Below are 59941 nucleotides of genomic sequence, written 5' to 3'. Positions count from 1 at the left end.
CAACTATGCATCTATTTAATCTTTTTAAATGATTGGTTTTTTTATTCCTTTTGTTGTTCTTAGATGGTTCAATGTCTTATGCAGGCACTCACCATCAGAGGAAAATAGAAATCACTAGAGCATTGATGGAAAACCTCCAAAATAAGAACCTTTTCACTATTTTCCATTAGTTTCATCAATTTAAGAAGGGCATTGAATCTTGTTAATTATATCACTTTGTTAGATCAAATATTTTCTCATTTTTTGAGAGTCAAGTTGAATCATTGGATAGTAAAACTACTGGCAATGTGGTTTTGCCTAGCTTGATTCTATTAATTTCAATTAATTCTGGTCTATGAAAGATTTTTTCTATTTAGTCAAACAAGAGATTGCAATGATAAATCATGAAAACTACTATTGTTTGGGTGCGTAATTTGTTTTTGTCTTGTTTTTCTTATTTTCAAGATAGGTAGCTGCATTATGATAAGTTTAAATGATCGAATAAAGGTGGGAGAGCTAGAGCAATGTGATTGGTCCTTGGAGTTGTAATTTTAGGAATTTGGTATTTTTTCTTTTGTAGTTAAATATGAGACTATGTTTATTTCTCCTTAGAACTAATTGTGGAGAAATTTTGATTAGTTGAAGCAATAAAAATCATTCTTGAGTATGTTCTTTTCAACTTTAACAATTGTTTCCTAACTTCGACCTAGCTTGATTACCTTGGTACATTCTTGCCAAAAAATTCAGATTTATATGTTTTCTATTTTTTTCTATTGAAAATATTGTTTTATAAGAGATTTAATACATTGCATCATGTGAAAGAATTGAGCTTTTTATGCCAGAATTGTAAAATAAAAAGATGATGGGGATAACAATAATTTGACATGAATTTAGTATAATATGGCTAAATTAATCAATAACAAAGAAACAACACCAAAAAGAAACCATACTTATATACAGTTGATGGATGGACACATAATAACATTTGTCCAATTGTAGGCCTAATAATAAGTACATGAATTTTGTGCAAATTATGAATTCACACTCCTAAGAGAGAAAAAAATGTTGATTGAAATTTGTACACTGAAGTAAAGAACTATTGGCATGAATTCAAGCAAATTAATGACCAAGTTGGCCCACAGTAAGTTGCATTTTTATCAAATACATATGCTATGTTATTCACATACACCAAATTAAGATGGGGGATCTAACATACATTAAAAAAAAAGAATAAGATTGTACCTAGTAGGCAAGTTCCCACACTATTTCTGGATATTCCATCCAAAACTGCAAGCACTGTGGTACTTAATGTAGCTCACATAATCAACATAAAAAAATAATGAAACTCTTGAAATCGATATTCAATGCGAACAAAAGTACACCTTTGAATCAGGGCATAGATTGGAGGGGCTCCCACTAAGCCATTCTCTAAAATATTAAATTGGTGGCTGAATTTGGGTGCATATGGATCTAGTTATATAGGACAGCCTCCCGAGACTTGGGTCACTCCCTCATGACCAATTGAAAATTTGTTAACTATATGCTTGGTGCCCCATGAAAAAAAAAATTCTTGGCTCTGCCCCTACTTTGATATCTATGATATCCATCATAGAATAGTATATTTAATTACTCAGACAAGAGGTCTATATCGATTATAAAACTCTCTTGCATATAATTTTGCACTCAAAGTAGAGGATCTATACCAGCAATAGAAATCACCCATATATGCCATCATCATCACTGGGGGGAGGGAGGAGAAGGTGCAGGGGCCTTGGCCCCACTTTAGATTTAAAAATATTCTATATGTAAATTTCAAAAATTAGTTTCATGTACATAAAAAATTTGAGAATTTCTATTTCGGCCCTTGTTAAAATTTTAAAACTATAGTACAAACAATTGCTGGCTTTACCCCTGATCATCGTTGGTATAGATTTGGTTATGCACATACAACTTTATACTAGTGATACAATTAGCTAGTTTGTCTAATGGTGTTTATGTCATTGTACACAAGTGTATCTATTAGAGACAAACATCATTCTGGTATAATCATGTCAATACCCACAGACTATCTGACCTCTTTTTTAATGGTGTCTCAACCCCATTCTATTCCTTTTCAAAGCTATGAGTCTTTAGCCTTACCCTTTCGCGTCGAGAGTGTGGTTCATGAAATATTTCTTCGAGACAAGGGATGCCCAAGAAGATGTTGTATGACCAATCTGCAAAGCAAGATTCCCTAAGCAGGCTTTGTGTAGGTTTGTAATGCTTCTCAAGCCTACACCCCCTCCCCTTTAGGTCAACAAAGCTTATTCCATGCAACTAAGTGATGTTTGCGGCATCCTAGGTTAGAGCCCTATAAAAAATTAGCTGCAAGAGACTCGAGTACCTGAATAATTTTTTTCGAAAATTTGAAGGAGAACACTAGAAAAATATTAGAGGTATAAAGGAAGATTGATGTAGACATAATTTGCCTGCATAGAAGAGTAGCGAGGCCTTCTACGCCGCCAGTTTTCTTTGAACTTTAAGGACAAGGGGTTGGCAGAGGTCAAGACTAAGTTCTCCCACAAAGATGAGGGGTCCCATGTATTAAGGAGAGGGAGGAAAGGGGCCAACCCGTGGAGGCCACAACCAAGTTGCTCAAGTTTTCATGGGAGTTGAAAATTACCATTCTCGATTTAAAATCATTAATTCTCATATCAGGTTTGATCTTGAAATCTCCCATAATACTTTTGATTTCTACGAGAGCCATCAAAGTATTGATCCACAACACCATTGATTGAGATTGCAATCGAGGCTGTGGAGAGGCAGGCTATAATGCGTACGATCCATGTATCAAGAAAGCCTAGCGAAAGTAGGGAATTTCTAAGAAAATTCTAGTTCACTCGATCATAGGCCTTCGATAAATCCAATTGACAACACGCTGACAGGGCATAGTGGTCAAACAAGGAATTTACAACCTCGTGAACCATAGCAACCTAATCATGCAATTTCCAGCCTTTGGTGAAGGCTCCCTAAGAATATGTGATAATTGTAGCTAGAATAGGTCCCATATGGAAGCACATGACTTTGGTGATACATAGTGCAATCGGTCTGAGTCTTGTGGTGAGCAAGTACCTTGATGCTTTGGGATAAGCACTAGAATGGACCTATTTATCTTCTTGATGAGGCGTCCTATTTCAAAGAAGCCCTTAACAGCTCTGGTGATATCGTCACCAACAATGTGCCAATAGCATTGGAAAAAAAGGCGAGAAGCCGTCATGTCCTAGTGCTTGATTTCCAAATCTGAGATAGGAGCTAAGAGCTCTAGATTTTCCTCCCTAAATATAATGGGACTAGGGCTTAAATGAGTAAACATAAAGCTGGTGGCAGCATCCTCACAAAATAGCGCTTTAAAGAATTTGTTACATTCTTCCTTAATATGGTCCTGAGCCTCAATAGTAAGGTTCTTCAATGATATAACAAATAATGATTGCCTAGATTTCCTCTCGGAGGCAGCCTGTTGATAGAATTTAGTGTTTCTGTCGTCATTCCTCAACCAATCAGTTCTAGCTTTTTGGACCCAGAGTAGCTCTTCTTCCTTTAATGTAGCTTGCAACTCCAATCTGATGCAATACTCGAGGTCAGAGAGGGATAAGCCCCTACTATTCATTTTGGCTTGAACAATGACTAGCTCTTTTTGAAGAGAATCCTTCTTGGGGAGATATTGCCATAATGCAAACGATTCCAAACCAATAGTTTACTGCTAGTAACATCAAGCTTGCCCAGAACACAGATCAAAGTGCACCCAAATCTTTGATAGCTCCAACCTTTTCTAGTGTCTTCCTCACATTCTCCTCTCAAATTTCAATTCTTAAGGAACTTAAATTGGCCTCTTATAGGTTTCTTGCAAGAGGCTTTAACAGATCAGATAACCAGAGCATTGCGGTCTAAAGCACACTGTGGTAAGATTTTAAGACTATTTTGCTCACCAACCTGAAGCACCATTAACCTTGGCTCAGTCCAATTTGCACAAGATCATAACCAAATCTTTTCTATTATTGCTCTAGTGAAATGCCTTTGGGGGTTCTCAACAATGCTGAGGTTGTTGAGAGGAGGAATTAGAGGCTTGACCATTTTTGTCATTGCTATTCCTAACTACATTAAAGTCTCCAAGCACGGCAGTAGGGAGGACCAAAGTTCTCATAGAGTTGTTGAGGGTATGGAGAGCAGCATGATGGGAGAGTCGGTTGGGTTGGAGGTAAACCCCGAAGCTAGCAAAAGTTGGGGAAACATTACGCTCCATGACAATTAAACTGATCCAATCCCTGCAAAGAATAATGTCTACAACTTGGATGGTTATGGGATTCTATCTCACAATTACACGAGCCTGACCATCCATCTAGTCGTAGTTGGATACAAAATTATACTTGCTATGCATATTAAAAAAAGTAGCAATGTGATGACTAGAAAACATGGAATCTAATAAGAACACTACATCAGGATTTTGCTCCTTGTAAGGAGTTATAAACCACACATTGGGCTTCCTTTCGGACCAGCCCTCTGATATTCCAATTCAAGGTCTTCATAAGAAGGGAGGGAGGGGGTGGTAGGGCAGTACCTTCAATAAGCAAGGCAGATAGAAATCAGCCAGGGGAGTTTCGGTTTCCACCTTCTCAAGAGGAAGGACAGACCTCCTACTCGCACTTGAATCACCAGGATCGATCTCCATAATGAGGTCTTGGCTGGGGAGAGTAGACAAAATCTTGCTATGCACCTATTTGCTTTTCACCAAAGGCAAGGGGGGGAAAAGATATATATGGAAGAGGGATCCGGGTGTCGCCTCGGTCAATTGGCCATGAGGGGGGTGCCTGAAAGGCGAGGGTCATCTAGGAGTCAAGGTTCTCCCCATAGGAGGAGGAGGACTTTTTCACATGCTTCTTGAGGGAGGGAGATGAGAGAGTGTTCCCTGAGCCAGCACGCTTTGAGCTCCCTGTGATTTTAGCTAAAAATCTTGAATGGGATTTGTGAGCAGTAATCTTAGGAGTGTGCAGGTCGTTAGAGGGTGTAGGGTGGTTTATCTCAGTCAAGGCTGGCTGGGGAAGGTGAAGCGGGTGGCGCCTTTTATTGGAGCTAGCTCATGTACCCTATCCCTCTCTTGCAATCCAAGCTGCCATGAGATTGGTTTTCTCCAATTTGGTAACCACTTGTTCCTATGGAGCAGCTTAAGAGGAAGGGGGGCTTTCCCCCTCTGCATGTTTCTTTGGAGCACATTGAACCTATTACTTTCCTAAGCTTGCTTAGGGGCCTCCTGCATAGCACCAAGGCATTTCAGTTTAGCAAATTTCTTTTCTATTCTTACTTGAGTCCAACCATTCAGAATGCAATTCTCAACTTTCTTCTCAACATCTTGTGTTGAGCATCCAAGTGTGAAAGTGATCCAAAATTGCGGTAGCACCTAATCATATTTTCATAACCAATCTCAACCCAGATGAAATCCCATTAATTATGTGCAAGGAAATTTCTGGTGGGGGAGAAGTAGAGAGGAACCTCAATGCACATCCGAGCGTAGCCCATGCAATCCAGTGAGTGAGTGAATGGGTCAATGCTGACCCTTTGCAAATAACATAGAAGTAGCCCATGCAATCCAATGAGCGAGTGAATGGGTCAATGCTGACCCTTTGCATAGAACATAGAAGCACGGGTTGCAAACTTCTCTCTCCTGTTGTCTCAAGCTCTTGAAGACGAAACTATATTTCATATTCACTTTGGAACCTCCTCCATAAAAAATGCTGATGACAGCAAACCTAAATTGGTAGAAAGCAGCGTCTCCCTTCAATTGAGGGCCTAGGTAAAGCGGATCAGCGGATCATCCAGAGACACCTCGTCAATCTCCTCTCAAGAGTTGGGCCCCGATGGTTGGTAACAGCGTTTAACAAGAACTCCCCAAGGTGGGGGAGATGACCAAGCCATTTAGGATGAGCGCCAGTTTCTCTTCATCCCAATGCAAAGGCCATAATAAGTCTTAGACTTCAAAGCCATTGGATCATCCAACTCGCCGTCTTCCATGGTCACCTCTCTTAATGGAGCAGGACTCTGCTTGCCTGTCCAAGGCTCATGAGAAGGGGTGGAGGCCCAAGTACATTCTCTTCAGGTAGCAGGGGAATTGAATCTCGTCCCCCATCTTCCGGGCAACCCGGAGGAGGAGGGACAGCCGCCAGACGGCTGGCGGCCATGGGGTGAAACGGTGGAAACGCAAAAACCCTAGCTTTCCCCCGAGGCCCTAACCCACGTTGGTTGCCTCCGAAGATCTGATTTACAAAACAACTTGTTTTCTAGAAGAACATGATGTTCCATAATACATGCATTTTGGCAACATGTGTTTCAGTTATTACATGCTATCTTAAGTGTGGACAACCCCAGAGTAAAGTGCACTGAGCTCTTTGATCTTGTCAAGAAGGCATTGTGCACTAACCTACATAGTTACATGTAAAGCTTAGTCACGTGTTTCGTGCTCCGGCGACCGGCGATGGAGTGTTTCGCTTTCCGGCGACAAGCGATACTGTGTTTCGCGCTCACCATTTTTCCCACTTCAACTCTTCCGTTTGATTCTTCAGGCGAAATCCCAGCGTCCGTCTGCCGTATTCCGGTATGGTGGAGAGTCCTTCGGTGAGTTGCCGATTGATCTTTCAATTGCGACGTTCCATCTGCCTCATTCCGGTGAGTCTCGTTCCTTCATATTACATCTCATAGTTTTTATCGATCATCCCCCTCCGGAGGAAACCAGAAGTTTGCCCTTCCGTTATTTGTCGCCCTTGTAACCCTCCAGCAAAACCCTCAAAACCATACCGGACAAGCATTGTCCTCTTCTTCGAAACTTTGTTCTCTCATCGGCAACGACGATGGGTTTCCATCCTTGAAATTCTGCTGCGGCGCTGAAAGGAAAAAGAAAGAAAAGTCCAAAACCATGCAGAGTGCCCTTTCATTCTCCCGTCTTCCATTGTTTTTCTTTTTGTGATTTTTTTAGAGGCTGCCGGCGACAAGATCGGCCAGTCGACAGCGAAATAATGGTGATGCAGAAGTTGCAGTAACGACGAAGGAGATTTGGAAGTAAACAAAGAATGAATTAAATCATACAAAACTACAAATACAAAATATTTTACTTACATATCACAGAAACAAAAATTATATCCCTGGAAAAAAGTTTCTTGAAGAAAAAAACTCTTTCTCTCTTCAGCACCAACCCCATGGCTGAACCTTGAGAACATCATCATCGTCATCATCACCGTCAAGCCTTCCTCTTGATCATGGACGCCGGCGTCCCTTCAAAGAGCTCATCAATGAATGTTTCCATATCCTCTGGCCCATACTTGATGTACTTGTCAGTCTGCCTCCCGGGGTCGAAGTACTGACTGAACCTCCCCAGGAACGACCTGTACGCCGGAATTATCACCGCCGATATGGACACTCTAAGCTCCGACTGCAGCTGCTCGTCGCTGACGATCCACGACGACTGATTCTTGTGTATCTCCTCAAACATGGCGTTGAACATTTTGAACCTCTCCTTGAGCACCGGCTTCGAAACACTTCCACCGCCACTTCTACCGCCGCCACCGCTGTGCAACCCTTCATCCCTAAAGCACGCCAACACCTTGCCCCACGTCTCCCTCTGGTAGTTCTTGTGGTACTGCCGGAGATCGGAGGATCTCTTCCTGTACCAGTCATCTCCCAGCAGGCTGTAGATCTCCGAACCCTTCACCTTCTGCACTATGTACCTTCCATTGTTCATCAAGAATATGTAGCTCAGAGATGGATCCTTGTAGAGCTTGGATTTTGTCTCTAGGTTGTGGTCTAATAGGTCCATGATTCCGACCACCTGCACTGACAGGGACGATCTCGAGTCATCTCCTCCGGCCCCTCCGTCCCGCTTCGGCCGGTACGTTTCGAACACCTGCCGCAATGTCTCCTTATACTCGCAGGCCAGCTTCAGGTAATTCATGACATACCGGGTCAGCGGGTGAACCGCTCCGCCTGGTACCGGCGTTTTAGCCGAGTCTCCCTTGATGGAATTCTCCAAGTCGGAGAAGGCGCCGATGGCTGCCTCGCCGAGCTGCGTTCTTGCCGAGTCTATCTCGAATCGGATCTCCGCGCAGGCCTCGCCGGCAAAGAGCTCGTCGGTAAGCTGCCTGGAGTCGCGGAAGGCCTCGTACATGTCCAGGAACTTGAAGAGGCGCTCGGTGGACCGGCGGGTCATGGCGACGGCCTCGGCGAAGTTGAGGAGGCGGATCACCGGGCCGCGGGCAAGGTCGGCGAAGACGGGGCCGGAGAGCTGCGACGACTCGAGAAAGATCGAGCAGCAGAGCCGGCGCTCTCCGGCGAGGTGGAAGCTGAGGCAATGGCGGAAGCCCTTCATCCATTTGGCGATCTCCGATTCGAGGGCGTCCCAGTGCATCTTGTGCACGTCCTCGATAGTGAGACGCTCGGAGCCCAACAATTCCGAGAAGGATGCGTCCAGAGAAGTCTTGCGGGCGGTGCTGTAGGCGAGACAACACTCCGTATCGTACCCCGAGACGATCATGACCTTCGATATCTCGGCGAGTATCGCCACCTTCTCTGGCGTATACGGCTCGGCGGGAGCCGAGTCGGGGGCGTTGGGCGACTGTGGCGGTCCGGCGATGGAGCAGCGATCGTCAGGGGTGGCGGCCAACGATTTCGTCCTCCCCAAGGCGGCGGATTCGTGCTCCCCGTGGCCGGAACGGAGCGGTTCTTCAAGGAACAGTCGGAACTCATCTTCTAGACATGACATGGCTTGATGGAGAAGGACGCCGGCTTTATTCGCTATTGGAGGAGGGCTTTCCTCGAGGGAGGAGAGGGCCTGAACCAGGCGGTTTAGTCGTGCAATGAACGCGGGGAAGTGGCCGGGATCATGGCGCCAATCGACCTTCTCCGCGCCGGACTCGTGCCTCCTTATCTTTTCGGCGAGGCCATCGAGGAACCGCTCGACGCACGGTGGGATCTCGGGGTTCTCTGCGGAGGGAAGGCCGGACAAGAAAGCGTCGAGCTTCTCAGAAGTGAGTTCGAGAGGCTCATCTTCATTTGAATGATCATTTCCGTCGCCGTCGGTTTCGCCATCGCCGCCTGCAGGCTCTTCGTCATTATGGTCGTGGCTGTTATCGACTTGGGGCTCCACGGCATCGCCTTTGAGGGAGAGAGAGCGGATTCTCGAGGATGGAGTCGAAGGGGATTGAGTTTTGTCATCGTGGTGGTCATGCTCGTCGCCGGGAGCCATCAGGTGGGATTTCTCCGACGCGTCCATGCAGCGCAGCTATGGTGTCGGTTCTCTCCACAACGTCGATGATTCCTTCTTCTCTCAGTCCCTATGGCTACGTGAGCAAACAAGACAAAGGAAGAACGACGGCCATGTGAGAGAGAGACAGAGAAGGAGAGAGAGAGAGAGAGAGAGAGAGAGAGAGGAAGAAATGGCAAAATGGTGGTGATGGGGAGAACGAATAGTGATCAGAAATTGGTGGAGAGAGATTTAAGGAGGGAGAAGGAAGGGAATTGAAACGGTCTAAAGGAAGGGGCACCTACCACCGGCGTAGAGAGAGAGAGAGAGAGAGAGAGTGGTGCGCTACACACATTTGGGTGTTGGTTTGTTAACTGGGAAGCGTTTGTTGACCAGCTGAGTTCGTGGGCAGCCACTCACTTTTTTTTTTTCCTTTTCCGAAACTAAACGCACCGGAATCCAAAGGTCCTGTTTCGAATTCCCTCGCTGACGAGTAAATTCTTTGTTTGGTGCATGATCTTTCCGTCACAATTTCCGCATTAATGATCCTCATTATTTCATTTTCTTTCTTAATATTCGTTTCAGAGATAACTACTCCAAAATTAAAGTACCAGGTTAATCTTTCTTCTTCCTTTCCCTGTAAACTGGTGTTTGCCAATTATTAATTGCATGAAGTGGCGTACTATGATTGTTGGTAATGTCATTTCAAATTCAAAAACCTTTTCACTTCTGCATAAAAAATATATTATTTTCAGTTCATCGAATGCGGGTGTCCCTGCAAATGCAATTGAGATACATGGCAGCCACGACTCCAGACATGAATAAAGGACAACCCATCCAATCCAGACCCGAAAATACACTCCACATGGAAATTTCTCTGCACTACAAGTTGTCAGATTACGGGTTCAATCAAGATTTTGGATCCAGGAAAAAATTGTAGAAGAGCAATGCCCATTGACTGGATTGGATCTGGATATCAATTTCCGGGCAGGTCTAAGGGCTTTGATTCAAAGTATTGCCTCGAACATCATACATCGTCCACTTCTCATGAATTGCTTGACGCACAGAGCAGAACCTTCTCCAATTCACCACCAAAAGCTCCTTCAACATATCTCTCATTTTAGAAGTTTATGTATTTGTAACTTCTGCTTGGAAGCAGCAGTAAAAGCAATTCTATTCTCAGTTTATAATAGTTGCTGCTTGAACGAAATGTAGTCCATATAATTGGACTAGCCCCAATTATAAGCCCACACAATCACATCTTGACTCTTTATTGTTACCTGTTCTTCTGTTCATTGGTAGATGCATGTTTACTTTCGTCTTGCACGAGAAATGACGTGAAAAAATTGAACCTTATTCCGCTTGCAGTATGCCATTAAGCTACACACACACATACACACACACACACATATATATATACAAAAACACAGAGGGAGAGAGAGAGCTACACACACACATACACACACACACATATATATATACAAAAACACACACACACACACACAGAGAGAGAGAGAGAGAGAGAGAGAGAGAGAGAGAGAGAGAGAGAGAGAGAGAGAGAGAGAGAGATTTATTGAACAACTGCTGCTAGGATTAAACAAGGGGAACGCTTTTATTGAGGTAAGACGGCATCTGCCCAGGTATTTATTACTAATCAACGTACAGAAAATCCTGTCTCTAAAAAAAATGCTCCATCTTAGGGAAGGCAGCATCTGTTCAGGCATTTATTACTAATCAACATAAAGAAAAACCTCTAAAAAATATATATATCCATTTGTACCCCTTGTTATGGAGAAGTCATATGCGAAGGTCAAGGAGCCACATGCATGCTTCATTCATGTAAGAACATGTTCAGAATCAGCTTATAAAATCCGAATTAGATATAAAATTGCACGTCTTTAATTTTATATTTCCCTTTGTCTAAGGTTCTTTCGAAATGGTCCATACCTTATTACCCAAATGGCAACACAGTCTCCATAAAATGGGTTTTCTCGAATCAGATCCCGTCTTTGGCATCATGAGCCAATATCTTATATTTGCGATATTGTTTGCATAGTTGCTAATCTGATCATACTGGAAAGTGTTACCTATTATAATATGCCACAGCTAGGACTCCGTTCTAATACGCCAATATTCCTTATGTCCCCATAACTATCCAAACGAATTTAGAGAAAACTTCCTTTGGAAGAAGCCTCTAGTTGAAGCAGGATCTTGAACTTTCATTTTAACTTGTCCCTAAGTCACCATGTGCATATATATGCATGTTTGATCAAGGAATTGTTGTCTCTGAGCCCATTTTGTCTCATCTTTGTGCCACATCTATGAACATTTCAAGTGCAAAGTTTCCTACTTAACTTAGCTCTGATGTCTATCCCACCTGCGTAGCAAACATATACATGTACGAAACCCGACGAATTTCTGTCCATGGAATTATTGACATATTTGATGACTCTAAGCCTGCTTAATTAGGTAAAATCTAGGGTATCCTCAGTTACTTTCTGCACAGAGAGACTTGCACAAGAACATTTCTTATTCTCAACTTAGGTGAAATCTATTTATATTTTTTGCCTAAACTTGCTCATAATGTGAAGTCATTCTAAGCTCTCAATTTTGGCATGTCATACTTGTAGAAGTTAGTAGTATGAGCCCAAATCCCCATGTCTTATGGACTAATTCACTGATAGAAGGTAAAAACTGGACAGTGTACAAGTTTGCCCACCTGGACTTCGACACCTAAAAGCTTCCCTCTAATGGATATGAGAATCCCAAGGACCTCCTACAAATTTTTGTGAGAATCCAGTCGACTTCTTAAGGGGTTGCTTGGCAGCAAGGACACTAAGTAAGTGTTTTATGAATGTGGACAAAGATTATATATTCATGAAACACTAGAACTAACGTTCGATGAGTCTGGTTCAATCTTTGGGGCAGATTCATGCGACAATCATAGAGTATCTCTTACGCCGAACACCTCTAAATGTTACAACATATAAGATGACATCTTCCCTCATTAAGAATTAAAGTGTAGCACAAAAATAGATAATAAATCTCACTTCCCTGCTTGTCAATTAAATTTTGCTCGGCAACGATGGACCTCCAAGACTTGTTGATCAAATGAGAAACGTGAGGTAGCTTTGTTTCTAGTTTTCAAGTCCAAATTCCAGTGTTAGAGCAGTCATTTCTAGAAAATGACAGATTATTTCCTCCATTTTGGAATGTCTAGTCACCATTTCTCTTTGATTCGAGTGGGTTAGCTCAAACTGAGCACAAAATGAGCTTGGAGTTTCACATGCTACGACTATTGTCACTCGGCGTAATATTGATCATATCAAGTCTTAGTATCTACATGAACTTGTGATATTATAATGCTCATGTAAAATCAAATGCAGATGCCTGCATAAATATAAACATTATAAGAAAGAAAACTATATAAATTACAAGAAATTAAATTCTAATTAGGAAAGCTAGAAATAAACTATACTAAGATATGCTTAAGAAAGAAACAAGGACAGTATTCTAAGAATGTCAAGAAAATAGAAAATTGCCTAAAACATGCTACTAAGAAAGCATAAATTTACCTAAATATGCTACTAAAAGAAAACAAAAAATAAAGCAAAAAACTAAAAAGACAAGAAAGGAAAAAAGATATACCTGAGACGCAGACTCTTACAGAGCTGACCCAGATCATGACCCCAACTCGACTCACTTGAGCCTTTGTTAGTTATCTTGATTGATCACCATTGTTGCTTGAGGTCAAGTTCTAACACAAACTCTATGAGTCTGCAAAAAATTTTTGGTCAAAGGTCGTTTCCACTAAGGTTTAATTTTTGTAGCACTTGCTGGCGATTCCCCAACTTCTATGCAAAATTGCGTTGGAATTTCTGCTTTAGAAAACCCCCACCACTAAAGGGTATTTATAGTGGTTAGTGGGAGGGTGTGACTTCTCTCCAACTTTAGATATGAGACACGTTATGAAACCATATCATAACAATGAAAGTTAGTAAAATGTCTTGTCTCCAAATTATATTGCAATAATATTTTTGACATTCCTTGCCCTTGTCAATGGAAATCAATTCAGTCAATTGGAGATTGGGCTGTTCATTGTCGAGAAGAATTTTATAGAGTTGCTCAACCTTTGCTGGTCCTCAGACTAGCGATAATGAAAATATGTGGTATATACATTATATTATATAGTTCATGAAACATATATAATTGATACCAAAGGTGAGAGCATTTAGATCCAATGTATTTGGACCACTGGGTAGGATCATGATCAAAGATCTGGAATAAGATCCAGACCTGAATAAAGCCCTAGAAATGGATCATAGATTATTTGGATAAAGATGAAGGTGGATCATGGATCTAAGGTGCAGATAAAGTGATTTGAATTGAAGCTCTAAAGATTTAAAGTATGATGAAGTTAGGTATATATGACTCGTAACCTAAATATTGAAGAATATTATTCAAAATAAAATGACTATTTTGCCCTTGGGTATGGTTTTAGATTCATACAAGTATCCTAGTATAGGTTTGGATCACAAATCATGCATTTGAGTTAAAAAAAAAAGATTTTGAATTGAAGCTCCAAAGATCTGAAAATGATAAATTTGAATGTATGTAAAATATAACCTAACCTTGTAAAAAAAGATTTTGGCTCAAAAAGAATAATAGGTTTGCCCTTGGTATAGGTGGGAGCTATTGCGCATGGCAAGCAACAACGCCCGGGTAGGGGCCTGCAGCAATGCAGCCCCCTACCCCCTCCCCTCTCCTTTTCTTTGCAAAAAAGACCCTGAGGGATCTGTTTTTGAAAATTTTGGGTGGGCATAGCCCTGCCCATACCCCAAAAAGATATTTGCAAGGCCAGTGGCCAATCCCACTTAATTAAAACCTAATTTTTTAAAATTTTTTATAAATAATTCAAAATTCTTTGAAATTCGAATGAAAATGTTGGAAAATTCAAATTTTAAATTTTGGCTCCAAAAGTCTCTATAAATACCCCCACAATTCCCCTTCTTGGGCAAGACTGAGTTGGTCCTTGGAAGAAACTCTAGTGTATTCTCACTTGAAGACTTAGAGTTTTTTTTTTTTTCTCTCTCTCTCCCTCTTTCTCTTTCTATTTCTCTCCAACTTGAAGCAAGTTACAACTATTCAAGGGAGCACCAAAGATCTCTTGGAGGACTCATCTTCTCGATGCGCTGCCACGCGCAGTATCGATTGCTTTAAGCGATCGCTTGCATGCGTGCAGGCGCGTGTCACGCGATCGCTCGAGTGCACGCAGGCAAGCGTCGCATGACAAGCGGTCGCGCGACTGCATGTAGCGGGAGCTCTAACAAAACATCCAAATGATTGCACTTTACATTATAAAGATTCTATTTACAAAAATATTCTTGATATTTTTGGTACAACTAAATGGAAGAGTTTGAACACGTGCCTCATTTAGATGTGATGAATAATGAACAAAATGTTCTTAAAACTCCACTAAAAGTACTGTGGAATTGTCCTTTGATCTCAAGACTTCAAAAGTTTATTATGCCATCAAAGATAGCTTGCCATCACATCAAGGACAACATTTTAAGGCATGCTACAAATTCTCAAGTACAGAAGTCATTTGTTGAAGGTAAGTCTTCATTCACCTTAGAGCTCATAATGTTAGGCTTGGATTAGCAACTGATGGTTTCAATCCATTTAGAACAATGAGTATAAGTCATAGTGCATGATTGATTTTTCTTATTTTATATAATTTACAAAATGGATGTAGATGAAGTAGTCAAACATGATTCTATTATTATTAATTGAGCGTGCATCTGGTCCTAGGAAGAGTATTTATCCAAAGAATATTGACATTTATTGACAACTTCTTATTGATGGACTGAGAGAGCACGGGGTCATGGAGGGTGACATATGACACATAAAAAATGGTACATTTCAAATGCAAGCAATGCTGTTATGGACGAGTTAATGATTTTCCTACATGTGAAATTTTAACAAAATAGAGTACCAAAAGTCAAATTTCTTGTCCATATCAAAAGGATATTGTTTTTCATTGGCTCATCCCTAGTTAGAAATTTTGTTACATGTTCCATCCTTGGTATCTGCTATCGAGTCATCATTTTCAATCTAATAGATGCTCATTTGATGGTAATGTTGAATTGAGGCCTCCTCCTATTATGTTGACAAGCATTAAAGCTTTCGAAGTAGTACAAAACATAAAAAATTGCTTCAGGGAAAAGATCAAATGATCATCTATTGATTTGCTCCCGTATAACTGGAAAAAAGAAATATATCATTTGATTTACCATATTGGCAATACAATTTAATATGACATAACATGGATGTCATGCATATTGACAAAAATATATGTGACTGTGTTCTTGTACATTGTTGTATTTAGTAGGAAAGATGAAGGATTCAAGCAAGGCACAGTTAGACTTTCAAGCTATGAATATGGCACCCAGTCCATCCAATGGGTGTTGAAGGTTCCAATAAAGCACACTTACCTCTAGTTACATAATAATTTAACAATTCACTACACTAGCCATCTGCAGGTCATTACCAAATAATGTAAGTTAGCCTTTTCAATTTCTTCTATAAATTACGTTCCAAAGCTGCAAAAGTGGTTCAGCTGAAAACTTTAAAAGAAGGAATTGCGATCACTCTTTAAGTTGGAGAAAAATGTTTCATTGCATGTTTTTAATATTGAAATGTAGTTCCTTGTCATATGGTTGATGAAGTTTTCTTAGCAGGTCCACTGCAATATCGATGAATGTATCCTCTTTAGCGGTCAAGTACATGTTATAATCAATAAGGGCCCGTTTTATTGTTAGCCTAGGTAAAATGATGTCTAAGATCTTCCACAACTGTAAGGTTACAACCAATAATGAAGGAATTAAAAATCTCACAAGAGGGAAGGCTGGGAGGGCCCCTAGTCTTATCATTATAGTCTCTCATAGCATTAAAGTTTCCAGTTATCACACAAAGGCAAGAAACAGACCAAACAACATTCCTTAAATGAATTCGACAGCTCTTTTCACAGAAATGGGGCTTATGTAAATCCTCAGGTTGCGAACTATCCAATTTTCTAGTAAGACCCCAAGCAGTTTCAAAGGAGAAGTGAATTATATTCCAGCATGGGAACTCCTTTGGGTTCCAAGGCCCAATAATACGACCGAACATGGAATTTTCTTCCAAATTGTGAAACCATGCAAAATGAGAGTATTGATGCTGCTGCATATCCAAGTTATGAAGCATAGTATAAAAAGGAAACAAATGTGTCGAAGAGCACACCTTGCTGCTGCATGGACTTACGCCCTGAAATTTTAGGCCTGAATCTTCATCAAGAAGAAATTAGAGGGAACATTCCTGCTGCAGGCAGGCTCCTATGCAGCCACATGATAGGTCTGGATTGTTGTGGGTTAGATTTTCTTTGGATGAAGTCTGACTACTAGGGAAGATGAGATCTGAACGGGTACTACTTCTGCAACTCGTCACATGGAAATCCCATCGGGAATTTGCCACAAAATTGTGTATGCCAGCCAAGGTCACACACTCTGTTAGTGATGGAAGCTTATAGAGGTCCTTTGACATTTTGGAATGGCCATGACAATCTTTCTTAAGGGGATCTGCACGCGACCTTTTCTTTCCTCCACTTGATTTGGGGGAGTGGAATTCATGGTCTCAAATGTGAAGCCTAGGGGACATTCAGGTTCCTCCAAAGGATTAGGCGATGATCTCTGGTTGAAGCTGTTAAGAGGGTTCAACGAAGTCTTTGAGATGGAAGGCGGGCAAGGAGAAGAGCTCTAGCAGGAGGCAGGGATCTTTGGCTCAGGAGAAATATCCAACAACTGCGTTGAAACTCTTAGGCGTTTCTTAGGTTTTGCCTCCTGCTCCACTTGCACATCCAAAGAAGGAACCAAGTTTCATTTCACGTGCTTAGAAGTAACGGCCATGGGTCTATGGTCAAGCGAAGATGTGACAATAGGGGTGGGTTGAGCATCATCTTCTTTATCCAGCCATTTGAACCAGTTGCCTTGAACAGGGGAGTGATTTCTAGCTGGGCGACTGATCTCCTTATGCCTGCAGCATCTTGTCTGAACCTTTGTCCACAGTTGCTGAGGATCAACATCTTGGGAGTATGTTGTCATTCCATCCCTGACCACAGGACTGCTTTCAGGGAGATGGAATTAGACTTACATTTGGGGCAAGATCTGATGTGATCATCATAGTTGATGGGATACACCTGGTTCACGCATTCGTCCACTTGAATTTCCACTTCATTAACTGGTTGGTAGTTAAGAGGGACTTTCCACACAAATCCTCTCATAGTCAGTGTGGGCTATGTCAACCGTGAAAGGGTCAATTGAAACCAAATGATCCTTCAAGGCGTCTGTAATGGCATTAAAGATGATGTCGTTCCATAAGAGAAATGCTAACTTGGGGAGTGAATCTATATAGGTACCTTGAATGAAGTTTCTACATCCAAATCAAGCGATGGAAGCCACCAATTCCCAATAAAGACCTGACCAGCAAGGCACCAAGAGCGCTGTCTCAGAGCTAGATTCATGCTTCAGCTTGGGCAAAATGAACAAGAAAAGCCTCTCGTTCGAGTGTTGTGAACTTGAAGTCCATGAAATCTTACATCCTCGCAAGCTCCCCATACCTAGGAGGAGATGATGGAAAAACCTTCATGGAACGACCTGCCACTCAAAGCCTCTCTCTCTTCCACGAACTTAACGCTAATCATTAGCTTGTGGTAAATGATATGTTGATCGTTAAAGTTGGTTGGTTGATGCTTAACAAGGGATAAAAGTTAGTCGTATTCCTCCAAAGTGAATGCTGGTATAGTGCAGCACCTTTAGTGCTTTGTCCCTCACCAATTGAGCTACCACTACCAGCCAGTAGAGTCATATGAGAACCAGTTGTGGCTTGATTTGATGCTTCATTTGCTGCCAGAGGGTTTGAAGTTCGGATCATATAAATGGTGTCTTGGAGGATATCCAGTTACTTCAAAGATTTCTCTTTTATATGTCCAAATGCCTTCTGCAAATAGGCTTGACTTACCATGTTATGCACCATTTGCTTGTCATGATCATTTTGTAGAACAACAAGTGTAGTAGTCTCATCATTAGATGCACCAAACCACCTTGCCTAATACAATTTTTCTTCTTGAAGAATCAATGCATAGATTTTCGTAGAGGATCAAGAAGTAGAATTTGACCTCTAATCTCATTGTAAGAGTCATTCAATCCCATCAAGAACTGAATGACCTTTTCTCTTTCAAGCTGCTCAGAATAGGTTTTCATGGCTCGATAAGAACACTCAGGAATAGTGGAGTATAGCTAAGTTCATCCCCTAAAACTTTTAACACTATCTGATTCAGAAGGGAAGAACTTGCATCAGTATCTTAGTTTCAATTCAAAGATGGGTTTGATTCACACTCCATGTTTTGAAAAAGATTTGCCATTCGTAAAAAACAGAATCTTTGTCTAAATAAATGAGATGAGAAACAGCAGATTCATAGAGCATTTCAATGAGTATCATGCCTTAATCTAACTGGGGTTCGCAGTGGTAGAGTATCTGGACCAAAAAGAGAGAGATTCTAGTTGTAAGATATCTAATGAAACAATAGATGGAATTGAGATCTTATTCAAAGAGAAAAACATCAAATATCTAGAGTTTCTTTTTGTATCCTATATGGATGATCCGATTCGCAAGGACCATGATTGGGAATTGTTTGATCATGTTTCTTCAAGGAAGAAGCGAAACATAATCAATTTGAATTCGAGACAGTTATTTGAAATATTAGCAAAACACTTGATCTACTATCTCATGTCTACTTGTGGAAAAACATTACCTTAGTAAAATATGATGCAACCAACATGGTGTCTTGTTGAAGTAAAAAAATGACACTTTGAATTTGATAAATGTGAGGGGCTTGACTTTGAGTGAATTTCTCTCTAAAGTCTCGCCAAACCTATCTAATAGTGGTATAAACAATAGTGCCAGCTATTTCTTTACTCATTGAATTCATAATCCAAGAAACAATCATGTCATTGAAACACACCCCAAGGAGATGCTTCAGATATGTCATTGAAACACATCCAATAAACATTCTTTGATTCAATAATGGTGTCATCAATACAACCAGTTCAATGTTTTGCCAAAAGGGCCATCATCATAACCCTACTCCAAGTGGCATAATTTTCCTATTAAGAGATTGAGAAACAAGAACGTTCTTAGGGTTGTCAGAGTGACTAATGTAAAAAGGATTGTACATCACCTGAGAAACAAACATATGATTCATTTGAGTTGTCTTGTATGTCTTTCTCCCTTGCTTCGGTGTTGGCCATCACCCTTATGGCTCTGATACCATGTCAGAGACTGTACAATGAATTTCTGGCAAGAAGGAAATCTTCTTCTTTTCATTTAATTAATTTGAAAATGTACTACATGATTTTTATACTCTCCATAACACAACACAAGAATACAACAGCTAAATTACCACGAAGTTCCCCTTTCCTTCTTGATTTTGAGTTTCCTAAGTAATGATTATGGGAAAATCCTGAAAACAATGAATGGCAATTGGCAAGTCTAAATACTCTTGGTGTTTTCCAATAAAAGGTCCAACGTCCACGGTTTTCAAGGTTAAATCATGCCACTCACCACCATGTTGGTGTATCTTGCCCACAATAAATAAAAATCTTTCAACAACTTGTTTGAACCGCTGCCCCTCAGGGGCACTTTCATCATTCAAAAAGTTATTATTTGTGCTTTTCCCGTTTTGTTCAAATCTAATCTGACATTTGCTTTACCTTTATGATAACGAGCTAAACGAGTTAAAAGAATGGAGTTTGAGCTCGACATTGTATCGTCAAGTCCAGCGTCAAATTGAGTTTGAGCTTGTTTTTGTTGAGCTCAAATCGAGTTCGACTTAGAGTTTTTTGAGTCGAGTAGTGCTCTAGCTGGCCCAAGAGCTGTTGAACTCAAATCGAGATCGACTTCGAGTTTTTTGAGCGTAGCCGTGCTCAAGCTGGCCAAGAGCTTGGCTCGGTTTGCGTGCAGCTCTAGTGAGAGTCCACAAAACTGAAAAAATTGAACTTGCTTAAAAAGTTGAGTTCCAGTTGTCACCAGCGAAGCATTATATTACATATCACATTCTACTTCTACCATCCAAGCATGTAAAACCCAGTGGTTCGGGGACTCGATTCTTGTAAATTGACATGTGATTCGACGGGTCAACTTAGGTACTCGACTTAGTTTTGACAACTTCATTTTTGACATAAAATATATTTTTGGTAAGTTTGATTCATTATGATTGATATATTACACTTATGTATACTAATGTATTTGCGCACATAAAATATACAAGGTTTACTGTCGTATTTAGTATACATTATATACATATATTGCACTAAAGTTGGATATGATAAGTGATTTTGGTATCTTTTATAACTACATTTTTTTTTACATGTGTAATATGCACACTTAGATCAGACCTATACATTACTTGCTTAAGCCCACTTTTAACTCGTTAAAACTCCCATGATTCGGTCACGATAATTCCTGGATTTTCTATGTTTAACCAACCTAGTCGGCTGGGTGTTCAAACATTCCTACCATCGTCTTTTTACACAATTTACATAAAATGCAACACCGAGAGAGAGCGCGCGAGAGAGAGAGAGTCGCTAGTCATGGACGATGGTGGAGATTAGGATGCAAGCTTCATCAGACGCTGGCGTCGCCTCTTCTGCTTAAAAATGACAAAAAGTTTCTGATGAGCATCAGTGCTAAGATTGGTTTTTCCTAACATTGAGAGAGAGAGAGAGAGAACCTGGGACATAAGGAAGTACGTGGAAAAGAGAAAGCATGTTGTTAGGAATGCCTTCGCACTCCAGGTCTTCATTCTCAGCACTTTCTCCGCCTTTCATTTCTCCCTTTCCTTCAGGTGGTGGGGACGACGAAGATCCTTGAGGTGGTGCTTCACCTGGTGGGGACTTCGAAGATGGTGAGGTACTTTCCTCCTCCAGATTCAGCGCAGGAATGACACTCTCACCGTCCACTAGACTGTCTTCCATGCTTTCAAAAGAGCGAGAGAAGAGGAGAGAGAGGGTTGTGCCGTTGACGTGCCTGCTTATCTTTCTTATTTATAAACTGAAGAAGCGTAGAGGCCTGCCTCCTTCCACAACCGACTTCGTAATTTAAGATGGAGATGGACACTTGTGCTGCCTGGAGAGCCTCGAGTGAAACGCGCGACCGTCCATCAGCGGTCCCCGTACGATGCTTCTCCGTGACTCCTGGCCTCCCCATGTGCCAGATGCCGGCTTTTTCTGCAACAAGTTTAATCAGTAAGCCCAAGAAAACTCTCTCGGTAGTAGACGGTAGACCGGTTGAACTCCCAGCAACGGTCGTATGTCCTTTTAAATAGTAACTTTTTGAAAGATAGACATGGACGGGGCAAAAGAAACTTGAAAAAAGGATTTTCAGGTCCTCGCTTCAATGCAGGTGCATCAAATCTTAATCCAATGAAAACTTTTGCTGGGACATAGGCTCATCTTTATCAATCAGAAAAAACATGTAGTTACAGAAGAATAATGAATGGAAAAAGCCCAATCCGACACCGGCTCACTCCCGGAGCCAACCCCAAATCAAGATCCCTCAACTAACAGTATACATCATGGCAGTTCAATCTACTGCTGCCCATATTTACAGTTAACCAAAGTCATACCTTCCATTCATAACTATGTCTGTCATCACCATTCAGCCCACCTCCCTTTTTTCATTAGAAATCACAATCCTTCCTGCCATTTCTCTAAACACCAGCCAGCTGCTGCCCCAAGGCCTCCTTCCTTCTAGTAAACTCCTCCATTGACTCCCCCATTCTGTCATTTGAAATAATGCGAACGCTCTCTGCAACCTCACCAAGCCTACATGCGCTTGTTTTCAGCAGCTCCATTTCCACCCCATTTCTACCTCATTTCATCTCTTTCTCTTCCATCCAGCCTTCTTTACCATTATCTGCCCTCTTTAGACGCTGCTCATTTCCTATCCTCTCTTCGAACTGATAGAATGAAAATCTTCTCACCTGCAACTTCTCCAATCTCCTCCCTGCCACTCACCAACACTGTTTTCGGCCAAATGTCCAGTACCTTGACTTCTTCCTTCCATTTCTGAGCTTGAAAACTCAGAATACAGCACTGACGCTCCAGTCCTTTCAGATTAGCTACCCAGCCGCTTCCTACCAACATTCCCATGTAGGACCATATGTCTTATCCAACATATTTTCCAAATAACAATATACAAGTATATATATCGTCCAGCATGGCCTGGGCCATTTTATAAAAAGTTCAAAATGGAAAGGCATGAACCACGGGAATAACTAATAGTTTGGGAACTTTTATAAAAATATCTTGAGCGCACCTTAAAATAAGACAAACTGCAAAACCTTAGTCTTGGCTTTTCAAAATTTTTTTTGGCACCACAATCAACTTGAGCTTGGCTTGGTTTTCTGTTCAAATTAGACTTTTGGCTTAAACTCCGCTTGTTTATCAAATGAATCGATTTCAAACTGATTTTATATGAGTCAAGCTTGAATTTGTTGGCCATGTAATTTAGCATGGATTGAACCCTTTGATGCCCCCATCAAATCTTTTGCCAACATCAAGTGATCATTTGTTCAAACTCCATGGGTATCAAGCCTTTGCAAAAGCCAAATCAGTCATGGACTTTCTAGCGACAAGATCTCTTAACCCAGGTGCAATTTCCCCAAGATCTTAAAACAAAAAAGTCATTGGTGCCCCCATTAGGTGTGTGAGAAAGTTGGATTTGACAAGGAACCAACCCTAGTTCAAAGTAATTAAGGTGTGGCCTGGTGAGGTCCAATTGATGCACAGAGTTTGGTGTACCAAATTTTCACGTGGAGCAAAGTTGCAGTTAAAAGATCCTTGAACTTAATTCATTGAGAAAAAAGAGATGTTAGGAATATGGACAAGTTTTTGCTCAAGTGACCCATCTCTGGATCCAGGAACTGTTGGTAGTATACTAGATCCACTTGTACCTGGGTATGATCGCCTGCAAGCATCTAATGCTAGTCCCATGTGGATCCAAAGGGGGAAAGAAAAATTTTCTTTTGCCCAAATAAGGCTCTTAAATAGATGACTCTGAGGCCATTTTCTACCACCTTAATTATATATGTATTTTTTCTGGTTCTCTCTAAAAACTGCCATGTTATGAACTATGTGAAGTAACTAAAGCTTGCTTAGTTTCTTATTCCTGCTAGGGAAATCGACTTAAACAACAGGAGACATTGAGATATTAAAAACATTTTCCAGTGGTACAAATGGAAATACAATTACAGATGGGTTGATTGGCACTTGGAAAAAATGTAGCATGTAGCTGATGTGAAGAGTCTCAAAGTTTTATTTTAGGGCTATATATATATATATATATTAATATATACACACACATATGCAGTCTTATGCATAGATACATGCACACACACATAAGAACAAGTAGCTCCCGAACCTCATATACTTAAGTACTTGACCGTCATGTACTAAATTTTGATGGGAATCATTTATGTTGTCAATTTCAAAGAGAACAAATAGTAAAAATGCAAATACAAATTTAAAAACCAGGTTGTTTTTTCAAGAGTATGAAATACCCTTTAAAGAAGAAAAGTGAGAGAGAGAGAGAAAAAGAAAACAAAAAAGAGGGAAATGAATGAGTTTCCTTAAAAGAAACTCTTTTATCTTCTTTGATGAGCATTTCAAACTCTTGCAACAACAACTTAGCTATGACACATTGTAGAAGGAGGTGCAGGTAAACGTATCAGTAGTCAACATATTCGGTGAGGGACCAATAGCTGGGAAGTGGTGAAGTGAAGGAAATGTGGGAGATCAGAGGTGATAGTCTTACAAAGGTGCGAGTTTGAAGGGCCTGGGTGAAGCTGGGTCAATGTATGGAGTTGGTCAATGCTATATTGCAAGCGTAGGGAGGCAAAAATTGGGTTGGTCAGTTGTGATGAGCCACCACCATAAAAATAAAGCAAGGCATTGCTTAAGCACCAAAGGTCATAACCCCAGTATCCCCAATATCTAAAGCATGGAATGTCCCCACATGCTAATTGATTGGATGGTTTGTGCACACTCCAAAGGACTACTAAACGGATCCAGTCAATTGAGGAAGCTGGAGGCCGGAAGAACGAGAGGTTATGAAGAGGAATGGATGTCAACAAGGCACAAGAAATGTGATCCTACCAATGGACTACAGAATGCAGTTTACGCTGCAACCCATATACTCGTGAGAGTAGCCGTTGGATAAGGTGAAACCACAAGGAGGTGAAGGGTGGGCTAGGATAGATTGTGAGACCAAGATATTCAAAAGGTAGAGCAGTTGCCCGAAGAAAACAACAACAACACTCGAAAAGTCTATGTAAAAGCCAAATCCTAGTGATATGTTGGCACGAGTCATGGGCAAAGACCAGGAAATGCCTGCAAATAAAGCACTGACACATAAGGGTAGCCAAGACAAAGGCAAGTCATCAAGGAAGTTGGACTGGACGACATGGTGAAAGAAGGTCGAGAAATCTTTCATGAGGAGGTTGAACAGAAGTGAGAAGAGGGGCAGCCTTGGCCAACAACCCTTCGGCAGCTAAGAGAACTCATCAGCTTGGCAAGAGAGAAAGAGAGAGAGAGAGAGAAAAAAAAAGAGAGCTGATAAAATAAGAATGCATAATAAAATTTGGGACAACAAATCCTTTAGATACAAAAACAAGCAGCAAAAAGCAAAAAAAAAAAAATATATATACAAGACAATAATACAATAAAGCAGAGTAAAAGGGAGTGAATAGATGGAGTATCAGAGTCACACAATAACAAACAAAAAGATGGTGCCTTAGCCAAATAACAAAGAGGATATCACCCTACACAACGCGTGTCACACAATTTGACAAGGAAGAGGTGTCCCTGAAGACCCTATTGTTGCTTTTATCCCAAATGCATCACCAAGAGGATATAAGTCATAGTCTTCGTATTTGAACCCCCAAAAAAAGATAGGTAGGGGGAAGGACAGTAAAAGAAAAAAAGGCAAATAGAGGGCGGGTCCGAAAGGTTACGAGCAATGGAAGGTCATGCAGAGCCAAGAACACTATAAAAAAAAGGGCACGAAGTAAAAATGTAAACCCGAAAGCAAGAAAAAGACAGACAAAAGTAATGGCATGAGGAGAGAGACCAAGAGACCAAAGGGACTGAAGTGGGAGCTACGCACTGAAAGAACCAAAGGAGACTAGGTAGGAAGAAAAAAAAGTGAAATTATGGAAAGACAAAAGAGGCCAAGATGGGGGGCGAGTGACGGGAGGTTAGCAAGGCAGAGGAAAAAGAGAATGACAGCAAGAAGGCCACACCAAAAGTGGGAGGGAGAGGTGCGAGAGAGAGAAAAATGTCAGTCACTAGGGGATGACATGTCATATTCGAAACATATGAAAATGAAGAGGGAGAAATGCTCAATTGCCGAACGCCACCATTAAGAACACAACAAAAACTCACACGCTCAACTAAGGTTTGTAACCTCATCACCCTCAAGAGAATCCGGTATAACCATGTCATAGTGTGCAAAGCAATCCGAGGGCTGATCACCATTCTAAAGAAAACTATGGATGAATTATCAAACATTCTCAAAATAACTGCAGGAATCCGAAAAACTGCAATAGCATGAAGGAAGATAGACACAATACAATGCTTAGCAATAGCAAGGGTAATAAGTGAGAGAGAGAGATCATTTCATCAAGAACTCAAAATATCCATTTTCCAAGAAAGTAAAGATAACTAAGTTAGTCATTACTATATAAGATAATTATTACCTTTCAGAAAATTGAATATATATATATATATATATATATAGAGAGAGAGAGAGAGAGAGAGAGAGAGAGAGAGAGAGAGAAAGAGAGAGAGAGAGAGTAAGTAGATTTTCAGTGCTAATTCTTAACTCACGCTTGCGCCACCACTATTGTATGGTTCCCTGTATAGTCACACAGTGCACGAAGTACCATTTCTCTCGTAGTATGGTGAATGGACCCTAGCACTTTGCGTAAATCTAATTGTTTTTTTCGACGAACTTATAAACCAAACTTAAAACCATCTACGAAATACGGTTTCTCAAAGCAATCTTTATTGCCTGGCACAGTATGTCGTCACTTAACGAGGACATCAACCTGTGCTACGTTACTAATTAGCTTCTGAAAATACCATAAGCACGAGGGTACATGGTAAAACCCTTCTTAAAACTCCCTCCCTCTCGCGCTCGTGCTCTTTCTCTCCCGTGAGGGAAAGTTGGCATGCCATGTTTGACAAATTATGACCAGCATCTTCTACACTGGAAAAGAAAACCATTGTTCCTGGTTGCTGGCGCTACTGTTTCCTCTCTGCTTCTGGAGGAGGATCTGATTATACATTAATACACATATGGGGATGATGGTTCTGCTGCAGTTTCTGTTGGTGGTAGCATTGTCATGGGCACCACCCTCATGTTGGTGGGTCTGCAGAGTTGGTGGCATAGGCGTTAACTGGGGGAGGGAATCCTCTGACCCTTTGCCGTCGTCCCTGGTGGTGGGCATGCTGAAGGCGAACAACATCAGCAGGGTAAGGGTGTTTGAGGCGGAGGCGGAGGTGATGGAGGCCCTTAGTGGCAACGGGCTGAAGGTGATGGTGGGGATTCCGAACTCCATGCTGAAGCCCTTGAGCTTCTCAAAGTCTGCTGCTGAGAGTTGGGTCCATGATAATGTCACCAGATACTCCTCCAAGCCAGGAGGAGTCTTCATTGAGTGAGTTTCGCTCTCTTTCACTCTGCTGGTTTAGGGAGTTTGGCATTGGTATTGCATAATATCTCGTACTGTTTTTGCGTGCATCATTATGGGTTGTATCCAGGCCTTGTTTCTCTCTCTTTCCCTCTCAGGCTTGGCATACGTTCTAACATCATATTTCTTCTTTTCCCTCCTTTTGGCGGTGCATCTCATGCTTGTTTATTTTTTATTTGTCGTTGCATTATAGATGCTGTATCTATTATGATCTTTTGAAAGGTAAAATATAAATAGCTTGTGTCCTACCCCGACGGATTTATGAATGCAAAGGGATATTAGGAGAAAGGCACGCTTCTGTATATTTGTCATGTGGTTTGATAGCAAAATGTTGCATGCATGATTCAAAAGCCTGAAGTCTACTCTTGCTTATGCATTTGCAACTTTTGAGTAATTGCAATAAATTCTTTTTTGATATTTCCATTTTCATATTACTTGATTCATTTTTTTAGTATTCTGCTTATCTGCATCGAACATGCTAGCTTTCTTCATGAGATACTACATTCCTTTGTGCCCGTAGAGATTTTGACAAAGTTCTCAAATCTCTGCATTTGGGACCTATTCCAGCATTTGTGGAGGTTGACTAGGAAGAGGAAGTTTTCTTATTGAGACGGCATGTGTTTTAGTAGGTTTTTTAAGACATGCGAAGAGTTATTCCCCTGAATGATTACTTGTCTAATAATGTAAAATGAAGAATTTACCTTATATTATGGGCATGCCTAAGCTGCCACTGTCTGTGATCCTTAATTATCAGTCGGCTAGAAATTCTGGGTTGTCAAAATGGTGAATCCTTTCTATTCTGTTTTTATTTTTAATGCCTTCGCTCAAGGAAAGGGATGTTAAAAGGAAGCTCCTGCAGGATCATTAGTTATTTTTCCAACTATCCTTAAACCTGTTTGGAAGAGGATTAAGTTATCATGGCTGCATGTTATGTCAGTCATATTTGGAATAGAGAATGTCTTTGTGTGGACGTTGTTGTTTTGGAACATGATCATACGAGAAAGCTGATACAAAATTTCATGGTCAAGTGATTGTTGACAATTAATATGCCTACCTGTATGAGTGTCAGCATCTTGTTAGAAACATACGTAGGCTAAAGTAAGGCGATTTGGAGCTCTTAGCACTATTTGGTTGATCTTGTTTTTCGGTCTATGTATTTATTTGTATCAAGGAGATATTGTCAAGAGGCGACCTGTCCTCTACCATTAGGTTAATTTACCATTCCATTTCCTGTGAAAAATTCTTGTGTGGCCTAGGCAGGCCATGAATGGTAAATGAAAGAAGGAAAGGGGAGAAAGCAGAAGTAAATGAAGACAAAGAAGAAGAAACGAAGAAATAAATGTTGACAAAGAAGGAGAAACAAAGAAAAAGAAGGAAAAGGGCTAAGATAAAGAAGAAGAAGAAAAATAGAGGGAAAAACTTTTTGTGACCTTTTTTTATCTTAGTACCTAGATACTACAGCCTAGTCAAATGACCACCTATAGAGGTTCTAGGAGTGCTTTTGGCTACCTATTTGCAGCCATTTTCAATATAATGTGTCTGCTGACAGATGGCCATTGTTCGGCCTACTTCTATGGGTATATTGTGTTGTTGTGCTCAGTTAATGACCAGATCTTCCAATTTTTTCTAATTTTTAGTTTACCACCTTGCATATGTTCCATATGACATTTCAAAATGAGGAAATTCAGGCATTGTTTCTTTTGTTTGAGCATGTGATCCACCTTTGCAGGAAAAGTTTCCATTTGATAGTTGAATGTCTTGCTTCTGTGTCTTTGGTGATGTGGAGGTTGTTTTGAATAGCCTACTGTCTCATGTTGGTGCTTGTCAAATGACTAAATGTAGCCATCCAAAGACAACTGATTGTATCATCTTTACTTGGTTAGAAAATCCTCAGCTAAGTTGGAGAAGTCCTAATTTTTGTTCTCAGCAAGAAGTGCTAATCTGATGCCCAGGAATCAGACCCCTAAAAGTGCTAGTCAGGCCCAAAAAGGGTACTAGAACTTTATGGATTCAGAAACTACAAGAGTGCCCTATGCACTAAAAGAAATTGAAAATGCTCTAAACTGAAAACAACTGAAAGACCTTATTGAAGTTGAAGGTGATCAAGAATTCAGTGGTAAATCTCATCGTATAATCTGGGAGGTATCACCTATTTTTTTTTAAAAAAAAAATTGATAAATAGAAGGTCAGCAAAAGGAAGGTGCCCCAAACCTAGGAGCCTGTCTAGGAACCTAGCACCCCCCGATGAGGTTTAGAGATGGTGCCTAGGAACTTTTCCGAAACTCAGGAAAAGACTTAGATGGTTTTCTAACGTTTTAAAGGGAACTAATTTACCTTTTAGTGATTGCTTCCTTTGTCCATTACAACACATTTACCATGAAATAGAACATCTGACTTTATTAATTCATGCCTTTTCCATCATGACCTTACATTTTTTTGTCAAGGTCTTTATGACTTTGTTCATCCTTTAATTTATCTTTTTGGTTGATTTTTAGGCCCAGTAGCTGCATTTCTTGGCCCATGATCCATCGTATATAACCTTACTCTGTTTTTCTCAATCTCCTACCTTTGATGATTCTGGACTGCCATATGATTGAGTATTCTTTTATCGGCTCTGAGTATCAGCCAACCTCAAATACTCTACTTGGAGGAGGTTTTTTTTATTCTAGCTTCACAGAATTGTGTTACCTATTCAAGAAGTTGCAAGAAATGTCCTTGTTTTAAAGTAAGAAAAATTATGGTGCTGGAGACATGTAGGAAAAGGAATAACAATTGAAGTTTTGTGGGCTTCACTTTTTTTTAATGAAAATTAACTTGCTTGAATAAGATTTCAATCTGTACCACCATGAAGTCGAATACATTATTTAGAACTTGAATAAAACACTTTAGTGTTGGAAAAGAGCCATGCTAAGTTAAGCTAATTTTAGTATGTTAGTGTAAAGCATCCACATTAGTTACCGAGGACTATCAAGGGTTTGACCAAAAGTTCTTCCATGAAAGATAACCATGTGTAGTACAGACAAAGAGCTATGCTAACTTAAGTAAGCTAGCATAAACCAGCCAAATTAGTTACGATAGTCGAGAGGAGTGTCAAATGTTTGACCAAAAGTGCTCCCATAAAAGATAACCTTGCTTTCAATCTTGTGTAATTTAAACAATTGCAAATAAGCTTGGCATTGCTTGTCACAATGCAGGCATTCTGTGAAAAGATATGGTTGTCGTTTTCCCCAAGAATAGTATAAAGTTTACTGTAAAATTTCCAGCTATTCCTTAGCCTATATATTATTGATTATCATGGGCAGCCTGATTCACCTGATTCCTTGCTTTCATGATAGTTCATCAACATATCAACAATTTGATTTTAAGTGATTCAGGCCTTTATTTTCATTCACCTTTCACAGCCCTTCTAACAAAAAAATGAATTGTTTCAATCACTTTACATCAAGGATTGATAATCTTTTACTTAAATATTCATAATCTTGATAATTAGCCTTAAATCATCAGGGCTGTCAAATTTAGCAGTTTCAGTGAACCTTATCTCATTATTGATAGCATTCAACCTTGGTCATCTTCTCTTGATAAAGAGAAAAAAATACCAAGTTTAGAGAGTGACTTAAACAACAATTGTGGTTGTTGCTAATGATGGTAAAGCATAAGCACATGATTGTCTTGCTTTTGTTCATATTGCAAACGTTATGTTGTGTCCTTTGATTGGCCTTGTTGGACGGATGATCATGTTGAATTCATTAAGATTCAACAGGACATGTGCTGCTGCTTTCTGAATCCCTGATGCTCCAAGAATAGTGACCTTTCGCCACTTCATAATTCTAAACAGCATAAAGTTTAGAGGACTAAGAATTAGATTGAAGAAATTCTCAAACTTGTGGTGCAAAATTTCTGATAATCCTTTTTTATACTGCATGATGGAGCAAAAGGTTCCTTCTGATACTAATATAGAGTAATAAATGCTGAGGAGCCATTCATCAGAAAAATTATGTTAAAGTGAAGAAGTTGGCATTTGTTGATGATGCAGGTATATTGCAGTTGGAAACGAGCCATTTCTCCAGAGCTATGGAGATCAATTTCAGCCCTTTGTGTTTGGCGCATTGATCAATATCCATGGAGCATTGGTTAAAGCAAATCTAGGTAGCAATGTGAAGGTTGTGGTCCCCTCCAGTTTTGATGTCTTAGTATCTTCATCAGGTCTTCCATCAAAAGGTCAGTTCCGACATGATCTGAACCGGACCATGCTTCAGGTTCTCACGTTCCTTGCAAAGAATAACTTCCCCTTTGTTCTGAATGTCAACCCTTTCATGAACCTTTACAAGAACAAAAGCTATTCTTCTGATTTTGCGCTCTTTCAGCCAACAGCACATTCTCTCAAGGATGGTCATAATGCGTACAAAAACGCATTTGATGCTAGCTTGGATACTCTGATAGCAGCCTTGTCTGGGCTAGGATTTGATAATATGGACATTATAGTTGGACAGGTAGGCTGGCCGACTGAAGGAGCTATTCACAATGCTTCTCCTTCAAATGCAAGTACCTTTATAAATGGATTGATTGATCACTTGTCAAGTATGAGTGGCACTCCGCTTCGTCCACATAAATCTCCTCTGGAGGTTTATATCTTTAGCTTGTTGGATGAAGATCAAAGACGCATTGCTACTGGCAACTTTGAGAGACATTGGGGAATATTCACATTTGATGGTCAGGCAAAATATCAGGCCAACATAGGACATGGTTCAAACGAACTTGTGAATGCTCAGAATGTCCAGTATCTTCCTGCAAGATGGTGTGTTGTAAATGATAACAAGGAACTATCTAATGTATCAACCAATGTTCAGTTTGCTTGCTCTGTTGCTGATTGCACTGCCTTGTTCCCTGGAGGCTCTTGTTCTGAGATTGGTTGGCCTTATAATGCTTCATACGCCTTCAACAGCTACTATCAGATGCACAATCAGGTGGCAGAGAGCTGTTACTTTGGGGGCTCTGGTATGATCACTGTCGTCAATCCTTCACTTAATGATTGCAGGTTTACAGTGGGTCTAACTGAGTCTATTGCTGAAACCTTGAAAGGGGTGAAAGATATATGGTTGAGCTTCTTGACTGCATGCAGCTTATCTTACTTTTTGTCATTTTATGAGATAATCTAGATATTATATCACCACGAAGCAAGTTTTTATCTTGATGTAATGAGTCGGCTTGTTGTAGCACTATATTAGCCTTTCCTAAATGCATTGAGGCAATTTTGTGGCATTGGAGTTGGAGGAGGCTGCTGATTTTGTTTGTAGAGTTGCCTCCACAAATGCGAAATATTATAGTAGAGTTTCTTTTTCTTTTCCCTCGGGTTTCTTTGGTTTTCCTACTTTTTCTCTTGATTGTACATTTAGCTGGTTTGCTGTTTCATTACCACATGGTCAGAAAGTAGCAGGTTTTTTTCTTCTTTGTAATCATGGCACATGATCATCTATCTAATCTCAAAACCTTGAGTATTTTTTTTCCTGGTTGGAAATGTGAAGTGCCTGGATTTATGAATTTTGTTTCACACGGAGAGATCTGAATATAATGTGTGCAGATAGAGTTTTTCCATATAGTGGTGCATGGACGATGGATTAGACAGTACCATCCTGTGGTATTGCTTTTGCTAATATTTGTCTGAACCTATCAAGTTTAGAAGGCCACTACATAGACAAAAAAGTTAGCAAGTTTCCATGTTGCACGTAATGTTTCTTTTTCTGCATGACTTGCACTAGACATGGAATCCATCTCACAAAGTAGATGACCATCTCTGAAGGTTAGTCAAGAATCCCCATTTTCTTAGCAGAAGTCACCGTTGTGGACAGAACTCCATCGCGTTGCATGTCTAGTCTATGAATTAGGTGAAGTTTCACAGTTATGTCACATGGGTGCTTCTAAATGGTTGCTGCACTTGTCTCGGTGTTGGTGTTGGTCCTAGTGTTTTTTCGACACTACACATCTGGTTCGGTCAATAAAACCAGGTCAAAACTGACCATTTTAAATGTGCACATAACTAAACTATCTTTAATACACAAATTTTATATGTAAATATAGATAAATAAGACCACTAAACAGTTAAATAACTATGTAACAAATAATTTGTATACATATATACATATATATTGTCACACTTCAACATTTTGATGTTCAGAAATTTTTTTTTTTCTAACATAATGCATTGAGGTGTGACTACATAATAATTTAAAAAAGAGGGAGCTATGACATTTGAAACAATGAGGCAAATTTTCATTTATATAACAATTTCAAGACAAAAATGCTTCAAACTATATAATTGATGCCTAACAAAAACAAGACATCAATATAACCAAAGCACGACGCGTCGACACTATAAAAGACCCAAAACCTTCTCAGTAGAATGTGAGTAGAGTCATCAGATCAACCTGTTGCCCTGGGTCTACCAAAACTTGAAAAAGAGAAAGAATTGAAGGCTTAACCTTCACAGTATGACAGGTAAATCTCCAAACCCTTTAGGTATGAGCTCAAATATGAGATAATCACAATTATAAAAACAAATCATCATCATGTCGTGAGGGCATAGTGACATAACTTGACAAGAAGGCCTCTCACATATACCACGACACGTAAAGGCCACTCAATGGTCACGATAACACAATTTCAATTCACATGCATGGTATGCATAAACATATCATTCCCATTCATTTCATTCACATGCACATTATTCACATACATTTTATTCATATTCTTTTCATTTTCATTAGCTTCAGTGAATTGATAGTTTCTATGAGTGCAAACACAAGCACGTGCACACCGCGGGCGGCCTACATCCGGGAGAATTCCCGTGGTGGTCCGAAACAATATGGATTCATTCTCGTTGCAGCAGTAGAACACTCGTTTATGGATGTGTGAATTCGAAAGACAGATACTCAGCCTTCCCTAAGACACCCAGTTTGGAAAGGCGGGAGCCCAACGCTCCAAGTACATCACACAACAATACCTTGGGGCTTTGCATCGCCTGCACTCAGAACAGGCGAGACCAGCCGCGAAGGCGGGACAACTCCCAAACACAATGCCACAACCCACTAGCCTTTCATAACTTATTGTTTCATTCTTATAATTATAATTGCATATTAACAAAATGACTGACTAGCTCATGAGATTGGTTCACTTCACGAGTACACTCACATCTCCAATTGCCTCCACACGAGGGCTACACATATCATTAACATTCTTAGCTAGCCGTCATAACAATACATGTACAACTACCCTTCAAGCTCATTCAATTGCATTATTGCCTACGGCAATGCATATCTAATAATTCATAACATTCACATTCATCAAAATTCACATTTATCTAATACATCGATCACATCTTTCAAAACTTAGCCAAATCCCGGAGAGTAGTCTCGATCCGCGATTGACTCGTAGTTGTCCTATATAATTATCATTATAGGATGTTTTCTAATGCACAAGCGGGGTCGAGGAGATACTCAACTCGATACCCCACTTCATTTGTCCTAAGCAGTTATCAATTCTAGCATGCACATGTAAATGCGTAACAGTTTTCAAAACAAGCTTCTAATAACTTTTCAAAACAAAACTTATCACATAGCAAATCATTTGCATGCATACATACATTCACTCACAACACAATCGTTCAATCACATCACAATCGTAGGATCCCATGATCTTGAAAACACACATTCACAAGTTGGCCCCAGGCAGAGATTTGTCTGGAATGCCGCCATACCTATCGCGCGTCCACAAAACACTCAAAATGCCTCGAGCTTCAAATCTGGTCGCTCAAGGTCTACGGGACGTGCCCGATGTGCCTGCAAACATAAGCAAGTGATAAGATTTATATTAGTTTCGCTTTACAATCTATACAAGTGTAAAATATAATCATTAAGGCATGTCATCACTTCAAGAAGGTGTCGACGAGTAGTACCGACTCACAAAACCCTCTAATGGGCCTCTACCCAAAACATTGAGGTTGACATCAAAAGACTCAAGCTCCGCATTATTGATTTGAACCAGTCACTAATCTGTTTCTCTCTTGCTTCCTTCCTTGAGGCGTCATCCTAACATACCTACTATTCCCCAACAAACAACATGCTTGCCCTTAACAAAAACATACTTCATGAGTTCGCTAACACGGTTCTAAATCTTCTCCACAGCACAATAATTTCTACCATGTTTCTCAATTGCTTCAAAAATCAACTTATAATGCTACAAAGATAAACATACATGTGGGCCCTTGTCTTACACAACATAGTCATAAACTCTTCCCTAAATAGCAGCATCGCTAATATGCATTCTAAATCATCAATTCTTAATTATAGAATGCTCAAATAATAATTATACGTGCTCCAACATAAAATATACAACAATGTAGGCTCGATTAGGCCTTGCTCAGCCCAATTTCAAAGTCTTAGCTGCTGCAGTTCTCCCGACAGTCACCTCACGAGTTCGAGTGATCCTCAAGCGGCTAAAATCTTTCAATGCCGCCACACCAATGCATTCTAGTCGTTGTTATAAGGAAAAATTGCGTCCCCAAACTACAATCCAATCCAACAACAATAAATAGGGTAAGATTTAGCGAAAGAGAGGTCAAAAAAGGGGTTTGTCGTTAGAAGAACCCCACGGTAGCTGAAGACGAGTGAGAGAGAGGGTTCGGGCAGAGGGGAGAGACAAACAGAGAGGGGAAATTGAGCGGGGGAAATGGGGGAGATGGTGAGGAGGAGACAAAAGGGACGAGGAGAGAGCTCGAGCAAAGAGGGAGAGAGAGAGAGAGAAATCGTGCGGACAGAAGGTGGGCGCTAACGGAACGGAGAGAAGGCTGTGCAGGAGGGAGGAGGAGAAGAAGGAGGCGTAGACAAGTCGAAAGCCTCACCTGAGCGCCACCACCACCGTTCTTGTCATCGCCCTGCATCAACCTCCGTCTTCTTTTTCTTCTTTGCGTTGGCACGAGAGGCAACAAAGGGGGCTGAGAGGAAGAGGAGGGAGAAGAGGGCGTTGGGCTCACACGTGGGTGGGTTCGGGTCCGGGTTTGGACCCAATCCGGTCCACCTGCAGAAGTCGCGCGTTACATATATATACATCCTCACTACACTGGCACCGATTTTTTTTTTTTTTTGAAAAATTACTGAATCCACACCTGCATCTGCACCAGCACCTCCACCCATGTGACATAGCTTCACAACATGAAAGGGAATACAGGGGATTTGCCATGTTCTTCCAGCAGGGGAAGCATGGCCTTGCATAAAATTTCAGGTAAAAATAAAACCAGGCATTGTGCAGTGTATGTGCATGTGCGCCAGAAGTCTACATTCTAGCAACCTCATTAGCTCCTTGCTTTTCCATTTCACTTACTGCATGCCTCCGTGGCATTCTACTAGTTGGTTTGGAGCATCATTTGGATTTCAACCATTAATATATGACTTGTCCTTGAGTATGCATCACGCCAAATATAACTTGCAGTTAGATGAGTTTAATGAATGAGTTCTGAGGAACCCAGGGCTGCATACTCTTGGGAGCACTGCTAAATCATTGGCGATGTTTTGAAATCATTTTGATATCATCGACAAAACAGGGTTGCATTTATATCGGGAAGATACTGTGACAAGAATATTGCAGCCACGGTGTTTTTCCCTTTAAGAAATTCCTTTTTATATGTATTTTGGATGTACAAATTACAATTTCTCACTTTGAAAACTTAAAAACTATTATGGATTTTTCTAGACGATCTTTGTAAGAAAATCAAAATCGATCCATAGTTTCATATTTTTTATCGTACATTATATCATTTAATGTTTTGAATTCTTGATATTTTCATAACAAAAATAGCTTTGCTAATAAATGCCTGAGAGAAACCATATGGGTGGGTGCCTCTCAAAGATGTCTTTGACAATCGCATTGTCACATAAAATGCACATTATTAAAAAAAAACCGCATATAGTATCCGAAAAATAAGTCGGCTGTATAAACGGCAATTAGACACATTTTTTTACGTTTTTGTATTTTTTACAATTTCAGGATTTATTAAATGTTTTAATTTTTTTTTAAAAAAATTGAGACCTTTTCGAGATATTCTCGAGATATATAACTTTGCAGTATTATACTCGAGAAATTCCTCGCTGTATAATACCTATACACGATATAACAATGGTTAAAACTCATAGGCTATGTTTCCTTAACCTTTCATTGTGACTTTTTTGTGCATTTACTGCATGCATCAAATTTCAGTGGAAAACTGTAGAAGTGGCAAAATTTTAGGACTACTAATCACAACGCGTTTCATGTACAGTACAATTACGCATGGAATACATATTACATGTTTCTAAGCAGTAAAAAGCACGCGTTGTGTGGTCTCCGAAGCTAAATGGGCTCAAGTAGTCCATGCAAGTGGCTAGTAACTAAGCCGTGTACTTGTGATTTTTGGTTCACTACTTCACGTAAAAACAAACGAAAATTTTGCCTTGGAATCATAAGGAACTTTTCTTGTCGCGACAACAATAGCAGTAGAATTTACTATAGGAAGAAATATGTTGTCCCACCGTCCCCTAGTGAGATTTGCCGAAAAAGCTCCATGACAAATGGTTCTATTTTAGATATGGGATTTCCTTCTTTTGACTGCTTCAAAATTTGATCACGTATGTTTTTGTACGTCTTTAGTTGATCTGATCCATTTGTACCCTTGGCCGATGTTTGGCAGTAGGGACTTCATGTGATTACTCTATGAATCTACTTCAAAATTTATGGTAGATCCATGAGACACTTGTTTTAGTGTTTCATGAATTTATTCCAATTTCATGGTAGATTCATAAAATAATTACACTTTGTTTATAATGCCAAACAGCCGAAAGAACGAGCTAAAAACATGCTGATCAGGAAAAAAGAACACATGCTATTGAATGAGGCAAGACTTGTTGAATCCAGTATGAAATTTAAATAGGATCCTGACCTTGGAAGGAGTGGTACGTGAAAGTGAAGCCACCTCCTCTTCCGTTCGGTCACCCCCTCTTCTTCCCGTTCTTAGGGTCTAGGACTGTTTCAAGACCTAGGTGTAGGGCTGTACAAAGAATTGAGCCAACTCAAACTTGATTGGACTGGACTCCTTTATAAATAAGTCAAGCTCGCATTTAAATTTATACTTGAAATGTTTAACAAGTCATGTTCGAGTTGTAAGAACTCGACTTGTTTAAACTCACCTTGGCTCGACTACGTAGAACCAATGCATCATAGTTGAATTAGTTAAACAAGTAAACAAATCAAAAGAGTTGACAAGTTAAACGAGTTAAAAGAAGCGGGACAGGTTAACGTAAATGAGTTTGAGTCGAGTTTAAGATCTAGAATGTATAGTAGAGTTGAGCTCGAGTTGTTTTTGTTCGAGCTCAACTTGGCTCATGTGCAGCCCTACCTAGGTGGTCTTATGGTATACCCTTCAATTAAAGTGTTATGCATGCCACTGTCTGCAGTTCAAAAGAGGAGTAGTACTCATGGGAGTCCAACTGAGGACACATCATCTGTGCGCCTCTTAGGCCATGCTACATCCCTTGGGGTTCAGGCCTTGGAAGGAAGTGGAATATTTTAAGTAAAGGAACTAACATTGTTTGTAAATAATGGCCCTAATGAATAAGAGTAGACCTGATTAGGTCTAGGTCTCATTCTTCTGGAAGCAAAATAAAAGAAGAACTAGGAGAAAGAATGAAAAGATCTAAGTAGGAGAAGAATATGATGAAATAAAGAACGGAAAGAATGAAAAGGGTAGATTCAGTAACACATTGGATTAACTGTTTCTTTAAATTTTTGTCAACGATCTCCTTTATCTGTTACACTCAATTCTCCATTGACACTCACAACATTTCCATGTGTGGACGCAATTTCTTTTTGAGGCTCAGATTGGATAATGCTTTTGAGTTTTCTCAATGTTTTTTTGTTTGTTGTTCAGTCACGGTGTGTTTTCATCTCTTGCATATCGCATAATCTACATCTTGAATTATCTAAAAGTTTAAGTGGCAACTTCTTTCTTATAATTTTCATAAGTGGCTTGGAAAAGGACAAATGTGTTAGCCTAATTAAGTCACACAGGTACGTGATGTGAGTACTGTTCGAGGATAAGTCTAGTTTAAAACTTAGGTTATCTATTCACTAATGTTAGAGGTAGCTAGATCAATAGTAACGGGCGATCATATAGCCAACTAGTCTACTTTCTATTTATGTGTTTTTGGCCTATTGTTCTTGAAATAGTAAAATATCTTAATAATTCAAGATCAAATGTTTTAGATAGTAGGAAAATCTTAGGTTGATTTTAAAAAATTGATTTCCAAATGTTTCTCTTCTTTCAACTTACCTATGCTTTTTATCGGAGACTCTATTAAATAGACATAATAATCTTTCAAATAGGACAGAGGTGGTCTTGTTCTTTTTTTACGGATCAAAGAGTGCCCAGATGATGTAGAAGGTTCATCAGCCATTGTTCATTGCCTTGTTGCGCAGTTGGTTCATTGTGTAACTACTCATCATATTCAGCATAATCATCATCAAGAAGATCATGATGATTTTCTATTTCAGTAATAATTTCATAGATGAGTTCTTCGAGAAATTCAACATCACAACTTTCAATTACGTTCATATCCAAGGGATATATGCATATATCTCTTGGATCCTTTTGGATATCTAATAAAAACACATCGAATGGATCTATAATCCAACTTATCTATTGAAGGATTTAGCACCTTACATGCATCACTGATCCCCCTTTTTTAGATTTTCAAGATTCAATCTCATGTTTGTCCATCCTTTATAAGGTGTAGTGGACTGCTTTAAATGACACTCTATTTAAATTATACATTGTTGTACATGTAGCTTCTTCCCAATAAATTTTAGATAAAAGTACATCTGCTAACATGAAAGTTGTCATATTTAAAAGAGTTTTGTTACATCTTTCTGCAATTCAATTATGTTGTAGTGTGCTAGGCATAGTGTTTTTTTTTTGTTTGTACCTAGTTCGCAACAGTACTTGAAGAAATCATTTGAGGTGCATTCTCTGCCTCTGTCTGACATTAGTTTTTTAATATTCTTGCCTAGCTTATTCTAAACTTCACTTTTGTACTCTTCGAATTGCTCAAATACTTCAGATTTGTTATGAATCAAATAGACATATCCATATTTTGAATAATCATCAATGAATGTTATATAAAACAACACCCCACTATTGGTGGCCACCCAAAAAGGTCAACATATATTTGTATGAATTAACTCAAGCAATTTTTTATCTCTGACAGCTTGTTTTGGGAAGACTTTTCTCGTCATCTTTTCATATGTATATGATTCACACTTTTGAAAGTCCACTTCATTAAAATTAAGGGTGATACCCTGATTTGTCAAAGATTTCATCTTCTTTCAACTGATATGCCCAAGCCTTTGGTGCCAAAAACTAACATACACATTGAAGGCCCAACCAATATAAGCTGAAATATCTTAAGGTTTCTTTATTTTCTGACATTATTTAAACATTCCATGGTGATCCGACATTCTTTCCCATAGTGGTATTCCTAGGTACAAAACAAACTACAAATCTTTTCTGAGTTAATGCAGGTACAAAATTCAAATTTCTTCACATGGAAGGAACAATGAGTACATCAGTGAGTCAGATGAAGTTTGCGATACCTTGATTTTGTAAGTCCTAGCTCTCAATACATCAGCGTAGGAATTATTACCCACGTAGACTTTATGCTCTCTAGGTTTGTACTCCTTCATTTTTATCGCTCCTTCCTTGCTTTTTGCTATGTGATTAGTGGAACCAAAGTCAACCCACCATCTTGAAAAATCATGGTCTATGAAGAGACACTTATACTATTTCCTTGGATCAATAGATATCATGATCCAAAGTCAACACACCACCAGAGTGCACCGAGATGCCATAATTTTGGAGAAGATCACTTCAACAATAATATCAGGAACAAATGGAAGGAAATAGTATGTTGTGTCTCTAAGTGTCCCTTCGTAGACCATGATTTTTCAAGATGGTTTAATAGCTATGTGCTCGAGTTGTCTTAATCTAAAGGCTATTGTTTCAAACAATTTCTTTGGCAGTTGCAGAATCTTCAACTACTCTAATCAGATCATCATCCATATAGGTCTAGCTACTAAACCATCTCTTAAATTCTTGTCATTTTCTGTACTATTTTGTTGCAAGGAATTGGTTTTCCAAGTACACACCCAATGCTTTCTAAGGTTAAGGCCAGAGGTATTCACCTTTTCCAAACATTAAAGCTCGTTCCATTTAAACTTTCAGTCTTGGCCAATTCAGGGTCACAAATTTTAGTTGACATATTCTTATTATTGTTATTACTTTTAAATTTTCATTTGATGGCAAGTGTAATAATTGAAAAGGAGATACATAACATAAACCAAATAAGCAGTCAAGAAAGTAATTCATGTGTCTGCTACTTGCATATTCTAAGTTTGGTGTTCAGTTCTTCATAATTTTCACGGTTTTTAGTGATTTTTCTGTATTTTTCTCATTTTATTTGGTGTTAAATGATTTATAAAGTTCTACATAACAGGCCATATTGTGTTAATTTTATAAACCCATGGGGTAGCAGATGTAAAATTCTCTAAAGACCAGGTTGAATGCACAAGAATATTGGTCCAACCTGCTTTCTGTAAAAATCTAGCTCTGTATAGAAAAACAGAAAAAATGCAAGGTGGATACTAGAAAAATAGAAAAACGAGCCCGTTTTCTTCTAAAGTTTTTCACAATGCAATGAATTTCAGCCCTCTTTCAAAAAAACCTCAAAATAAATGAGGTTGGAAAAAATTTAGAAAACAATAACTGCTTTTGCAGAAATATCAAGGAAATGATGGCCCATTTTGAATCTTTTTTAAAAATGGTTAGAAAACCTTGTTGGACACAAAAGAATTTTTGTTTTATTTTTCGGACATCTCTCTTTTCCCTCGATGCTTCATCACTCTCTGATGGTTTGATGGAAACCTGAAGTGGATTCTTGCAAGTCCGGACACTAGAAACCCATCGGAGTGCACCGATGTGCAATTGTGAGATATTAGAACCTTGGAGAAGAGAACCCAAAGGGAACGGTCATAGAAAGAAGTGGGCGGATATACATGGAACTTTTGCTGGAGAAAAAGAAACAGCAACGAATCAGGCCTTTTTTGCATGCCAGAACAATGGAGACGGATTCAGATTGAGAGGGAAAGAGAAGCGCTAGGGGGCGCGTGCACACACACACACACATATATATATATACACCATTTACTTGACATCATCATCAAATGGTACAAGTCTTGGATAAGAATCTACAATGCATTAGAATGGCCTTGTTGAGGATTCTTTACTCAGAAATACAGAACCCGAACCTCTTCCTTTAAAAAATAAATTTTTTAATGAAATGCTTGGCTCGCTCAAGCCACTCTTTGGCTCGAGCTGAATGAAGCCGAGCTCGAGTCTTAAGAAAAATGAGCCGAGTTTGAGTTTTAAGAACTCAAGCTGAGTTGAGCTTGAGCTAATGAAATAGAACTCGAGTCGAGCTTGAGCCGAGTTCAAGTTCCATTGAAGACAAACGAGCTGAGTTCGAGCTGGCTCAACTCGAACTCGCTCATGAACAGCCCTAGCAGTAGATGAACCCGAGAGGAGCTTTGAACTTCTAGAAATAAGCTTGCCACTGTGACATCAATAACAGTTAGACATCATTTTTATTCTTTGATCAATAAAGTTACAGAAACTTTCGCAACAATTACATCAGAATGTAAAGTCAATAAGGCTATACATAGATAGAGGTGGAGTCAGGAAATTTTCATCAAAGGCACCAAATTATGGTTTCAAAATTTTGACAGAGGCTGAAATGTCATTTTTTAAAATTTTATATAGAAAAATGAATTTTTTTAATTTATATGTAAATTTAAAAAAAGTCATTTGAAAGCAAAAGGGGTTGATCTGCCATATGTGGGTTAGAGTATTGTAAAGTATTGTGGCGGGGTTGCTGGTCGTGATGATGATTAGAGTATTGTAGTTGGGTTGCTGGTTGTGGGTAATGATTAGAGTATTGTAACAGGGTACCCATATGTGGACATTGGTTAAGAAGTAATTAGACAATCATGAGGCTGCTGTTTGGCATGTGGAATAGTAGATTGTATGGAGCAAAATGGATCTGCTGTTTGTGGGGGCAGTTTGGCACGTGGAGAAGAAATGATCTGCTGATCATGGAGACTATTTTAGCTCTGTTCTTGAGAAGGATGGTGCTACGTTGATCATATGTGCGGGGCAACAACAACAGTCAACCATAAGTAGCAGAAATCAGTAGTAGTCTTCTGGAGTTTTGTATGCGAGCCTATTATCATCCGCAACAGTCGACTCAAATCTTTGTAATTAGTTATCTACTCCTTTTTATACTGTTCAGATTTGGTTAGTTTCTGTGATTACAGATTCTCCCTTATTGGATAGCATGTCATATTCGTATGATCTTTAAGGACAGTAGAGATATTTTTCTCTGTGGTGTCTGACTGCTGCATCTTATATATTGTGTGTCATACATGGGTGGTATTAAGACATGGTCAGACTATCACGTAGTTCATGTGGAGCAAAATGGTAGACTGCTAGTCATATGTGCAGTCGTGTACAAGGTTACTAAGTCTGGTGTTGCAGCAACCATCTAGTATTTAGGTGGAGCAGAATTGTGGACTGCTGGATGTGTGTGCGTCACATGTGGGTCAACTAGAATTGGGGTTGCTTATTACATTTTTTGGATTTTTGTGATCCATAGAGATACATTTCTTGATTGAAGTTGACTGTTGCACCTTATACATACATATTGTCTGTAAAATTCTGATTGGAATTTTACTATGGCTTATGGTAATGTGTTCGAGGGTTCCAATGACTACAAGATGGCTGGAAATTTCTCCTCATATACCAATACTACTGTAATAGACTCAGTCTTCTATGTTGGTGCTCCTACCAATGGCCCAGATATGATGTGGATGATAGATTCTAGTGCCTCCAAGCACTGTTGTAATCAACCATAGATTTTTTCATTCTTAGTCAGATACTCTACACCACAACATGTCAGACTGGTTGATGGCAAGCTATCTCCTGTATTGGGCATCAGTGATATCTATCTTCCACATTTAGGCACTATTACCCATGTGCTCTATGCTTCTCAGTTTCCTGTTAATTTGTTATCTATTAAGCAGCTGAATATTGATTTAAAGTGTAGTCATTATTTACCATGGTTCATGTTCTTTTCATGATTTACTAACTGAGAAGGTGATTGGTGGTGGTCGTGAACATGAGGGTCTCTATTTCCTGTCTGTCCCAGTAAATGTTGTTGCATCATCATTTTCCTCAAGGATTTCTCCTTTCCAGTGGCATCTCAGATTGGGTCATCCATCAATGTCCAACTTCGTCCCATGTTTTCAGGTATTACTGCATCAGAGTCCTTCTTATGTGATGCTTGCCAGTTAGGCAAACTTACATGGAACAGCTTTCCTTCGAGTCGGAGTCCATTTGGTCAAAAGTCCATTTGATCTCATTCATGTGGATGTGTGGGGTCCTAGTCGGGTTCCTTTTCACTCGCGTTTTCGGTATTATTTTGTTTTAGTTGATTATTTTATTAGAGTCAATTGGATATTCTTGTTACAGAAAAAATCAGAAGTCATATGTATTCTTCCGAAATTTGTCAAAGAAATAAAAACTCAATTTGGTTTCATTGTCAAAAATATTCGTACTGATAATGTTCTTGAATTCAAATCCTCTGTTCTATTTTAATTTTACGTCAATCATGGAATTCGACCTCAATATACTTGTCCTCACACGTCCCAACAAAATGGTATTACCGAATGCAAACATCGGTAATTTCTAAATGTGGTTTGTACCCTCATATTGCATTCGCACATGACTACCTACTTTTGGGGTGATGTTATTCTTACTGCATGCTATCTCATTAACAGATTACCCTTGTCAGCCATCCAAGAACGTATTTCTATTCAACTTTTATATTCAGATTGACCATTATTTCATATACCTCACAAAGTATTTGAATGCACTTGATTTGTCCATATCCTAGGTCCAGACAAAAACAAACTTATTGTCCAAGCCATCAAATGTGTATTCATTGGATACTCTGCCAATTAAAAGGGATATAAGTGCTTTGATCCCCAGACCAAGAAAAAGATTATCAGTACGGATGTTAGATTCTTTGAGTCTCGTCCTTATTTTTCCTCTTTGAGTCCTTTTCCGTCTGAGATACCTGTGCCTGTTCTTCTTCCTATTCCACCAGTGTCACTTGAGTCGATCCCTCCATCTCAATCTATGTCATGTGAACGTTTCCTTGATCCTCCATTAGTTTACACTCGTCATCTCGGTCCCTCTCCCAACCGCCCACCAACGTCTTCTCAAGAGGTAAGCTCCATTGATAAGACTGACTCATGTTTAAATGATGACCATACTGCAGATGATTTCCCCATTGCTATTTGCAAGGGCAAGTGACAGTGCATACTACATCCAATTTCTAATTTTATCTCTACTGACTGAGTACAATTTGGTGCAGTTTGGTTGAGCTCTGTCTAGCCACATTATCTTGTCTTCTTACCATCAAGCCTTATTAGATTCACGGTGGCGGCAAGCCATGTAGGAGAAAATGGATGTTCTTATCTCTTGGGAGACTTGGGACTTGGTGGATTCACCGATGCACTGTCATGTGGTTGGCTCCAAATGAGTGTTCACCATCAAGTATCATTCTGATGGTTCAGTTGAACGGTTCAAGGCACATCTTGTCGCTAAAAGATATACATAGACTTATGGCGTCCACTTCTTTGAGACCTTTTCGCCCGTGCTCGGTTGGGCACTATTCGACTGATTATATCCCTTGTTGTCTAGTGAGAGTGACATCTATTTCAGTTGGATGTGAAAAATGTTTTCTTGTATGGAAATCTTTTTGAAACCGTCTATATGTAGCAACCATCTGGATTTGAGCAATAGGGGGAATGTTCCAAGGTATGCAAATTAAAGAAGGTTATTTATGGACTTAAACAGAGTTACCGTGCATGGTTCCATAAGCTAACTGAGATTTTATTTAAGTGTGGATTTCGACGATCTCAACTTGATCACTCGTTATTTATCAAGCAAGGTACATCTGGTATAGTGTTATTGATTGTATACGTTGATGATATTGTTCTCACTGGGAAAAGTAATCAAGATATAGTTCAAGCTCAAACAAAGGAGTTTCGACATAAACACTTTGTCACAAAAGACCTTGGATAACTCCGTTATTTTCTTGGTATTGAGGTGGCCCGTAGTAGTAAAGAAGTTGTAGTGTCTCAAAGAAAATATGTTCTTGATCTTCTGCACGAAACATGTTTATTGGGGGCTAAACCTATCACACTTCCCATGAATCCCCACATTCATATACATAATGATGAATTAGAGCCTTTTGATTCTAGATCTTACAGATCTCTAATAAAAAAACTGCTATATTTGACGATCACCCACCCTAACATTAGCTTCACTGTGAATATGCTAAGTCAATTCATGGAGAAACCCCTGCATTGGGACACTGCTCTAATGATTGTCAGATACTTGAAATTAGCCCCGGAAAAGGGGTTGTGGTTCAGAAATGGCAAAGGTGTTGACATAGAAGCGTATAGAGATGTTGATTATGCAGTATCTATAGATGACAAGAAGTTTACTACAGTTTTTTGTGTCTTTGTGGGAGGTAACTTTATTTCTTAGAAGAGCAAGAAGCAGAATGTAGTGGCTTGATCTAATGCTGAGTTGGAATATAGGGCCATGGCTCAAAGTGCGGTGGAAATGTCATGGGTCAGATCAGTGCTTCTAGAGTTGGGTGTTTCAATGAATGTCCCAATGAAGGGTGTTTCAATGAATGTCCCAATGAAGATGTAGTGACAACAAGGCAAGAACTTATATTGCAAACAATCCTGTCTTTCATGAGAGGATGAAACCTATTGAAGTGGATTGCTACTATGTTCGAGACTTAGTTCAAGAAGGAGTTATTAGCACTATTCATGCTCCTCAGAAGATCAGACAACTGATATTTTTACCAAGACTCTTCCCATAGGTGATTTCCTGAGAGGTTGTAACAAGCTGAGCATGATTGATATCTATGCTCCAGCTTGAGGGTGAGTGTTAAAGAGTGTTTCTGCAATATTATAAAGTTGGAGAGTATGTCTTTAAATATTTTTTATGTTTATTGGACTGAATCTGTAATTTCTGTATCACCAGCCCTAATCTCTTTAACTTGAGAATAACTTGAGATTAAGGTTACGCTAATGATAATCTTTTTGGCTTCTCTCTTTGTGGTCGTAACAATTATGTTATTATTTGTTAGTAAATTGTGCATTAAACATGTCTAGATCTTTTTTTTTTCAATGTTACGGGAAATCCAAGAACCTTTCATGCTTATGGAGTGTATTTTTCAATTCAGATGGTAATGAAAGGATTATCCAAAGGTGAGCAACTTAAACCCTTGTTGAATGCTTGTATGGTGAATTTGTAGTGATCATGAGTTTTATAAAACTTCCAAGTATCAAGCGAGTAATTCGTTGTTGGTAACTCTATTTACAGACAAGTTTTGGAGAAGAGGTTGATAGTTATACTGCTTGGTATTCTACTATTTGCCTTTAACCTTTTCTTGGACAAAGCAGGGTACAGAGTTAGCAGTACTGAGAGCATGAGTTTGGATAGAGAAGTTTATGGAAATTCAAACCTGCCAATACATGTATGGCAAGGTCCAAGTGACACCTGCCAATATTATGTGTCCCCAATTTCTACATTTTCTCCTTATTATTCTGTAGGCCTTGAATTTTACTTTGAATTGTAGATGACATAGGAGGGTCTACAATAGATCCTGCATCTTCACTACATTTTGTCTCTATCAAAGATTTTGAAAGAATATTTATGGAACACCGTATTGAGACACAGTTTGGCAAATTAGTTTCTTGAATTGCTTTCAAAACCCTCCCTCTTTTCTCTATGTTATAACTCATTGGAAAGAGGGAGAGAGAGAGGAGGTTGTTGTTTTGCATGTTACTGTACTCTTTAATTGTTGATTTAGCCATAACCATTTTACTTCCTTCTAGGTTTTAAGAATATAACAGGAACTAAGCCTGGGCAATGGCCTGAGTACCCGACGGGTACCTAGTACCCGGCCCGATCGGGGCTTGGGCCTAAAAAAGCTGGCCCGGGATGGCCCGATAATATATCAGGTCAGCCCGATTTGCCCTGATTATTTTTTTTTGTAAATTTTATTATTATTTTTATTTAATAATAATATATGTTTTATTATTAAAAATATATTTATACTCAAAAAATTATTTTATATTTAAAAATATTTTTTATTTTAATTTGGCCACGCCCAAGCCCTGACTTGGGTTTCGGCATCGGGCAGACTCGAGCCCGACTCTTATTGAGCCGGGTTGGCCCGATACCCTGGTCTAACAGGAACTGCTACAAGTCAGTTGGATATCCTAAGAAAGCAGCATAAGCTTGTCGCCTCAAAGGCATTAAATATTGATGATGTTGTGTCTAAGAAGTCGAACAAGTGTAGATCACTAAGCCTGGGCATCGGGTCGGCCCAACATCCAAAAACCGGGCCCGGCCTAACTCGAAAAACCCGAGTTTGAGCCCGGCCCAATTAAATTTAAAAACGTATTTTTAATATAAAATAATATATATCCATATAATTAATTTTAATTAAATATTATAAATATATATAAACTAATAAAAAAATTAAAAACCAATTATCGGGCCCGAATCCGGCTTATCGGGTCCACCCAGACCAGCCCGATAAATTATCGGGCCGGGTCCCTTTTTCCTAGGCCCGAGTCGGGCCGGGTATCGGGTACCCGGCGGCGGCCTGGCCCAATGCCCAGACTTATAGATCACCTTCGTTGACTGAAGCTGATTATATGCAACCTCCTTGCGTGTTCCAATGGTACTAGTAGATAGTAAGTTGTAGATGTAGAGTTGTCACATTTGGATAACAGGAATCCTTTTTTTTTTGTTGCAATAGGGTATCTATTTGCAGTTGTTTTAGAGGATGTATGCATCTTATCTTGCATATACTGAGAAACTACTAGAAAATATTTTTGCTGATACAAGTTTTGAGTTTCTCTCAATCTTGAAGTTCTACTTTCTAGCAGGTAGGGTTGTACGATGGGTTGAGCGACTTGAGCCAATTCAAGCTTGACTCGAGTTCAATTAATCTCAACTCATACTCGACTCGTTTGTAAAGGAGTTGAGCTCAAGCTTAATTAAAAGCTCGAGCTTATAAACAAGTCAAGTTCGATTAGACTCGAGTATGCTCCTCATGCTCGACTCGTTTGTAAAGGAGTTGAACTCGAGGTTATAAACAAGTCAAGTTCGATTTGACTCGAGTAAGCTCCTCATGCTCAGACTCGTTTGTAAAGGAGTTAGAGCTTGAGCTTAATTAAAAGCTCCAGCTTGTAAATGAGTGAAGTTCGATTAGACTCGAGTAAGCTCGTCTGATCTAGGTTATCTTTTTTTCTTTAATTTTCAAGCTTAAAACCAATGAAAGAAATCAAGTCAAATGACGAACTGGTAAATGATCTTAAACTAGTCGACCTTAAGTCAGGACCTAATAATCTATTGAGTCGAGCTCAAGCTGGAATTTGTATAGCACAACTGGATCTTGAGCCAAGCAATATATGAGCCGAGTCGAGTCAAGCTGGCCAAGCTCGAGCTGGACTTGGCTCGTGTACAGCCCTACTTACAAAGCAAACTTTGCTGCACTTGGTAAATCAGTCGATTGGCAGGTTCATCTATAGGAATTAACTTAAAACATAAAACATTTTCAGAAATTTTAATCCTGCCAAGTCAAGCTACACTCAATTAATTGAAGCTGGATGGCAAACGGGTTCAGGCATAAGCTTAGCCGTCGTGGCAAATGCCTTTTGAGAGGCAACGGTCATGTAAACTTTTTGCAGGATTTTACACAAGGAGATTTTGTCTGGCGAAGTTTATCCATCCCATTAAAGACAAGCTGGATTTGGAATGAACAAAAAAGAAAACCACTTCCACCTCATTCTAAGAATATATTTCCCCGGTAAAATATTCTTGAAAAGTTTCCTGTAGCCATCAAATGAGTTCCTAATCTCGATCTGAATTCATTAGAGGGATAATGCAACCATACTTATTTGTAAGCTTGATGGAGAATGGGTTAGTCAGGTATGTTTTTAATCTTTTTTCTGATATGACACCTTCTTATTTGAGTTCTACTCTACTAAAACAGTGTTTGCCGTCTGAAAATATATCAAGAACAGTATCTTGCATAGATGTAATATCAGTATGGACCAGCTCTAAGCTTGATGGAGAATGGGTTAGTCAGGTATGTTTTTAATCTTTTTTCTGATATGACACCTTCTTATTTGAGTTCTACTCTACTAAAACAGTGTTTGCCGTCTGAAAATATATCAAGAACAGTATCTTGAATAGATGTAATATCAGTATGGACCAGCTCTGATTCATTTTCAGGCAAAGGCTTGTTGAGTCTTTCTTTTTTCTGGACAGGACGTATTAGTCTCATATGTTACAGGTCCAGACTGCATCCTATTTCATTCATTCTGATTTAGATGTGGGGCCTCGAGTTTGAGTACACCGGTTTCAGATAATATATTCACATTGTATAGTATTACTCAGCATTTTCACGTTTGTCTCATGAGATGGTGGGAAGACATTGAACTTTTCATAAGCTTGAACCATTCCATCATTCCTAATACCAAACAAACACGCACTACAAATTGCATCATTTATTTTCAGTGACGTTTGATAATCCAGATACATGGAACTATTTCATAGAGAAAAGGAGAGAAGGACCCCTTCACGAGGTTCGGAGAGTAGAATAAGTTTACCCTATTAATGCACACATCAAATTGAGAGCGCTATCTACCTCTCATCCTTAGACATCAAATCATCCTTCATCACCTCTTGCGAGTCGAGATGGTTCATCACCTCTTGCGACGTTTATTCTGCATGAGACGATAAATCATATGGACAGAATTTAACTACATCAGCATTTCCATCTGAAATGCACCCTGCAACGTCCAAGAAGGAGAACAAAGTTCTAATGTCTCCATCACCTTCACATGCATATATGCTGTTCCAACATGGCTTCATGATGTCCAGGAGCCTCTAGGAATAGCAACAGTAAGCACATACTACTAGTCGCCAAGCTAATTCTTTCATCACAATCACAAGCTGCATGTCAAGAAAGCTAAAGCTATCAAGACAGAAGATGTTAAGATCTTGATACTAGACTTAAGTTTAGAAGCATGTCAGTATTACAAATGAATCACATGTGAAACATCAACGTGTCATAAATTAGTTGAAAGATGAATAGTTGAAATGTACAACAATGTTATCACTTATTCACTTGTTTCACCAAACAAAAGAAGCCTTGCACTTGGTTTGGCATTGTTCTGGCACTTACAAGTAGGATTCTTAACAACTTGAGCTAGTTGGCCTGAGTTCGAGCTGAGGTTGAGCCAGTACTTCAAGGGTCGACCCAAGTGCACACATGCCCAGCTCGGCTAGAATGCTTATATCAACCTATTCACAATACTCCAAACTAGTCTAAAATGTTGGGAATATGTACTTAACCTTGCTAGACTAGTTCATAACAACATAGTTGTATATCAATGCCATATTGTCCATAAGGCATCAAACCCGGTCAAATTTGCCTAACTTGGTCTAGCATGCCTCAGAATGAGATCAAACAAGAAAAGAACATGGCCAGCATGGTTTAAGCTATTGACCATCGATTTATTTGTGTTTCTTGATACTAAATCTTCTGCTATGACAGAGTTTCTGCAACCTTCTTGAATCTGCAATATCCTTGGCCAAGTTAGGATGGTTATTAAGGGCATGAACAATAGGCCAATAGATTAGATTGGTACATCTAAGCCAAACTGACAAAGCCAAACAGATTGTACCTGCCTTTCAATTTGAGAAGCAAGCTAGAACAGCAAGCATGTTAAAATTGAACCAAGCTGGTGAGCATTTTAGACACATTTCAGAGGATATTTTTGTTTCTGCGCTCTGATTTGCAATTACTATTGAAGCAAAAGGATTCCACCAAAATATGTCCTCTTTCATAGAAGAGTCATATTACAAAATATGTGCTTTGCAAAGAAAAAAATATTTCAAGCAAGCTTAAAATACACAAGGGTTATATGCTGAAAAGATAACATCTGCACGAATGTGATCTGCACAACCAAAAGACAGCCCTAACAATCAAGATGTTTATATACGACTTATAAGATCTAAATCATACCAAACACTTTGCCTACAAGAGGGATCGTGCAGCAGAACAAGACAGCACATGCAGCAGGCTGCGGGAAAGAGAGCTGCAACGGTGAACAGAGGAAGAATAGGGAAGAAGTTGCGGCAGTGCAAACAAAACCAGATGCAGTCAGGAGGTTGTGGGAAGTCACAGAGGTGGAAGAAGGAAAAATGAATGAGGAGCATAAGATGATGAATGGGGGCAGTGGCAGTGGAAGCAGGAAGAAATGAGAGGAGGTTGAAGCAAAGGAAGAACAAGCAGACACAGGCAAAAGCTGACGGTAAGCTGCAGGGGTGAGACTTGAGAGGACAGAAGGAAAAGGGAGACAAAGGGAAAAAGGAAAAAGGTTTTGCGTGAGAACAGACCGTTCTCTGGGAACACCTTGCAGTTGACGGGTTGAGCTCTAAACCCGTTCATTGCTTCATGTTCCACCTACTTGCATGGAAAAGAAGGTTTTAATGGACTCAAGACAACATAGTGAATGCAGTTCTTAAGCGTCCATGCATTTTCTGCAATCAAGTGTGGGCCCCATCACTTGCAGTAGGCATTACTGAAATATACAAGCTCTTAGTGCACCAAAGGCCCTTTAGCATAGCACGATCCACTCTGCTGAAATATTGAATCATTCAGGTTACGTGTTCAGCTCCTTTAGTCTCCGATCATGTCAGTGTCGTTGAGTCTAAGCGCTTCTTGATGAAACACATGACTCAGGTGTCTGTGGCGGAATATCAGTTTGCTAGTCCCAACAAGAAAGGTAGGAACCTCTTTCTACACAATGTTGATCTTCCTGACATGACTGAATTAAGGGATATTTGCTTGAAAAACCAAAAGAACAAACCGCAGAATCATGTTATAACTAAATGTGGGACAAAATATTGCTCAGGCATGCTTAACTTCAATAGCATAGAGACGTAAGTGAAACAGTGGCTTAACATGCAAAACTTGGGCGAGAAGAATGTTGACCATCTATAGGAGTACGAGATCATTATGCATACTTAAGCTGGTCAAGAAGACTTGCCACACATTTTAGAAAAAGGACACAAGCAAAAAAAACAGAGTTTCTATCTAGCATGAAGACCAATGATGAAATTCACTAGCTCCTGAAGTCATTTTCTAGCTTATGATGATAACTTAGTAGAGATACTAGTTCATTTAAAAGTCTTAGTTAACAAATAGAAGAATTTTATACAAAAACTTTAGGCAATTCAAGCCAAAAAAGACAAAAATGATGAAACTGAATCACAAGGTATAGAACATGCTACAGCTGCATCTAATGATTCTAATCATTTTTTTGACAAGCATCACCACCTACAAAATGTCTTATAGTTTACGTTATTACCAGACCTTAAAACAGGTATGTACGGGTGTCCTCTACAAAATGTCCTACAGTTTACGTTATTACCACTTACCAGACCTTAAAACTGGTATGTACGGGTGTCCTCCTCTCCAACCATGTCCCGAAGCAGCCCTGGAACCCAGAGGCACAGAGAAAGGGGGAGGAGCTTTTGCCTCTTCAGGGTCCTTACGTTAGGTCGGAATTGGAGATCACGTATACCTGAAATGGCAAAATCCTTTTGCCAGATCTGATGCATTTGCAACCGCAGTGACACTTTTTTACCATAGTGGCCAGTGTAATGATGTTATGCAGATATTATAGCTTCTGCACACATGTTCATTTTACTTTTCATTTCCAACTAAATTAATCCTGAAAGGCACTCATGCCGATTTATGAATAACAAAAAGCTCATACATTCTGCAATAACTCATCCAAACTGTATCATGCATTGTGTTAGAAGAACACTAAAAACAGAAAGGGTTCGGTACACTAAACATATAATAGGGAAAAAAAATTCCTTGACAAGACGATACAGTGGCAAGTGGGTAGGCACGAAAAGGGTTTGAATTGGCACTACAATTGCTTAAATTCCACAGATTCTTACTGCACAAGGTAAAAAAGGGTTTTGAGTAATCTTGATCCTCGGAGAATCACCTGAACTAAGCCTAAAAGGTGGACATCAAGAAGGGCAAGCAAGAAGCTCAAAATCGTCGTTTCATCTTCTCCAGCTCGACATAGGCCTCCATGAGCATCTGCATCCTCTGGAACTCCAATTCTTTAGCGAACACCATCCTCTGCTTTTCCAGATCCACCATTTGTTGCTGCTTGGAGCTCTCGATCTTCTCGTATACCTCACTTAACCCCATAATTGCCCTTGCCAAGTCCCTAAACCCCGCACCCACCTCTCCCATCTTCCCCAATCCACCCTCCGATCCATCGTCTTCATCACCACCCCCACCAGCAACCGGGGAACTCTTTGTCGAATCCCTCGACCTCGAAGATGCTCCGGAATTGGCCGCAGAATTGACGACCTGGTTACGCGCAAGGTCTTGCTCTTCCCCGTTCGCAGGCCTCGGAGAGGGGACGGAGCGGGGCGATCGCAAGACAGGAACGTGGAGTGTCCGAACGCCGGCTCCGGCCGGAGTTTGGCCCTTCCCGGGGCCGACGAGGTCGTCGATCTGGGAGAAGTAGGGCCACCTAGAGACGAAGACGCCGCCGGATGCAACGACTTTGGCACGCTCGAGCTTGTACTTCTTCTTGAGGGTGTCGATGCGGTTCTTGCACTGAGAGTCCGTTTTACGGTGGCGGAGACCGCCGAAACGGGCGTTGACGCGGTCGGCAACGTCCAACCAGTTCTGCTGCTTGAGATTGCCGCGGCTGAGGTTAATGTGTCGATCGCCCCAGGCCTCGATGAGCGCTAAGGTGGCGCCTTCGCTCCAGCAATCCTCTCGGCCGGTAGGGGAGGGGCGTACCGGCCGGGGAGGAGGAGGCGGTGGGGGAGAAGAGGAGGAGGAGGCCACCATGGGGATGATGGCCGGAGAAAGGAGGAAAACGGGGGGAAAGAATTGGGCATCTTGACAGAGCAGAAGGGGGTTAAGAGCGACGAAGAAGGATGGTGGTCTCTCACGGCTTCGTCCCCACCGGTTGCGTGGGGAGCAGAGCGAGGAGTAGACCGACCACCGTGCATCTGGCCGACCGCCAAGATCACATCCACTTGTGGTGGGGGATAAGCACACACACACACAGAGAGAGAGACGGGAAACAGCACAGAATAACGGAGGATGAAGATGATTAAGAATTTAATGTGCTCAGAATTTGTTGGAGATTATTTGTCTCCCTGCCTTGCTTGAAGATAAATAGAAGATAAGATAAACCAGTCTTGTAATTTTCGTCTATTTGCTGAGTTTATGAATTTAAATAAATCTAAAAAAATTAAATTAACTTTAAAAATTTGGAAAACAGAAATCTGTGTCCTATTCATGGAGATAAACGTAAATGCCGTTAGTTTTGAGCAAAATTCAGGATCACGCCTTTAGGTTGCTCAGCCACCTTTTAGCGACAGTCAACTGCCGACGCCACTCCCGCGTAAATCGGTTTATTTACACTTTATATCCTTATTTACACTTTGGCTGCCATTTAATGTAAAATAAGTACCACCCCTTTAGATATTTGTCTTGAATTTCACGGCTTGCATCGGGTGGTAACCCCATGGTACGTGGTACTTGGCTACACTGAACTCAGGCTTAAAAAATATGCATTGGGCCAACTTGGGATAATCAGATTAGGTTCAGTTCGGCCGGATATCTCTTTTTTAATATTATTTTTATTAATACATATATAATTATATACTTTTTATTATGATTAATTATATGTATATGTATTATTTTATACTAAAAATTTTTTTTTTTAATTTAACTGGGTCGGGCTAAGGCTTGCGTTCAAGTTATCAGGCCCGGCCTGGCTAAGTTGATGCTCCTGATCCATTTTGACCTTCGACTCAAGCTCAAAAAATATGCACTAGGCGGACTTGGGATGGCTGGACTAGGTCCAGTTTGGCCCAATAACTCATTTTTAATATTATTTTCATTAATATGAATATAATTTTATATTATTTATTAAGATTCATTAAAAATATTTTTTTTTTATTTAACTGGATCGGGCTAAGGCTTAGGTTCAAGTTGTCGGGCCCTACCCGGCTAAGCCGATGCTCAGGCCTGATCCATTCATGATGCCAAAATCCTACATGTCCCAATCAAACCCTAAGACAGCTCACATTTAAGGGATCTAAGGTTTGAATTCTAAAGTTATTATCACATTCTAAAATGGATTACAAATGATGACAAGTGCGACTTGAGTTAGAAAGAGATATCGTAGGTCTACCTAAATCTAAAAGCAACACAAAACTATATGTAAAGGTATATCTTTGGGGTTTTTCATGCAGATTAAAAAAAAAAAAAAAAGGAACATCGCATTATGACTGAAAACAACTCAAAATTTTTTTACCTTATAAAATTATCAAAATGACCTTCTATTAAAAAGTAGGAACATGCCTTCCTATGTTAACAAGATAACATGGAAAGTGCCTTAGCTCATGGCAATTAATAAATTTGAGATGATCAAATATGGACTTGAAGTTGGGGAGGTACACCAAATTGTATCCTCATCCAATTTAACTTGAGTAGCAGAAATGGGTTGAGCTTTCTTGGCTTCAGTCTCAACCATAGGCCTTTATAGCAATGCCACAATTTAAGAGGTTTTACTTTGTCAAATGGAACTGTTAGGCACTTGCGGATAAAAAAAAAATAAAAAATAAAATTTGGAGAGGCACTCATCCACAAATTTTTATATGTAAAAATGCACTATTTACATAACAAAATAAATATCTGAAAATGTTAATATAAAAATAAAGAAACATTGAAAGGCTGGCATATGCCCATACGTGGCTCCGCCTCTGGAATTCCGTATATGGAATGTTATGTCCTTTAGTTAAAACAAAAAAAAAAGTATGAGGTAGTGTTTAGATTATACATCAAAATTTGATGTTTTTAGTCAATGTTGAGTTTTTCCATAAACCTAGTTTCGAATGTTACCAAACACGCCTTAAACATTTGTCTAGAGACAAGACCATGTTTTTTTGTTTCAAAACAGAGTTTAACATGTCACCTAAATATGTGAGTCTTAAATAAAAGATTCCTCAAACTTCTAAGGTAGTAAAACATTTCTATCATGCAAATAAATATACGCCAAGTCTGTTTGATAATGGTACCAGTTTGTTATTGTTTTATGAATCTGCTTTAAAAATAAATGAAAAACTATAATATAGTGTTTCGACAAACAGTCCCAACTAGTCGCCTGAGAGTCCGAACAACTCAAAAACATGTGTTCTTCTACATTGAAGTTCAACCATAAGTATAAAAATTTGAAACAAGTTTCGTGATGTTTTGAATTGCATAAAATCAGAAAGTATCATAAGTTGCTAAGATATTTAAAATAAAACAAATGAAAGGCACTTGATTTTGAAGCACGACCACTTTAGTTTATGCAGGTCATGAGGGTATGGGAAAACTCCTGTCAGTTGTGTGAGCACTTGTGCAGGACACAGCATACCGATAAACATCTTTCCTCTATCGCCTTTCATTTTTCATTTAATTAAAAGCATAACCACAAAAAATGGTTTTTTTTCTCAAAATCATGTTAAAAATGTGAAGAACAAGTCAGCTGAAAAATAGTAAAAACAGCTTTTTTATATTTTTTAATGTCAGACCATTTGTTTCTATTTTCTAATTTTATTTATTACTTATCTATTTATGTTTTGATGTTGATTTATTAGTTTCTCATTTATTTTATTTATTTCTAATTTCTAAATTTTTTAAAAATTTATTGCATCTATTTCTGATTTTTTCAAGTTCGTGGTGTTTAAAACAATATTTATGACTATGATTAAAAATATAATTCTGAATATTGTTATTTGATTTTAAATAGAAAAATAAAAAGTCTTATTGGTTTTTTATAGAATGCGTAACTGATATTATTAACCCTGTTACATTTGAAATTTTAGAAACTTCACTAAACTATTGATGCGCACGCATCTAACAACACTACACTGCATCAGTGGATTAATAAAAGAAAGTATTTAGGATAATTGTCTAGGCCCAATCTTGTTAGAACATGACTATATTTTCCAAGATTTTATTTTTTCCGATGTAAAAGCCAAAAAGTTGATCCTCCAGCACGTTTTTTTCTAAAGCATCGAAAATCAGTTTCTGTATTTTTCATTCTATCTATTCGGATATTTTTGGTGTTTTATGCGCTTTATAATTTCTCAATATATGTGAAACTTTTAAATATTCAAAGTTTCCAAGTCGATGGGAAACCAAGGGGAAAAGGAGCAATTACAGCCCGTGTCATTTGAGCCACTTAATACCACCCACAGCTTAACAAAGACAATGCTTGTTGCAAGGAATCGAACTCAAGACGAGCTGCTCACTTGCTATATACCCAACTAAGGCTGCACAACTAGTCGAGGCAGCTCGAGCTCAACTCGATCTTGCTCATTTCAACTTGATTCGCTCCCAACTCATTTCTAAACAAGTCAAGGTCGAGTTCTAATGTATGCTCGAATTGTTAAATGAGTCAAGCTCAAGTTGTAAAAACTCGACTACTAGTCGAGCCAGCTCGAGCTCAACTGGAACTTGCTCATTTAAACTTGATTTGCACCCAACTCGTTTATAAACAAGTCAAGCTCAAGTTCTAATGTATGCTCGAATTGTTAAATGAGTCGAGCTCAAGCTGTAAAAACTCGACTACTAATCGAGTCAGCTCGAGCTCGACTGGAACTTGCTCATTTAAACTTGATTCACATCCAACTCGTTTATAAACAAGTCAAACTCAAGTTCTAATGTATGCTCGAATTGTTAGATGAGTGAGCTCAAGTTGTAAAAACTCTACAAGAAAAAGTAGTTAAACAAGTATCAAATAGACAAGTTAAATGAGTTAAAAGAAACTACAAGAAAAAGTAGTTAAACAAGTATCAAATAGACAAGTTAAATGAGTTAAAAGAAACGAGACATGCTTAACATAAACGAGTTAAATAAGTGGAGTTCGAGCTTGACGTTTTATTATCGAGTCAAGTTCGAGCATGTTCGATCATGTTCGATCGAGATTGGCTCGAATTCGAGCTGGAGCTGGCCCAACTCGAACTTGATTCGGCGCGTGTGCAGACTTATACCTAACCATAAAATAGACACCATTTGACATTTATATAAAAACTAAAAAAAAAATCGTTGCTGGTGTGTGGGCAACTGCCCACGTCAGTCTACATGTACTATTACCTCCGCCACCGGTTTTTTACCGTGCATTTGAAAATTGAAACCCGTCTACTGACGATATTTATATGCAGCAGAAATGTTAGATGGTGCTGATGTGTGTGGCAAGTGATCGGGGCTTCATGCAGCTGAGCCCATTAAAAAACTGGGCCCCACCACCGCGTAGAACACGGTACTCTCATTCGTATAGTACCCAGATCAAGACGAACTGCCAAGAGGAGTGCAGTGAGCAAATTCACAAGCAGCGTTGTCAGTAATTATTTAAAAATAATTACTAGGGTTGTTTTTTATTTTAAAAAATTATTAATAGCTATTTTAAAATATTGAATAAAGTCAAAATATACTTCCAAATTTTACGTACGTTCT

The 59941-nt window shown here is 39.5% G+C and overlaps 4 protein-coding genes across 6 annotated transcripts; 1 reads left to right on the top strand and 3 right to left on the bottom strand.

The window, feature by feature from the left end:
- Positions 1-7131: 7131 nt before the first annotated feature.
- On the bottom strand, positions 7132-9440 carry LOC116254779 (exocyst complex component EXO70B1-like). Its single transcript, XM_031630350.1, has one exon. It carries the CDS (start codon positions 9266-9268, stop codon positions 7241-7243), a length of 2028 nt encoding a protein of 675 aa, XP_031486210.1. The 5' UTR covers positions 9269-9440; the 3' UTR covers positions 7132-7240.
- Positions 9441-20743: 11303 nt separating this feature from the next.
- Positions 20744-22430, bottom strand: LOC126410098 (uncharacterized). Of its 2 annotated transcripts, XR_007573491.1 has the most exons (3): positions 21957-22430; positions 21063-21558; positions 20744-20978 (listed from the first exon to the last, which is right to left on the bottom strand). XR_007573491.1 is itself a non-coding variant. In XM_050078071.1 (2 exons), exons 1-2 carry the CDS (start codon positions 21304-21306, stop codon positions 20917-20919), a joined length of 306 nt encoding a protein of 101 aa, XP_049934028.1. In that variant the 5' UTR covers positions 21307-21597; the 3' UTR covers positions 20744-20916. The 2 variants fall into 2 exon arrangements, 1 of the variants encoding a protein (XP_049934028.1); XM_050078071.1 differs by lacking the exon at positions 21957-22430 and having other exon boundaries at positions 21063-21597.
- Positions 22431-26509: 4079 nt separating this feature from the next.
- LOC116254875 (glucan endo-1,3-beta-glucosidase 9) lies at positions 26510-32570 on the top strand. Its single transcript, XM_031630500.2, has 2 exons — positions 26510-27047; positions 31114-32570. The coding sequence occupies exons 1-2, from the start codon at positions 26689-26691 to the stop codon at positions 32234-32236; spliced, it is 1482 nt and encodes a 493-aa protein (XP_031486360.1). The 5' UTR covers positions 26510-26688; the 3' UTR covers positions 32237-32570.
- An 18299-nt stretch (positions 32571-50869) lies between these two features.
- Positions 50870-55533, bottom strand: LOC116255046 (trihelix transcription factor ENAP1-like). 2 transcript variants are annotated; one of them, XR_004172806.2, is made up of 3 exons: positions 54405-55533; positions 51213-51330; positions 50870-51101 (listed from the first exon to the last, which is right to left on the bottom strand). XR_004172806.2 is itself a non-coding variant. In XM_031630769.2 (2 exons), the coding sequence occupies exon 1, from the start codon at positions 55271-55273 to the stop codon at positions 54452-54454; it is 822 nt and encodes a 273-aa protein (XP_031486629.1). In that variant the 5' UTR covers positions 55274-55533; the 3' UTR covers positions 50870-51330; positions 54405-54451. The 2 variants fall into 2 exon arrangements, 1 of the variants encoding a protein (XP_031486629.1); XM_031630769.2 differs by having other exon boundaries at positions 50870-51330.
- Between the last annotated feature and the right edge of the window lie 4408 nt (positions 55534-59941).

This window comes from Nymphaea colorata, chromosome 5 (assembly GCF_008831285.2).
Source record: "Nymphaea colorata isolate Beijing-Zhang1983 chromosome 5, ASM883128v2, whole genome shotgun sequence".
NCBI classification, from domain to species: Eukaryota; Viridiplantae; Streptophyta; class Magnoliopsida; order Nymphaeales; family Nymphaeaceae; genus Nymphaea; species Nymphaea colorata.
Note: the sequence above shows the minus strand (reverse complement) of the source record. Positions and strands in the feature narration are given on the sequence as shown.

Coding starts and splice junctions, on each gene's coding strand:
- LOC116254779 (XM_031630350.1), bottom strand. CDS start 9,268: ATGGACGCGTCGGAGAAATCCCACCTGATGGCTCCCGGCGACGAGCAT.
- LOC116255046 (XM_031630769.2), bottom strand. CDS start 55,273: ATGGTGGCCTCCTCCTCCTCTTCTCCCCCACCGCCTCCTCCTCCCCGG.
- LOC116254875 (XM_031630500.2), top strand. CDS start 26,689: ATGGGGATGATGGTTCTGCTGCAGTTTCTGTTGGTGGTAGCATTGTCA. Junction 27,048..31,113: donor CCAGGAGGAGTCTTCATTGA/GTGAGTTTCGCT, acceptor TTGATGATGCAG/GTATATTGCAGTTGGAAACG.
- LOC126410098 (XM_050078071.1), bottom strand. CDS start 21,306: ATGGAAGACAGTCTAGTGGACGGTGAGAGTGTCATTCCTGCGCTGAAT. Junction 20,979..21,062: donor CGTACTTCCTTATGTCCCAG/GTTCTCTCTCTC, acceptor ATTTTTAAGCAG/AAGAGGCGACGCCAGCGTCT.